Below are 60,579 nucleotides of genomic sequence, written 5' to 3'. Positions count from 1 at the left end.
GTTGTCACATTTAGTCCCTGTATTTTGGTCTTTGGGCATTTTTATGAACTTTTGATAATATCAATAAGATTTAAACACTATTTAAAGTACAAGGGCTTCAAGTGAATTATTAGAAACTTAAATATTCATAATTATTTGGTTTTTGATTAATAATAGTGATCCAAAATATTTCCGGGTCGGGTTAAACGCAACGAATACAGTTTCGAAAAATCCGAGATGTTACACCAAGTTAGTGACAAGAAGGCCGCTCTTTGATTTTCTTGGTTAATTGATTCAGATTTTGATTTCAAGTTGGAAGTCAGATCTTAACCGTGATCCGAAGGACTGGATCAAGAACACAAAACGACCGATGGCTATTGTACAAGAAAAATCGAGTTACAGTTACGGTTCCGAAATTACGGGGGTGATTGTTGGTAATTCTGGACCGTGTTCACAAGTTGGTGAATATGGAAGGACCTAAGTTAACAAGTTGGTCAAGTTGGTTTGTTTCCTAATTGTAATATGATTATTATGGTAATGTCTTGGTCACTAAGTTAGGGTTAGATTATAAATATAGGGCTTGGTTAGAGGCTTTAGATGTGTGATCAATAGAGAATTATTGTAACGAGTTTTTGAGTCAGTTTTCTCTTGCAATAATAAAGTGTTTGATAGATCCTGGCCCAGATCGAATTAAACACCGGAGAATACGTTGGCACAACTCACCAATTTTATTAATCAAGAAAATAACTTAAAACTTGATCACTTCTCCAATAACCCTTACATGAATTCTTTGGGTTTATATAGAGGCTCGATTACAATTAGAGTAAAACACAAACTCCTATTTATCTATTAAATAAAAATCCATCTCTATCTAATAAACAAAATAGATAATTATCTCTAATTATAATAATTAATTACTTAATGAGATCGATTCATTAGCTCGAACCGGCCCCACCTTCCCGATCCATAACTCGGTTCGAGAATTAACTCCAACAGTCCATAGATGTTAAACCCAAACATGCGTAGATTTGATACACCTTAATGTATTTTTTTTTTCTCATATACAACTCAATTTCAACTTTGGTTAAATTTATAAATTTATTTACTTGACACGTTATAGGTAAAAGTATAACACAGATTGGTCCGTTTCTTAATAAATCGATCGATTTGTGCTATACTAAACCAAACTTAGATTTAACTAATACTATAACTGGTGACCGATAGAGGATTAAATGCACATAATAATATTTTATATTTAAGATACGTGTTACGCGTACATAATATTATAAGCCTTTTTGATTTCTTGTATTATAGGGATATATATTTTGTTCAAACAAAGTAAAAAACTGATTTGACTTGAATTATGGTACGACAATTAGAAGACTTGACATAAAAGAAAGGGAAAGCAAAAAAGAAAGGTGTGAATATTCATTCATTCACATATCCAACAAGAGTCAGTCAGTCAGTCAGTCAGTCACCAAACAGATAAGAGAAGGCATGGCACGTGACAAGGAGCTGATAAAACGTGCACCCATGTGACAACTTGGGTTGGGCTCCACATATAGAATTAGATCAAGGTCAAAATTGAAGACTATTTTCCCTTTCCATATCGCATTTATTAACTTGGTCTGCATGCTCACCCTACCTTCTCATATTTTGTGCATCATATATAGTTATGCATACATACATGTTAATTTATTCTGAAACAAAATTTTGTAACGTATAATATTGTTTTGTTATTTTCTTTCTTCTTCGAAAATGGGCGGACTAAGTTAGTCAGGGAGAGTGTTTGTCACTCCAGATGTAAGGTGATGGATTTAAATCATTACAAGTGCGAAGTTAAAAGGATTCTAGGTGGAAATAATTTGCTTTTAATAAACGTTTACATTATTATCTGCTTTGACCTTGTTTGCTAGTCAAAGTAGATAATGGGTTCACATAATTCATTACTATAGAGAAACCACACCGTTTATAATTTAGAGCTTGTATGATGATAAATGTATATAGATAAAGATGTTTTGGGTGCATATGAGAAATATACATATAAAAATAAATATTTCACTTTGGAGACATGGGAAGTAATCATTACATTAATAGCAACAAGCACCTTAATTAATATATTCAATTGATAGCTAACCAACAAAGGTGGGATAAAGTACTAAGCATATGTGGTTTCAAATGAGCCTAAGCTTTTCTAGCCAAGGAATCATCACAATTCACACTAGTTTTTCTTTTCTTTTCTTTTTTTAATCTACTAACATATTGAAAGAAAAATATAACCAAAAATCAAGATAAAAGAAGCAAGCCAACACACATCACATATAGAGGTGGGTAATATTTGATGCTCCCATACAATACAATATGGATCGATAGAGAAAAACCGGATCCTTGTGATATCGAGTCAACTCAATGGTGTTCCAAAGGCGGCTTTGCAGACTTACATTGGTAGCACTTGGCAAATAGCCCGAACGTGTCAATTTGTCTGATAAAGTTGGTCATACTGGCCCATCCACCAAATCCAAACCCGACCACTAGAACCCAGATGACTATAAACACGTTGACCACGTACATGGCTGACCAACTTGGTAGGAAGCGAGGAGGTTTCTCTGCCGCATTCTGCATACAAAAGTTTCAAATATGAATGAGTAATCGAATATAGTTGAGGGGCTGCTTTTGCTATTTAAGTGTAGTTGAAGGACTGTGATTTTGGTATGTCAACACACTTGGCCAGCTCATTTCAGACATAATAGAACACCCAAAGTATGGCAGTATATAACTAAATGGAAAATGACTTGCTACCTATCTAGTCCTTCTCTTACCAATATTTCCAAATCTAGCTTTAAATGCAATTGTACCATTTTCTTTCTTTGTAACCAAATTTAATATACTAACATTCTATATCTTATTTCCATTCAAATAAATTATTTTATATCTTGATACACAAACCACTTTTGTAACGTAACTATATATATAAATAATATACACATTGTATTATTATTATATGTATAGACTATAGAGTCATGTCCCTATCAGAATTTTGGTTACCATACCATCACTGCCACTTTATGGCCTTTGACATGCCCACTAAAGAAGAAAGTAAATACAAATCATAACTACACTTCATGTGAAACCAAACACACTTTGATGACATGAAAAATAAAATAACATTTAATATGTATGTATGTAACTAACCTGACGAGCAGAGGCCGTTCTATAGGTGAGCATATGTGCAAGAGCAGGAATGATGTAGACGGTGAAGCTAACCAAGAGCGCACCCACTGCCGAATTGATGGGCCCGAAGAAAGGAAATATAATAGCCAAGAACCAAATTGGTATCACAACCGGTAGCCTTGCTAGTGCCCGCAAAAATATGCTCTTTGTGTCATGCATCCTGATCACTTTCTCCCACACAAAATACAACGGTGTGCACGCAAATCCAAATGTAATAAACTGTTTGTAAACAAAAAACCATATAAATCATTCATTCAATTTTGCAATTTGCATATCCAATTATAATTAAAATTTTGCTTTGTGTAGCATACGAACTTAAATATAAAAATATTTAGCGGTGATAAATAGACGAATTGTCTTTTTTAACCAATAACAAGTTATTTAAAAAAAAAAGGCCCTAGGTTCATGTTGTAAAACTTTTAATGCGTTGCCTGACCTGATGAATAAGCATTAGAATGACTGCGGTGTCACGCCAACGGGTCTTGGGTAATAGGGAGAATGCGTTGGAGTGGGTAAGAAGCATATCACCGAACGCCCAATAAACCGCGGTAGCAGACGGGAGAGTTAATGTGAAAACATACATAGTAGCAAGCAAGTAAATATACTTGAACTTTCGGGGTTTCCACATAGCGTGCATAATTTCCCTGTAACAAAAATAAATTTATTTATTAAAATAATAATAATAATAATAATAATAATAATAATAATAGACAAAAGCAAAGTATTTATAGTTTGTAGAGGGGTCATTTTGTGAGACAAGCAAATCTATGATTCAAATGTCAAGAACATGTAAAGATTTTGGGGGGTATGGGCATTGGATCATACAAAATTAAAGTAAATGACCATAATACCCCCACCTCCATAAAATGAGATCGATTATTATAAGTCCCTCCATATGCACCTCTTTATATTAAAACTTAATTCGTTAATGATTAAAAGATTTAGCTAATTAATATATACTTGCTAGTCAATCATATCATATAACTATATGAATATAATATAATACACACCGTCGTTCACCTTTTCTTTAATTATATACTGTATTAAAAAATTAAAAGTAGTTGATTTATTATGTAAATGCATATATCCGTGTATTAAGAACTTTTGAGGTTGCCAAAGCTGCAAATAGAAGTTTACTTACACAGTGACAGCATGTCCACCGAACGTGTAAAGTATATTGGTAGCTCCGGTGAAATAAAGAACCAGTTTCTTGGGACCAGAATGTTGAACCCCATCAACCTGTAATTTTTAACTGACTTAGTTTTGCTAATAAAAAAGGGCTTGTTGCACGTTTGCCTGCCTGCTATTTCGATGTAAACAGTACTCCTTAATGAAAGAAATGTGAGTTTTCGAAATCTTGAATTTTGTTTCCAAAAATAGCATGTACATATATACCTACCTGTCCATGAATTAGGGCTGCAATAGTCATGTACCATGCAGTATAAGTGGTCATCCCAAGACCAAGAAAAGACCAAATTCTGTAGTTGTGGAAAGAAGGAATAAACACAGTGGTTGCACAACATGCTCCAAATATGTATGTCCAAGTCCTTTTGTCCAAATGGTCGTTTATGTAGTATATATTACTGCACCCGGCCAAAAGTGTCAATTTTTCACATGATGAATATTTCAACTATTTGTATAATTTGGAGGAATTGAAAAAACAAACAAACAAACAAACCTTGCACAAGCTATAAGTTGTATGACAGATCCAAATAGAAGAAAAGTGCAGTTGAATGCCAGACCTATTGCTTTCCAGTAAGGTCCCAATAATCCATCAAGAACTTCAAACCACTTCATTCAAAATTATATCAGTTTTTTTCAATTAATTGGGTATGTATATATTATCATTTTTGAACAAGAAATGATGAAATTATTTACCTGAATGACATGGTTCTTGAAGCTGACACCTTCTTTTTCCTTCCTGCTTCTGTACTCAATGTAAAGAACACTGATGAGATAAGCTGTCCAGCTGCCAAGAAGACCATAGAATATTTGGAGCACAATTCCTGAGAGCATGCCCAGTTGAGAGAAAGAGCATGGCAGTGTTAACAGCACTTGTGCAACCTGTATTAATTCATGATATTAATTAATAATTGTTTTTGGATTATTAATGTACTAATTATATATGAATGAATAATTACTTGATTTGAAGAACAACTAAACCAAGCATCCCAAGCAGAACCTCCATGCCAAAGAATATTTTTCATGGAGAAAAGTGAGTGGTCTTCATCTTCTTGTTCAATATTATTCTCTTCTTTTGCCTCTCCTGATTCATGATCATTTGATGAAATGATGGAGTCTTCTGCTTGCTTCTGAGCCGCCGACATTTTCTAGCTTGGACAAATATTTAACTAGCTTACTCCTTTTTTCTAAACAGATCTGTCAAGAGCATACAAATGATCCAGAAATCAATGCCAGTGAGTAGTTTTAAGGAAAACTAAACAAACAAAAGAAACAAACAGTACTTTTAGCCTATATCAAGTCTTCATCTGAAAAGCTAGCCCAGATGTTAGAAGGTACAGTTGATATATATGTGACCTTCTGGATTGTGTTGTATGTATGTGGATGAAGCAAGCAAGCAGGTGGTGCTGGTGAGTGTTCACTTAGCAGAGAGAGAAAAGAAAGAAGGTGGACATGGACATATATAGCAACCAATTTTTACCTTTTTATTTCTTTCTTGGATTATTATTATTATTTTATTGAGTGTGAAACTGAGAAGCAGTCGGATTCACTGTATGTATGTTTGTGTGTGTGTAAGCTGATTGGATCAAAGATGCACTACTGTTTGGAGTTAAAATCTAAAGAGAGAGAAAGAGAGAGTTAATGTATATAGTGGATCATGTCATAGCTAGCTGTATGTTGGATATATGCTTCTTTCTTTATAAGACAATCAATCATAGACCATTCTTAACGGCTCCACAACTTTATATTTCTTCTTATTATTCATAACAACCTACATCATAAATCAAAATAATATCCTACCTAGCAGCTCTCTTAATTTAACTAAATTTCCAATAAAAACAATGGAGTTGCTAAAGTTTGTTTAAATTGCAGAGCTCTAGGGACACCACACCATTTTTACTAAAAAAAACCAATCAATATGGCCCGTATAAAGCTATACGGGACGTATAGGGTCACTTATAAGCCCCGTAGGCGTATAGCGCCCCATATAACACCCCCCCCCCCCTCCCCATGTAGTCATATAAGGGGCGTATTGGAAGGTGTTTGGATGTTCCTAGTAGGGTCCTTTAAATTCTTTTAAAAATTTTATATATTAAATTTGATTATCAAGACTTTTTTTTATTAAGTTACACTGCTTCACAACAATTAACATAAGCCGAAAATTTAATCTAGGTATATTTATGGAGTCCACCCGTTAAAGTAACATAACCCAAGCTTATAAAATTCCGAGTATGGCGTTGTGATATTTTTATTTTTATCTTCGTCTTGATAAAACTTTATTTAAAATCGAGTTACAAGCAGTTAGGTATAATTGGTTGAAATATAAACATACAGGTTATAAAAGCCTTCTCACGTGGTAATGTCACTGGTTGAATTACAATCGTAACTGATGTACCGTATATTTATTATATTGGAGAAACATGTTTTTCTCTTCGAGTTTCAACCCTTAGGCTATAAATAAAGACAGAATAGCAAAATATGTCCTTTATATTTGCTCGTTTTTTCAATAGACGTCCTTTAGCAAAAGAGGTGGCAGAAATCATACTTCGTATTTCAAATCCCTTTCATGTTACGTCTTTTGGCGCTAACCAAGTTATTTTTTCTTGTTAAATTTAGACATGAACAAGGCATGCAAGGGTAGTATCTAATTTTATACATTATTTAATAAATATAAATAAAAAAATTTATAATAATTAAATCAATAAAATAAAAAATCCTCTCTCTCTCTCTAAATACCATCACTCAACCACCCTACCGTAGCCTTCGGTCGTCGGTTGCTACCACCACCATCTCCACCCTATCGTAACCTTCGACCGTCCCTAACCACTGCTGCACACCCGCTATTGGAATCCAAGGTTTGTTGGTGAAACCGCCATCCCAAACCACCGTTGCACCCACCATCTTTCCCAAACAACCACCGGTGACAGCAGTAGCAACAAGTGATTAATTTCATCGATCAATCAATCAATTTCTCTTAACTCGACCACCTCAACAGCTTTATCCTTTTTCATTAAAAACCTAGAACCTACCATCAATTTCCCTTCAAAATTAATTTTCCACACGATAAGGATTTTGTTCATTGACTCGTCATGTTTAGATAAATAACATGTCTCGGTTTGCCACAAGAAAATAAGTCATTGTTTATATTTGATTTTCTCTCTGCTCTCGTATCTCAATTGCTACAAGATTTGACATATTTACCCAAGAGAAGCACATATCGGTATTATTCGGCATTGTGTGCGTGTATATGCATAGATGTAGGTACATATATTGTATTTTTATTCTAAATGCATATATAAATAGGTATGTTATTTATCCTTCACTTGCGGCCTAGTGGTAGGAGGCTTAGGTTCTTTAATGAAGACTCAAGTTCGAATCTCACTTGTGTCACCTTTGGCTATTTTGAACCCCAAACCCACTCGGGTTTTTGTCCCACCGTGTGTTAAGCCAGAGAGTTTTGCTCTTGTGGTCACACAACGATTGTCAAGTGGTAGTCGGCGGAATGGTTTCCTGGGAACGCCCAAGCCAAACTCTGAAATCCAACGTGGGCTCGGTTAAGACAACATAGTCTGGCTAGAGTGGGGCAACTGGACTCTCCAAATTTGAGGAGTACGATAGCCTAAATAAAAGAAAGTCATTGTTCCAAAAAAAAGTAGGTATTTTATTTAATAATGCTTATATAGTTTTGCATACGTACGTACATAAATAATTTCTGCATGCATTTCTTGCACTAAAACTTGTTCTCACATGCGTATCCACTAAAAATAGCAAAAAATCATTACACGATAATAGATATACACAACACATTACTAACTAACTTCAAGATTAACAAGTGCATATACAAGTAAACATGCATAGAAATTATGAATATTATTATTTTCTTAAAACTAAATCTAGCTAGCCACCCCCTGCCACCTCATCACAATCCAACCTCAAAACCCATAACAACCTAAGAGGCGCTCCCTTTCTCGCCAAACCATTCACGCTCAAGAGAGATCATTTTGTGGGGTTCACCCCCATATTAACCGATTAGTATTTTTTTTTTAATATGGGTTAACTAATCCCTTTCCATTAGAATTGTTTTTGAGCTAATTGGTTAAAGTCTACTACCTACATGGTAACGACGTGATGGCTACGTGACGCTAATCAGAATTCAAAACCAAAACCTTTGTGTCTCTCTCAATACTGTATACACGCATATGTATTGGGACAACATGTAATGCCATGTGAACGTGAATTAGTGGATGACCAAAATTTCTTACAAGTAATGAATGTTTAAATGAAAGAATAAGCATATGAATTATTAATTCCTAAAACATTACCACATCATAATGACGTATTGAATTCGTCGGTTTCTATTTATGCGGAGGGTGGGGTCTGCTTTAATCCCATAACTTTACATTAATTAAATCTTAACTAGTACTTCACCCTTCCGGTGGACGGGTACATTAATGCGGGAATGTGATGACAACATTAATTCAGTAAAGAGAAGAAGTGTTATCGGGAGGTGTTCGGTGCCAAACTTAAAAAGGTAACATGGAGTTAATTTAAAAAAAAACAACAAACATGCTTATATTTTTTTAAGTTGGAGAATGTGAAATATAACCTGTTGACCTAAGATATGTGTTAACAACTCTTTGTCTCTTGGATTGGAATTTAAATAAGTTAAAATCATTGTTAAACATACTTTCAAAAAGACGACAACTTTTCCCACTAACTGCTGCTCAGCTGTAATGTGGTTTCCATAATCCATACTATGTAAGAACTGATGTAGCACATTGTAGGATAAATCACCCGTATGAGTTTAAAGACGTGGCCTGCATGAGATCATATGCACGTTGTCAAGTCCCAGCTGAACAAAATCCATAAATGATATCACTCTAAATAATTCCATAACATATACATCCAAAACCATACCACGTCTACTTGAAGAGTTGTATCATTATGCACTGAAGTTCCCGTTATTTCAATTAGAGCAGAAGTATTTGGACTATAAGTCACATCCTTCAATCACCTTTCTGCAATATAGCTTTTGTAACCCGAGCTCAATCCACCCTAGTAAAATAACTAAAACTATAAGATGTATATAACCACCAATGCAATTTTATAAAATATTGTACCTTGAGAACAATCATAGGTTAAAAGATGGCAACAAATTATGGTGGCTCTCTTCCATGTGGCTGACCCTACAGAAAGATACTGTTTATAAAGAAATAATAATTTGTATTCAACACTCCAAAACACTTTATTATAAAATTATGGTACCTGCACTGCTTTGCACTTGAGAGATTTGAACATTGATGTAGCCGGCTGGCAAGCCGATGTTTAGTCCTCCTGAGGCGTAAAATGTTAATTAACAAAGATGTAAATCATTTGCATAGATAAATTTAATTTATATTACTTGGATGCTATCCTTGATGATCTTTTGTATCATTAAAATCATAAGAGTATTGAATAATATAGCAATCTCCACTGTAATACTTGCCAATATCTTTCTTGGTTAATGGTGTTTTAGATTCTCCACCAATATGCCATACCTAAAAATGTTAAATAATATTTGATCGTTTTACCCAAAAGTTATGAAGCAAAAGTTAATAATCAAACCTCGAGTTCTCCATTTTCGGGAAGCAAAGGTGGAACTTCCTCCTCCACATGAGAAGTTTTTGCCTGCCGTTTGAGAACCACACCTTATTGCTCCAGCATAGCTAGTTTTTATTGAAAAAATAAAAATAAAATAAATAACACCATTGGTACCCTATTATGAATAATATATGTGGAAAAACGGGTGCGTTGTTAATGGATCGACAAATTCAAAACAGGCCGAGTCTGCAAATGAACCGAAAGTTCAGTGTGATTTCTTGAACTATTCGGTAGTAAGTTTGTTTATTTAATAAACGAACAAACATGAACACATGTGCAGTTCGTTCATTTATGTTTGTGAATGTTCGTTCTTTCAAATTTGCTAATCTTTGTTCATTTATGTTTGTTTAAGTTCGTTAGTTTACGTTTGTTAACAAAATCATTTTTAAGTTTTAGACCCAACACATTTTCTTCACACAACTTTTAACTTGTTATGTTCAGGTTATGTCCGTTCGTTAATGTTCATGAACTGTTCGTTTATACTGTTAACGAACTGACATTAACAAACACATACATGTTCATTAACGAATGAACACAAAAGCCTCGTTTGTTTAAATGTTCGTATTCAATCGTTTGTTCAGTTAAAGTTGAACGAACAAACACAAACATGCTCCGTTCGTGTTCGTTTAAAAGCCTATCGGGTTGAAATGTCAAAACAAACCATTATGACATCAAATCATCAATAATAAAAATATTTGAAAATACCAATTTAGGAGGTTTTTTAACCCGCTCAGCCTGTTTGAGATAACAAACAAATAGAGTCAAATTAATACAAATTACAATTTTTGCTACAATTGTCACGACCTTAGAAAAACTAAATATGCCCATAACTTCCCTGCAAAGTGTATATCTTGGTAAAACATACTTAAAATGAACCTATGATAATAAAAAAGAACAACCACACCTGCAAAATGTATGTCTTGGTAAAATATCCCTAGATAGAATACGAGTTCTGACCACTCTGCATCAGCCTCAATTGTAGATGTAAGTAGGTTGACCATGTGGCGTGCCACATCATCAACACCACCATGATAATGGGAATATAGCCACCTAGTCAACAATACTGGGCCCGATTCGGTGGTGTTACTTCTCTATGCAGATCCCTGAAAATCAACTCAAATATAAACATAACAATAAAAAAGGTAACATCTTATATTTAATATGCAACTTAAGTAGACTTACAGAGGGTCTACTAAATTGCTTGTGATAGTAATACAATATCCCTCGGTTATTAAGCACGAAAAATCTTATTTTCCAATCGCCCCTTAAACTTGAAAAGCGTTTACAGAGATATCCTTGTTTGATGTTTGAACCTAAACTATTGAAGTATTAGCCATTAAAGAGGATTTGGAAGACGATTTCGTGTTATGAGTCATCTATAATGGGTCAGAAAGAAGAAAAATACTTGACTCAAAAGTGGAACTCCAATAAGTTGGATGATTTCAGACTAAAAGTTTTTTTGGTTGACCCGACCAGTTTATTTAAAGCGGTTCAATTTCATGTTATGAGTCATGTTTAACGGGTTCCTAAGAAAAAAAAGAGCTTGGCTCAAAAGTGTATCTACAATAAATTTGATGATTTCAGACAAAAGTATTTTCAGACATAAGAACTTGATTTCAAACAATAAGAACGGGTCGATTTCGTGTTATGAGTCATCTCTACAACTTAGAAAGAAAAAAAAATACCTGACTTAAAAGTGGAACTCCCGAAAGTTTGATGATTTCTGACTAAATATATTTTTGGTTGACCCGAGTACCCGACCCGTTTATTTAAAAACGGGTCGATTTCTTGTTATGAGTCATCTTTAGCGGGCCCATAAGAAAAAATAGGAACTTGGCTCAAAAGTGTAACTACAATAAGTTTGATGATTTCAAACAAAGTATTTTGGGTTGACCCGATCGGTTTATTTAAAAACGGGCGATTTCTTGTTATGAGTCATCTTTAACAGGTCTACAAGAAAAAAAGAACTTGGCTCAAGAGTGTTACTACAATAAGTTTGATGATTTCAGATAAAGTATTTTGGGTTGACCCGACCCGTTTATTAAGAACGGGCCGATTTCGTGTTATGAGTCATCTCTTACGGCTCAGAAAGAAAAAAAAATACTTGACTCAAAAGTGGAACTCCAATAAGTTTGATGATTTCAGACTAAAAATGTTTTTGGTTGACCCGACCTGTTTATTTAAAAATGGGTCGATTTCTTGTTATGAGTCATCTTTAACGGGTCCATAAGAAAAAAAATATATAATTTGGCTCAAAAGTGTAACTACAATAAGTTTGATGATTTCAGACAAAGTATGTTGGGTTGACCCGATTCGTTGAATTTTAGACATAAAGTACTTTGGGTGTACCCGGCCCCTTTTGAACTGCAAAAATATACAAAAGGAGTACCTTCCCCTCTGCACCAGACTACATAACAGCTTGCACTAATTTATGAGAGTTTTGAGAAGGCTGTGTTGTTAAATTTCGGTTACCAACCAAAACACTACAGACACTTTTCTTTTTAAAATCTACATGCCTTATGCTCTTGGATCCTTTCACTTAGTGCTAGCTTCTCAGAATAATAGCTTTCTCTAAATTTTTATGCATTACCTGTAAAATAAAGCAAATAATGTAAGCTTTTAAATCTAACACAAGTAAATTGATAAAAAGATATACATAACAAAACCTGGTGAATACAAGGCTCCATTGAAGTAATAGTTTATAACCCTGCTTGAAGATGAGCATCCATTGCGTCACGCCTTCACCAACAGATTCCAGAAACTCAAATATCTTTTTAGTCTCAACATTTGAAAGAGCACAAACCTAAGGTTTTATTGTAAATTTACGTTATTGCCCTTGATAGTCAACTTTAATCACACAAAAAAAAAATAATCAATCTTTAAACTTTTAAAACATCTATCATATCACAAAAATTATCAGGTCATTTGTTTACTTTAAAACTTTTTGTTTCATGAATCAACTGAATTGGGTCAAATCAGTACAAAGAAAAATACACCTTGAGCAGTGTAACAAATTAGAACCATGATTGTTTCAACTGACTGACAGAGGTTTGTAATTTCTTCCTTAACAAAATTAGGGTGAAAGCAGATTTGAACAAACATAATAATATGAACACCCAAAGTAATGATACCTGAATGTGTGAGAACTGAGAACATAATTAGAATTAGAACTTTAATTTCATGTTCCTCTTCTTTTGCATCATCACTCAAAATATATCACACAGGAGGATTGGAAAAACCTTTAAAGACCGATCCATCGAGTGTAGGTTAAATATCAGAATCATCAAACAAACACATACCCCAAAATCAAATGGTTGTTTTCGATTGACGGCGGTTAAAGCAATCACCTTCCAGCCGCAATTCGAGTTAGCTATGAAATTGAAAGATGAATGAATGTGATTGTACGTTGTTTAAGATTCTGAGATATGAATATGTGTTGCCACCCATGTATGCCGGAACAAAATCGGAGGGGGTGGGGGAAAACAGCTGACAACTGCAGTAAGATTGAGCATACACGTGAGTTGAAGGTAACTGCTTTTTAATCTTATCGGAGGGCTGAGAACCAATCTTGTTTCTTATCAGACGGTTAGATTTAATCTTCCTTACAGGTTTATCGGAGGGATGAGAATCAATCTTGTATTCTTATCCAACGGCCAGTTTTGAATCATACTCTATGATAACCTATTAGTATAATAAGACATAACATGGTTATAAGTTAATTACTCCTTGATCAAGTACTTTAATTCGAAGTCCTTCACAGTTCACATCATCAACACCGCCTCCTTACATTAATCGAGAAAATGATTAAAAAAGATTCCGAGAACAAGGCTGATGGAGCTTAAAGCCGTTTAAATAAAAAAGAAAAAGAAAAACAATTTGAGCTTGATTTAAAATATTCAATTATTTAAAATATTCAACTATTTAAAATCACATAGAGATCGACCAAGTGTGAATATTAAATTTTCAACTCTTTAAAAAGAAAAAAAAAAAAACTACTTCCTCCGTCCCATTAAAGTGTCAATATTTTCTATTTTGTTTGTCCCCCAACTTTCAAAATTTATTAGTCAATTTCTAAGTTTACTCTTAAGACCATTTTTATCACCAACCTTTAGATTGGGTTGTTCAATAAATAACAAAAAAAATAATATTAAAAATTCTTGTATTATCACGACCCGATTGAGCAGACAACCTGGGTCACAACCCACATTTTATTTAAATATTCATTTTTTCTTCTTTTCTTTTAAACAATTTCTTTTCTATATAATTTGCTTTTCTTTAATAATTTATATTATTTAACTTAATTTAAAATTTTAAAAACACAGTCTTGTTTAATTTAATTTTATGAGCATTTCGATATAAATTTTGTTAAAAACGGAACACTTTTAAAAACATGTATTTTTTATAATATTATTATATGTAAAATTATTTTTGTTACTTGTAAAAATTCAAGTTTTTTTTTCTTTACAGAATTATGATATTTACATAATAAACATTTTTTTTTTAATTTTAATAAATTTTATAGAATAAATTAAAACCTAAATAAGATATATGTATTAAAATAATTGAGTTGGGTTGGGTTGTGAATGAAAGTGAAAAATTGGGTTAGGTTGGGTTGTGTATGTGGAAGAGAGAGAAATTAGTTTTTTATTAAAATATTGGGTTGCGTTGGGTTGCTGATAAAACTAGTCTAAATACACACACCTAACATTAATAAACAATATTGATGGACCCAATTTATAATGGCATTATTGTCATTTGTTAAGCAAAAAAAAAATTAATAATAATCATTCAATCTACCTTAAACTTTGTGTTTTTCGAACCATGACACTTTTAATAGGATGAAGAGAGTAATAGTCATATTATCAAAGATGGATCGATCTCATCACGTTAGCTTACTCCTATATGGGAGCCATGTATTTTACATTTTGATTATTCTATTCAATTCATATATTTCATACGCAACAAGTCGTATAAGTACACGATGGGCTGTAAGACTTATACATTCATAAAAAAAACCAGCCTCATCATCAACACAAGTTTCAATAGTTATTCAAATGGTTCTATTATGGCAACAAACTGTTAATCTCGTCATTATTAACATACCCTAATGTGGCCGTGTGACTGTGTGAGATAAGTATCAGATACATGTAATGAGTGGATGCGAAGGGAGAATATCAAGCATGGAGAAGCTACTTCCTTATACAAGACATATATTTATACTTACACGTGGCATTTTGTACTATTCTCTCATATGACATATCCAACATGTTATCAGTCGACAAAAGATTATCAGTTGGGTGTGCAAATATTGGCGCATAGTATTGGTCTTAGATAGTGCGAGCCATACTACTTGTCGTTGGTGTGTATCAAGTATAGATAGTATGACATGTCAGCACCAAAGCGACATTAAGGCTATATATGCCCTTGGTAATCCCTAACACTCTGTTCCCGAGTTTAATAGATAGAAGAAAGGAAAGGAAATGAAATTAATAAAAGAAAAGAAAGAGATGGAATAGAAAACATAGAAGTTACTATTGTGTTCCCGAGTTCAGAGGAAATGAAAAGAAATTAAAGCTTTCATGTGTTCCCGAGTTGAAAGGAAAAGAAAGAAAACTTACAATTTTACAACTATACCCTTGTTCCTTATAAGTATTCACTTATCCTAAAATAAATAGGATGGAGGTATCTTTGTAATTTGAATTTGGTTAATCTTGTTCAACTTTTCTTTCTCTCCAATTCTTTTCGATTTGGAAAGATTTAGAGTAGGGTCAATTTTCCTTCCAAATTAATTCCTTTCTTTTTGTTTCCCTTCTTAAAAAAACTCAGGAACACCCTTTTTTCTTAATTCTTCTCACTTTCTTTTCCTTTCCTTCACTAAATTGGACTCGGGAACAGAGTGTAAGTCATGGTAATTTAACAGATAAATTTAAGTCTAAACTAAGTCAAAGTCGGATGCGAATCTTTGACAAGATGAGTTGTCTGATAAAATGATGTTCTTTATTGGATAAAAAATTGACCTTTTTGTAGATTCTAGGAGATCATGAATCAACCAAACCATCACAAAAGAAGAAAGAATTGAAAGGGAAAAACAAAAGAAACTAGATTTTTTTATTAGGGTTCTACTATTTATCGATCTATATACCGATGTGTTAACATCGACCCGAAGTTTCAAGAACGACACAACCCCATGTTCTATGTAATCAGTTTGTAATTTACAATATTGACATATTGATCTTTCATACAAACAAATACTTTGACTCTAAATTAATTTTCTAAATAATTACAATTCTAACCTAAACTTTAGTTCTCTATGTATGTTAAACTTGATCAAACAATTAGGGTAAACATTTTTGGAGCAGATAAAAAGTTGATTTTATTTCATACGGTTAGATATATTTATAGTTTTGTCGATGCATAACATGAGGTTGGTCTATAAAGTTTATGACAACTAGTTTACTTCAGTACAAATTCATATGAATATACGGTAATATCTCGTTACTCAATCCTTCATTATGGTAAAGGCCTAACGAAACTTTCACCAACATTGTGTTTCACATTAAGAAACACACTTTTTGACAACCTAAATTTTAATTTCTTTATCTAACTTTTAAGATTCTTTTGACAATATATAAAAGGAAAATTGGTTTTAAATAATCCCAACTATCACCTATTGGTAAATAATAGGCCCAACTTTGCTATTGGTTGGTGGCGGTCCTAACTAAAGGGGTATTTGTTTTTAACGGGCCGCGACTAACGGATGTTAACCCCGTTAGTGCTTTGCTGACGTTGACCTTCTTCTCCGGCCGGAAACCTGCAACTCGCCTCCATTCTCCCTAATATCATCACACCGTCTCCCTCCCTGTTCAAAACACATCGGAAATTTGAAAATGAAGTACATTACATCTTCTTCCATGGCCAATCCCTAGATATCAAACCCGATCTTATTTTCAAAAATTTGAAATCAATGTTACACAATCTACAAAATAAGCATAGGGCTTTTGTTAAGGGGGGTCAAAACGAGTCGAATGAAGTGTCAATTACCTCGAATGCCGCACGATTGACGAGGGTGGACTTCGCCGGAGACAACAACGGCGACACGTCGGTTTGGTTTCGTATGAGGGGAAAGATAGGGAGAGTCGGTGTAATGATATTAGGGAGAATGGAGGCGAGTTGCAGGTTTCCGGCTGGAGAAGAAGGTCAACGTCAGCAAATCACTAACGGGGTTAACATCCGTTAGTCGTGGCCCGTTAAAAACAAATACCTCTTTAGTTAGGACCGCCACCAGCCAAGTGCAAAGTTAGGCCTGTTATTTACCAATAGGTGATAGTTATGATTATTTAAAACCAATTTTCCAATATAAAATCACCCCTTTTTAATTCTAACAATTTTGATGAGATCTAGAAAGATATGCTAAACAAACATTTAAATGAGTGAACAATAGAACATTTAAAAAGCCAAAATTATAAGGAAGACAATTTTGGTTTAGTATTATTATTTTAAGCTAAAACATCCGACACCTTAGACTACGGTTCTGCTGACCAAAACCACATGGCTATCACCAAAACCGGCAACACGCAACCCTTTTGATTTACCGTTGACCAGCTAATTTGGAATCATGGTCAAATTTTAGTTAATTTACTTCATCAAAAAATAGTATGTTGACTTTCCAGTTATTATAGTTTCTAAATCTCTTGTGTAAATTAACTTGTTCTAACCCGTAAAATCTATTTTCCACTTATCGTCTATTTTGTGAAACTCGAACTCGTACTAATTTTAAGAATATATACAAAATGCCATAAAACAATAACTTTTGTTTGTTTTAGACATTAGTTCTATTTTCTCAGCTTTATATGATCAAGTCTTAACGTAATTTATGAGTAAAGCAAAAACTATTTGTTATTACAAAATTAAGGTTTTGACTCCATATACAAAAGGTAAATATACCATAACGAGTAACCCATAGGCGTGCATATGTAGGTGTTTACGTTCTTTTTCCGACGTGAAATTGGGTATTGTCTCGTCACCCGCTAAAGAGTATAGCCTTTTGTTTGCAGTGGTTATAATGAGACGTCCTTGTCTTGGTTGAGGTTGCTGGTATCTTTTATAGCATGTTGACTAGGTGGAAAATGCATGTTTACTCTAATTAACCTGCATTTTGTTTAATTATTATGTTTGTATATGAGCATAAAGGTATGAAAAGAGGTAATAAGGATGTTTGGTATTGAGTGAACAATTGAGAGCTGTTTGGCTTTATGTTTACTTGGCGTGGAGTTCCCACTGCCAATCTCACCATCATCAAATTATAAACTTTTGCGACCTTGTTTCCGGTTCTAATTGTTACTCGTATGCTAGCTACAAATTATAATTATGTTGGATGCAAAGAAACCCGACCCGGATTCAACCATATCAACGCTTGATAAAGTTATCATACATGTTAAAATGTCAATAAAGGTGGTGGAATAGTGACACATATATTAGGCTTGTACGTGTGGTCCATTCATAAAAAATGATTTGGCTGGTTTTGATAAATTGACTTGACTCATTTATCCTGCTAAGATTACAATTATTAAGGTGGGGAAGCGATGATTGTGGCTTACATAAGGACTTTAATAGTTGCATATAAAAAGTAAAGAGCAATGTTTGAGGATAGTCTATGGCTCTAAGGATGGTAATGGGTCGGGCTTAGCTATTCCAAACTCATACCCGGTTATAAAAGTCTGTCCCAAACCCGTCGGATTTTAATCGGGTAATTACTCATCGGGTTTCCTATCGGGTTTTGATAAAATACCCGTCAGGTATACCAGGCTCAAAACCCGTTAGGTTTCTACCGGGTTTTTACAAAATATAACCAATAGATTACAAAGATGGTTACCATAAAGGTAAAATATCTCAAATAATTGACATAAACAAGTTTCGACAAATAATATATTTGGAATATAGTGTGTGTGTGTATATATAATAATAATAAGCTAATATAGGGTACATCGGGTAAATGGGTCTATGTTTTCAGGTAATCGGGTCGGGTAATCGGGTATATTAGAAATCCCAAACCCGCGAAAAATTAACTTATCCCAAACCCGTCCCAAACCCTAATGGGTCGGGTATTACCCGTCCCATTTATGTCGGGTTTGGATTTTCCCATCAGATTCGGGTTTCATTACCATCTCTATATGGCTCTATGCATGTTATAGCGCATTGTAAAATTGTGAATTTGGATCTCGCTAAAAATAGTCAAATAATAAAATTGGATGTTATTTGGGCCTAAAGTTTAGATTTGATTTTTTTTTACCGTGGATTAAAATTATAAATGGTTATACACATTTGTATATATCGGTAAAATAAATATATTAAAGTATATTACATAGCATTAAAAATTATATATATAATCGGTTTGGTGGGTATAGTAATGGAAACCTTGTTAACCATATAACCACCCGCTATTGCCGGTTTACGGAATTAAACCAGCCCACGGGTTTTTGGTACGGTCAGGAGTGGTTCGTGGGACAACGAAAACAAGTTCGGGCTTTAGGCCCACACTTAATTAAGGTCTCAAAGTCCAAAAAAACTTTATATATAGATATATTATAAGGGGTAAAATAAACACAAAGTAATGTATTGGTGTGATGGTAGGATTGGTTGTTACTAAATTGTAGGTTATGAGTTCAAAACTTGTAATAAGTAAAATTTGTTTTTCTTAACAATTGTGATGAAAATACCTCAAAATCTTGTTTCGATTTAGGCCCCGTATTCGTTGAGCCGGGCTTGGGTACAGTTAAGTTTCATAAATTAATTTGGTTATAAATAAGTTAATTCACTACTATGCACACCCCTAATCTAACACCATTAAATTGGATGGCACGAGAGAGGATGGGCCCCAACATGGATAGCGTGTATAGCTTACAAACCACATAGTAGTATTGCCGTCACCTTATGTGGGTAGGGTATATGGCTTCATTTCATATTTGCCACATAAAGTGATTCATTTTCGGCATTTATTGTATTTAGAGAACTAAAAAACAAACAAAAAGTTCTAGGGTACTTGTGTGTAAGTATTGCTAATGGTATTATAGTTTGTCGGTATTTGAGGGTAGAAATGAGATAGTAGTGCAGGATTGAGCGGTGCATAGGTCGGGGGCGAAACTTAGTGGGGGCCAAAGGTGGCCCCGCCCCCCTGTTTTTTAGTGCAGTAGTGTAAATTTTTGCCGTTTTTCGCCCGAAAATGTTTATACGTAGTATAAATTTACCTGTTTTCGACCAAAATTTTGAGCCCGGACCCTCTTATTTATGATTTTTTAAAATACATTTTAAGCCCATCAGGCGTTCTTATCCAAGCTACTGCCATGGATAATGCCCATGACCATCCCCTTCATTTTCCATTCCCTTTTTACTATATAAAAGAAAAAAGAAAAAGAAAAAGAAAAAGTTGTTGCCGGGTTTTATGCAGTTTGCACGAATGGGTAGGGTTGTTGTTGTGGCAGACACTGCTAATGAAACGTCATTGCAATTTGCAACAAGTCATTAGTGGATTCCCCTCCCTCCACTATATTAATATTATCACCATACACATACACTACATGACATAACATTCCCTACCCATGGTTTTATTCCATTCATTATATTTCCAAACTCCTTTTTCATATAACATGCGTCGAAGTGCTAGGTAACACTTAAAAAACTAACAAAAAAGTATTATGGTGCGTTTTTCGTCGATTGACCATCGAAATGTGATCGTAGAGTCTTTGGCCTCAGACTCCTTCTAACGGGTTGGTTATGGCGTTTACAACCTCTCACTCCTTGTAAGACGAGTAACAAGGTAACACAATCGAGATCACGTCGAGTTAAAAAGTCACTTTCCTTTTACAGATGCAGAGCTTCAAAAGGCCAGTCATTTGTAGCAACATGTTTGCTTTATAAGATTTTATTTGCCTACTATCCTCATCAAGATGTTTAAAGTTTAAACAGAGAATAATTTTTAACAAGTATCCACAAAACCTAATCTTAAAATGATCAGATTTATTATGGGCCATGGTGTACTATTATTTAAAGTAGGCTTGGATAATGTTATAATGGGTCCAAAATAAGAGTTTATAGAATTGGGTACACACTGTTTAAAATCCACCAAACCTTTTAAACTTAGTCTACCCGTTATAACTACATTTTTTTTCTTTAAAAGGCTCACACATTTTAATTTTAGTTTTAAATATATAATCGTCCATCACAAAACTTGGTCCCTCAGTCTCATTGAAAAGACATCACTTTACACACCTTGATACCGGTAGGTCATATATCCTTTGATGACTCAAATACATAAAATTGTTATATGAGTCATGTTGGGATATATGGTTTCAAATGCGTGTAGGTTAATTTCAACGTCTCGTAACTCGATATGACTTCCACCCCTTGATAAAACTAATGGCAATGCAAATTGTTGTCATTTTTAATGGCATAGCAGAAGAATGACAAAAAATAACATACAAAAGAATTTATCTACTAATATCGAAAATTGAATATAGATTCACTGCATAACAACAAAAAAATCACTTGAAATCTTACTATAGATCTTCCTTCAACAAACAAATTATCCCTATGGTCGATTAATCACGTTTTTTCTTCCTCTTTAACATTTAGGAAGATCCTTTGGAGGTGGTAGAAGTGACTCATTTGGTCCATTTCCATTTTCAACCAAAAAGGCCATTTTTAAGCCCCAAGTTGTGTGCACTTCCAGATGACAATGCAAGAACCACACACCCGGATTATCAGCTCGAAATCGTATGGCAACCCAACCACCCGAAGGCACACCAATCGTATTCCTCTCTACCGGATCAACAAGGTTAAATTTCTTTGCATCTTTCTTCGGGTTATAGTTGCCAATTCCCTTGCCAACACCAAAGAAATTGAAGCCGTGTAGATGAAGCGGGTGATTCTCGGCAGCAATGATACTTGTGTCTTGAAGCACCAACTCAACCGTCGAGCTGTATTTTAGCCGATAGAGCTTAGTAACATTGGATGTAGCCAAGTTTGCGGGTGGGGTCCCAGTGTAATTGAAAGTAATGGGTTGATTAGCCGGGAAATCAGTAGTAAAGACCCCTTTCTTTTTAAAGTAATGGGCTTGAAGGAGAGCTGTGGTGGGCATAACAAAAGTAACATTGTTTATACCCGCCACAACTCTACTTCCATTTCCTGCTTTACAAGTCGGGCATGGGTTGAAACACAATCCGACTGTAAAATATAAAGAATGATCAATTTTTATGGGAACTTTGGCAGGGAATCTTTTTGAATTTAAACTACGGAGGGAATCTATAAAATTGTTAGCGACCGCGGTGGCATTTTGTGGTGGTGGGGTGGTTAGGGTGGCAGAATGAGAAATGGAGCCGGTATAGTGGATGGTTGCAATGGCGGTCTTGTTGTCAACCGCGATAGGGGAGTCCATGAATGGAGAGGCAATCATCATGTATTTCCCCGGTTTCTTATTAGCGGTGATGATGACGTTGGTGGTTTGGCCCTGTGCTATGACAATCGTGTCGGTTTTGAAGGGTTTCACGTAGACTGCATCGACTTCAACCACCATGAGCTTGTGGCCGGCGATCTTAAAGAACAGTTCTTCATTGAGTGCAGCGTTAATTATGCGAAGCATGTATGATTTTCCCTTTTCCACACTTAGTTGAAACCCTCCTGCATGGCAAAAGAAAAAAAAAACTCAAGTGGTACATAACATGTTTATGTTAAAAGAGTGTATTAACTAATATGGTTATTAATTTATTATTATTATTATTATTATTATTGCTAGTAGTTGGTTAGCTCTATAAAAAAACTCTTGTTTTTAGTTATTCAATGCATTATTCCTTAATAGATATTATATAGTTTTTAAGTATTGTTTTCTTCCTTACCTTGTGTTTGACAACCATGAGCTCGTCCCGGATGACCATTAATAGTATGGTCATCCGAGACGTTAGGTGCCAACCCTGATTTCAATGCTTGATTAATCACCGCTTCGGTATCTGATTTCCACCATTCACCTACATACATGACAACAGTGTACTCGAAATTAATCATGAACCATCTTTCATATCATTTATAACTAACTGTAACTAATTCATACAAGAATTGAATGAAGTTAAGTTATAAAAATACTTGCCTAAAATGACAACTTGTTCCATATGTGGCTTAGGAAAGGGATATGGAACACCAAGTTTAGGCAAGATGACTATTGCACCATGGACTGTAGCTCTTAGCCATAGGATATGAGCATGCCATAAAAGTGTGCCGCGTTGCCCTGTGATGGTGAACTTGTACACATAGTTTTGCCCGGGCTGTATTGGGCATTGTGTTATGTATGCAGGCCCGTCCGCCCAACCAGTGCGCACTGTCTTATTCCATGCCTGCCAACAAAATCGAAACTAAGTCTCCTAGCTTTTTAGGTAAAATCACCATGATTTAGTGTGTATATATATATATATAAATTGTACCAGTGGATGGAGAGGTTATACTTGACATGGTTGACAACCTTTACGTGGATGGTATCACCCTCTCTAGCGTAAAGTGTCGGTCCAGGAAACACACCATTAACCGTCACAATGGGCTTGCTTGAGCATAAACGATTGGCGTTCTTTGTAACTACCTGCATATATTACATGATGCAAATAAACTATATCATGCATGCATGAATACGTTTTTTAATGACCGTGCATTCAGGCTCAGTGGCATGCCACTTCATAGCCCAGACAGTCGCTTTCATATGTGTAATTATCCGATAATAACAAGAAAAATTTTCTGTTGTTAGGTGTGTAATAAAGGAAAGGGTTGAAAGCTCAAGAAATTAACTGGTTACTCACATTGAATTTGTAGTGACGAATGCGAGCTTGAACTAACAACGGGAACAGAAACACGACTAGAGCTAAAGCTCGAACCCAACTTTCCATGTTGATTAATTAACTTGGTTCGAACGTGTGAGCACGTCCTTGATGGTTAATTAGAAATGAGTGATGATAGATGACTAGATAAGATCATAGTGCAAGCTTATATATGGGTTGTTACCTGCCTGATTGCTGCGATGTCATTTTTGGTTGGTTATGGTTAGGTGTGTGTGCAAACCAGCAGAGGTCGGATCACTGCTGGTAGTACTTTGATTTATTTCTTTAACTGAAAGCAAGTTTGATGTAAATCCTAATTATATTATAATATTGTTAATTAGAATAGAATTGTTGGATTTCTTCCATTTCACATAAAGTAAACAACCGGATGTCAAAGTTTGTTTAGAATGTCTGTATCTTATCAAACATATTGTCAACAAATGTGACAATTCAATTTATTTCATAAGTATTCAGAATTTTTATTTCATTATTTAACGGTAATTAAAGAGATTAAATGTGAAAAATATTAAAATGTAGCAAAATAAATACAGATAAATGGTCCTTGAGGATAAAAGATTTTCTATATTTTTATAGCGTTTATAATTAAATAAATATCTATTTAAAGTTTTGGTTATTATAAGTCATTAATGTTCAATCGGTTTTTACAAGATATTAATTTGTTTAATATCGGGCATTACACTTTCTTTAGCAAAAAACAGAAAACCATTATTAACAAAAGAAAACAACCCCTAAACATTAAATTATACTAGACTAAACTTGTTCTACCAAAAAGCTTATTCAAACTCATTTATTAAATAGACTCAACTTAATTAAACAAAAAACTGAATTGAATTCAAATACTTTCTCTTCCTTGAAAATAGCCACCACCCCAGTAAAATCATACACACTGTTGCTTTGATACCTAACTATATAAATTTTAACCATCTATATAATTTTCAAATTCCTTTTAGAGATCTTTGATAAGTGGATCTTGGGTTGGATAATAACATAAATTCACAATTGGTTGCAGAGACTAATGTGACACTTTATTAAAAAAAATGAAGAACTGAATACAAAGAACAAATACGAACTACTATTTATAAACATGTAGCTAGACTAATGAGCTGTTTGGTAGCCTTTTAGTGATAGTATTAAGAGGCTACCTCTGAATATATAGATCAGAGGTAGAATGCGTTTGGTTCACTAAAAATACATTTTTTAACGTTTCCTTTTAATGGGTAAGTTTAAGATTCCTCTTAATGATTCAACACAAGATTGCCGAACAACAACACTCTAATAAGGAAAGCAAATAGATAACTTTAAATTTAGACTAACTGAAACTAACTTTAAGATTAATATATTCCAGCTAAGATAATTACAACAAAACGGAGTGGGTTGGATTATTTATCTTAATTATTTGGTGGACCGCAATAATCAATCAAATTAGACTATTAGAGTGATGGGTCGGAAAGTTGGGCTAATATACCATTGTGACTTGTAAGTGGGCTGGAATTACAGTCGGGCTAAGTTCATAGGGATTCGGGATATAAGTCAACGAATAATATACCAAAAGAAATACGATGAAGTCCAAATAAGTAAAAAAAGAAAAAAACGAAAGGACTCGGTTTTGATTTATAATGATAAAAATGGACTGGAAGCAAATAATTGTTTAAAACTATAGTGAAATAGTCTAGTGGTAAGCTAGATGAATGAGTTTAATTTGGTCTTTCGGATCATCGTAACATAACAAGACTGTCATTCATATTTAGAAAAGTATCAGATAACATAAAACCAGCGAAAACTTAGTTAATCAATTTATTTAGAAAATGCAGACAAAGCTAATCTAACATAACCTTCAAACTTGGGGGTCTCAACAGTTGGATTTACACATTTGCAACATGGTTCTCAAAGTACAGATTCATTCATACGTTGCACAAATTGTTTGAACGTAACATAGCATCTAGCACATAGTCCATAAGATATCATATGTGTATGATAACAAAACACAAACACCAACATGCCAATCCTCAACCATGTAGCCCTTGCCTCAATGTGAGCTATGCCCGCAAAAGTCCCATAACCTATCTGCACATAACTTGATGTGCACACTAAAAGTTAGTGTTGCCGACTGGCCGGGTTTTAGCTTTCATAAATCATAGAAACGAGACTAATTATGAAACATAACATTAATATATCTTAACTCATAAGTTACTTTTAACATAAAACAATAGTTAATGCACACCATAAAGATATTGTTTAAACGTAGCATGCTTCAAACATACATAATAATAAAGAATGTTTGTGGCTAAGATCGATTAGTAAACACATGCAAGAAGGGCCAACAATCATTGATGAAGACAACGCGATTTGCATGTCTCAAATTAGAGAAAACTACATCAAAAAGTGATAGAATTAATAAAACGCATCTCGTCAAAGTTTTTCTCAAAGTATGATATGCGGAAAGAAAGAAGTCAATGACATATCAATTAGTCAGCCACTTGTCATGAAAGACAGTACTGCACATATTATAGATGTTGCACTATTACTCCGTTATTAAGTTTAACCTTAATAAGTTTTCTTATTAATGCTGTTAATGAGATAACATAATTGATGTTATTTAAAAAATTTTGAACGGCGATGGAGATTTATTTGTATAAACGACACATGTTTGCCCTAGACTTTATCCGAAGGAGAGAGGTTGCTTTTATATCTGCGAGTGTCATGATTGCTGATATACTTTTGGAATTGAACATCAAATCGTTAGTGGATCTCTAAATGATTCAAAGAGTGGGCTTGAATATCTCCTGTAGTGTCGAGCATCTCGCCTAATGATTGGATGCAAATTGACGGATTTGGCAACCTATATCAAATGCGAAAGTGCACCCATATTAGTGCAACGAATTGATCTAGTTTATTTCTATGATCTGAAATACCAATTAAACATCATTAAAAACATGTTTATGGTGTATAATGAATCATTGAATTGTAGTGTGTACAAGAGAGTGTTATTAAAGTGATTAGACACATGCCCTCATTTATTATTCAAAAAAAAAATGGTTTCGATACTAGGATGTAAAATAAGAGTCAAATATTGTTTCGATCAGGAAATCATTCTATAAAGTATTTGACAATTATTATGCATGCTAACATTCGATTCAAATGATTCATTTCCTCTCTTTTCTCAATCAAATAAAGTTTTAAAATCTTGAAATTTTAATTTTTAAAAATTAAACGAGTGGGAAGCTGCCATGGCCTTTAGAGCATATAAATGTAAGATGTTTTAAGAGCAGAAACAATTATTGTAACAAAATCGAAAGTTCATATATGTGGTATAGCACATGTTTTATTCGTTGAATTTATTCTGCTTTATGAAACGTAAAATATAAAGACCAAATTATTCAACTTTGTGAATAGGCTTGGGTAACGATATGAGAAATCGATATTTTGATGTTAGTAAAATAATTTATAATATTTTTAATTTTTGATAGCTTATATTATAGCCTAAAATAGGAAAAGGTTGGGTTTAATGTTGAAACGTAAACAGGAGAGAAATTGAAGAAAGACCAGAGCTGCGATTTAGACCAAATTTAATGTTGTCAAATCATACATCGGCTTGATATAATACCTAACTTTTGAACCCAATTTAAAGTCCTCATGTGTATGTCAATTCATCATCTATCCACGCTCCTACTTTTTCCTTTTTTATTCACGCATGTATATGAAGGGGCCAAAAGAAAAAAAATATATATGAAATGATGTCACAACCTTACAGACACCCTTGAAAACATTGATGAGTACAGTTATAACCTTATACCAAGAAACCATTCATAGAGTTGATTTCTTTTAAGGCCGGTATGAATCATCTAGGAAACATTTGTGATACGCTATAAGAGTTACTAACTTGCGGAGAACTAGTTACAAAAGGATTCACTGATTGTTTGTCGCGGGAGTTTGTTGTGTCTAGCGACTTGCCACCACTAGAGGAGGAACGACGCGGTTGGTATACCCCTGGCTCAGTTAACAATCTTATGTTAAGTTTGACCGTCTTTGAGAGCATCTCAAGTACTTGGTTCATTGAGGGTCTTTGGCTTGAAACCGCTTGCGTACAAAATAATGCAATTATAATGAACCGCATTACCTCTTCATCCGGATAATCTATTAGGTCAGGGTCAACAATATCAAGAAGTCTTTCTTCGTCTTTCAGCTTCCAAGCCTACAAATTAATATAAACCATATTGTCAAATCATGGACTCATGTCACAAACTTCAATGAAAAACACAAGTATTTGTTTTTTGAATATTAACCTGATAATTGAAAATAAATATTTAGTAAATTAAAATATATTTTGATGATAGTAAAAAATAATACATATTCAACAAGACTCAAGAGTTCCTCCCGGAAGGCCGCTTTACTGCTACTTCTACAACTTATAATTTCCAGCATAAGTACCCCAAAACTATATACGTCCACTTTCTTTGTAAGTTGTCCTAACATTGCATACTCTGGAGCCAAGTATCCCCTATCATATCATATTATATAATAACATATCAACGCAAATTTATAGGAAAATATACATGGTAGAGATAAATGAATGTTTCGTACACAGTTCCAGCTACTCTAGTGCTAACATGAGTGACATTATCTGGGAAAAGTCTTGCAAGCCCAAAATCACCTATTTTGGGATCAAAGTGTCCATCAAGAAGCACATTACTCGCCTTTATATCCCGATGCACAATGCCTTCATCGTGAAGAAATACTAGACCGGAAGCTGTGCCTCTGCATATACTAGCTCTTGTACCCCAATCTAGCTCTACTTGTTTGCCTCGTGAACCTACAATAATTTAATAACTTTACACTTATTTCACATATATAGCATTCTGGTTATCATGTTACAGGTTGTCACAAGCCTATTTATAATATAATCTAAACATTTTGTTTGATAATATTTATTTTTGACATATATAAACAAACTTAATTAGTATAATCCGACTCATAGCATATTTAAGCTAGTGGTACTTTCGAGTTTCGACATAACTATATGGAGGTTGAGAGATGTATACCGAGTATGGCAGTAGCAAGGCTGTTGTTGTTAAGGTACTCGTATACCAAAATGCTGTTACCATACTCGACACAACAACCAACGAGCTGGACGAGGTTAGGATGCTTAATCCTGGAGATCATATTAATTTCAGCCAGAAATTCTATCGTCCCTTGTTTCGATTCAGCAGAAAGCGACTTAATGGCGACTTCAGTCTGGTCTCTTAGAACCCCCTTGTAGACAACTCCAAAGCCACCTCTACCGATCTTATTTTCAGGATGAAAGTTTCTGGTGGCTGATCTCAATGAATTATACGAGAATTGTTTAACGTTGTTCGTAGCGATTTCTAGCCAACAAACAAAAGATGGTGAATTTGAGTATAATTATTTATGTAAAATAAAATGTGAAACACCTTACCATCTGCAGCTTGAGGACTTGTAGTCTTTGTTTTACATGAATCAAAAGCACCAAAACAACCAATACCCATTGCTCCAATTCTGATATTTAATTAACCCATATCTGTTCTTCAATAAAATCAAAATTGAAATTGAAATAGAAAATGATCAATTGATACCGGATGAGGATATGACTGCACTGTAGACGAGACAAAACTATATTAAATGATGAAATAATTGATGTAAACAAATCACCAATGGTTTCTTATTGGAAGGGCAAGTTGACAATGAAGGAAAGCAAAACCGCACCAAATTATAAAATATGTTGATATTTTAAAAAAGGATGAACATATACATTAATCACTGATTATCAAACACTATTATTAATTATAAATTTATTTATTCTCTTGCCAAAATATATAAAGGATGCCAACTAGTTTTGAGTTAAGTTTTAGTTTGTTCATGCAAATTGTTTTAGGTGTATTGGTTTTTATTAATCCTGACTATCATCTTTTTGTTGCTACAGGTCTGAAAACAAATTGGCAAATAACGATCCCACTTTTTATTATATTTGTTTCCAACGGTCTGCGACTAACAAAATGCTAACGGTGTTAGTTACAAGTTACCGGAAAAACGCTTTTGGTCGGAAAAGTCACACTTTTAGCCGGGAAAAGTTGTGACGGAATATGGTGATGAAATTCCACATCATTTAAACAAATGCCAGGTCATCATAAAAAACCACATCATCAAAAAAAAGTTTAACGGAGTTAGTGCTTCGTTAGTTCGGGAGTGATAGAAGAAAATAAGATGAAAGTTGGGAGTAATGGTCGGTGGGTGATAAAGTAAAAATTGAAAGTGATATCAACCAATGGATAAAAATTGGAAGTATTAAAAACTAATATCCCATATTTCTTTTAGGTTTTTTAAATAAAGCTATATTTAAATCCTAGCGTTTACTGTACTTGTTAAGTTTAAAGCTTGCATAAGCAAATTAGAAGTTGTGATAAAAGTATACTCACAATTTTAAATGACCATAAAGGACACATGAATAGTAAGTCAACCACTAATTTTGTTATTTAGGCGTACAAATTGAAATAAAAATTGTCGCCTAGTAGGATGAAGGGACCGGTGGCTTATAATATTTTTCTTTTTGACTTGTGATCGTGTTTCTTTTTCGTGGGTAAAACTAAAAATTAAAATAAATGTAACATATATATTATATGGTCGTGGAATCACAAAAGGCTAAAGTAATATTCACACGAGATCGAAACTATCACCAAATCTTTCTAGCTTTTTGATGTTCATCATAGGAGGATGGTTATGTGTCAATTCAAATCCACCTTTGTACGTGTCAATCAAAATTAACATCCGTGGGTGTCTTATTTTATTTTAAATTTAAATCTTTAATTTTACTTTAGAAATGTTAACTTGTTTTATAATAGAAAGGGAAAGAAAAAGGTAACAGATTAAATCACAAATTTCTACTTTCTTAATAACCTGCAAACGGAACCAAACTCATGAACACAAAACATGAACACACGTCTCCTCTTTGTTCATTTATGTATGTTAGTTTACGTTTGTTTTAGTTCATTAGCTTACATTGTTGATATATCCATTAAAACTTCTATTTAACTCATATTATTTTTAATAAAATTTACGCCTAACATATTATTTTTCGCATTACTTTTAACTTGTTTTATCTTAGCTATGTCTGTTCGTGAACCGTTTGGTTCTACTGTTAACGAATGAACATAAAGGGACACGAGCATGTTCATTTTCTTAATAAACGAATGCGAAAAAAAAAAACGTAATTGGTTTAATTGTTGGTGTTTTGGTTGGTTAAATATAAAAACGAACAAATTATATTGTTTCAGGGTTCATTAGATGATGCTGGTCCTTTGGTACAATAGGAGCTTTTGAAGGATCTCGCTTCCTTCAAAGTTTAAATTATTGTTTTCATGATCTAGATGTTGGTCTTATGTAGTTTTGTTTGAGGTTTTTTAAATCAAACAATTGGGAACACTAATATTAAGGAAAACTTTGATTTCCTGTTTCTTTGCAATAAAAACATATGCATGAAGTAAAATTGCGTAATGTAAGTTGAGGGTTACAATGATGATTATTAGTTTCCTAACGGACTTGATTTAATGTCAAATGTAAATAGCAATAACACTTAGTCAATCAGAATTGGGGCGACGTTTACATGCTTGCGTCATTCTTCATCGTCGCCAATTAAATCAAATGAAAACGGGTTGAATTTGTACCCATTTCCTTCATAGAACTTGTTTTGAAATTCTATCCAGTGATGAAGTCTGAGTGCATGTAGGAAAGCACTTAAAGTTTCCATCACCAAAAGTACACCAACCGTTGCAAAAGCAAACATTATATCTGTAACATCCTAGAAAATCCCAAAATTATTTTGGACTAAAAATGTCAATTTTGAAAGTTGAAGGATTAAAAATATTCACAAGACAAATAATAGGAAAAAAAATGAGATAAGAAAAATAACGTATCTTAAGGAAACGAGAAAATTCCACCCCACATGGAAAGATGGAAGAAAAAATAAAAGCATGCCATATGGATATAAATAAGAAAGGGAAATTTCATCTCACATGAAGAAAAGAAAAGAAATGGAAGCTCTTTATAAATAAGAGAGTTTTCATAGTAATATTTTTATGTGGCTAACCACTCTCTATAGTCTTAGCGGAGGGTCCGAAGCACCTAACGCGCACGTGCACGGACACGGACGAATCGCGTAATGTGGCGTTTTGATGGTGCACTTTGCACTTCGCACGCTCTCAAAAGGGCCGCTTTAGTATTTTTGGATAGCACAAGGACAGAAAATGAACATCTGAAATTTGCATCTTCGCGCAATGCGAAGAATCAGGCTTCAGAATCTTCGCACTACGCGAAATACAAAAGACTTGAACCAACTTTGAGCATCTTCGCGCGACGCGAAGTAGTAGGGCCAGGATTCTTCGCACGACGCGAAGTTGCACTTCTGCATGCGTGACACGTGGAGACACGTGGCATCACGAGATGACACGTGGCAACCCTACTGATGACTCCGCAAACCTACAGCCAGTTCGCGCGACGCGAACCGCCATGCCCTGCATCTTCACGTGACACGAAGATGTCCAAAATCAAGTATAAATAGGATGGGTCACGGCACATTCATTCTCACACCAATCACATCACAAATCATACATATAGACTCGTTTTGCGTGACGGTTCTCGTAGCACGTGCCAAGCCTCAAGGTTCTGACGGTTTAAGCCTCAATACGTGATAGAAAGTAAAAGTGCTGCCCGTACAAGCTTAGGCATATAAATTTCAAATACCTGCGTAAGGTAGGGGTTCTGCCTAAATATTATTTTATTATTATATTGTATGGCTTAGACCACAGTCAGGGGTATAGCCTAAACCTTGATTATAATTATGTTTTCAAAAGCTTTATACATGCAAAGGTTATAGCTAAAATAATGTTTCTTCATGAGTAAGAAATATAAACTTTTACACATAAGAGGATATAGTTAGAAATAGTTTCTTCACACTATTATATGCAAGAGATATAGTTTTCTTTACAATTAAGAAACGTAAGATTTTACATATCAGGGTTATAGTTATTTAATGTTTCTTCTTGAAGAAGAAACATATCAATAGATGTTTCTTCGTGAAGAAGAAACTCAACACATGATTTGTAAACTAATAAAAAAATTACGAGCCTACATATTTTATTCAAACAAATGATTAGTCAAGGTTTAAAGCTATCAAAACCAGACTAAAGGTCTGTAGCTGGATCAAGAGACGATCCGGATATTTATACAAACTTATTTAATTATAGATCAATCATCATTCATTCACAATGGTTTTCAAATGAGATTACCACATCATTCAGAAAAGACAATCACAATCACAGGTGAATACGTTAAACCTTTTTCAGTCAGTCATTAAGATAAACGGGTTGTTTATCTTAAACAGTCACTCAAATATGAGATTACGTGATCTCAAATTTTAAGGGATTACGTGATCCCTAAGTCACAAGGTGGATAATAAAAGCAACTCAGACTGAGTACACATGTGTCTGGATCCAAAGATAACTGTCTAGTCTTACGATCAAGGCTACGTGGCCGCAGGCCAAACAGCCATAACGAAAGTTCTCCAATGGGCATCAGTTCCCGGAGAACCATAATTGTGTGTGTATGGCAGCGGCACAAGTTCCTAGAAATAAGAGACGTTTCTGCTGAGTTTGTTCCAAAATTATCTTGTCAGTCAAATAATTATAAATGTTTTCAGAGTCAACGATTCACCAGCATACCGCTGACGTATTTTTCCCCCACATTACAGAAAGCAACTGTAGCTCAAATAGCAAGGAATTAGAGTTATTCATGGAGGTAGATACTCACAAATGGAGATGACTCAGTTTTTATTAATGAAATATTGCGAACAAAAATAAACAAGGTTTGTAAATCAATTATTTGGATATTTATTAACCAAGAGATTTTCAAAATAAATTAATATTTTATTTCAACCAAAGACTTCCGCTAATAACCCGCAACTCTGATATATATTTTCAAAACAGGTACCAACTACGAGTGTCACGCCTAAGCCCTAAGTCGGGGTGTGACAATATCACCAATTATAAGTATCACCATGCTGTCGTATCTGCATCATAAAATGCTAGTTTACTGAAGAGTTAATTAAGTTGATCTTAATTAATAGGAAACGTGCGCGAGTGCAATATGTTAACTAACTTACTCCCAAGCAAGAACCAAAAACCTTTTCAAAGATTTTGGAAAGCTCTGAATGTGCTAGACTGAACATATAAGAAAAATCAAAATTATGACTCAGTTGTAGCAAAGATTCAAGCTTTATGAAGTTTGTGACTTACCTAAGCGCTTTAAACTAAGGTAAGAAGCAGTGTTTGAAACCGAACCAAGAACAAGCTCAATAGTATGTGTTAGTTGATGCTCCAAGACTTCACCAAACTCAAATTCCTCATGTCCGCCCTGTGACCCGCTTGTCAATTCAAGACTGTCGTCATGAGTGCCAAGTAGTTAATAGGCTCCCCCTCGGTGTCTCTGATAGCAAAACATAAGTTAAGCAAATAATTAGAAAACACAAGGTAAGTTTTGTGGGTACTTCTTCATGTTGCCTCTTCAAAAGAAACGGCTTCGGAATCAGCATCTATGGTACAATAATAAGTGCCAGAAATAGCAGGGTTAACTAACACGAAAGTAAACAGTTGCTATTCTGTTTAAACTTCAAAGTAATGAAAACAAAACGAATAATGTGAGTAAAAGAAACCTGATGATATTTCTGGCCCATAAATAGCTGATTATCTTCTAAATCATCCATGGGATTGAGGAACATGCATATCATTATATGGTATAGATCAGCTTGTGAACCGGTGTACCATTTCACAATGATGAGTATTGAAAGGTAGCCAAACAAAGAGTTAAGAAATATCATTTGTGGGATGAGTTGATACCTGAAGTTAAGGCATATTTATTTTTCTTAACTAGATTCCACCAATAAACAAGAACAAAATTGTTGTTGTTATTGTTGTTATTGTTGTTGTTGTTGAAAAAACTTAGCATTATAATAGCTCATAATGATTCCAAGATTCATCTAAGCTACTCCCAGTAAGATTAACATTTTCATCTTCAACGAGTTGTTGTTGTTGTTGTTGAAAAAACTTAGCATTATAATTGCTCATAATTATTCCAAGATTCATCTAAGTTACTCCCAGTAAGATTGACATTTTCATCTTCAACGAGTTGAGAAACGGTAATTCACTGCGGGACCCATGCCATATAGGATCCACACCAAATGGATAGGTGTTTCTCACCTTGATCAATCCCATGGTAGTCGCATCCCTGCACCAAACAGAAGATGATATAAAGTTTTATATACATGAACAAATAAAAAAAAATGTGTTGAAATTGGCATCTAGATTGATGTATGAATTATACTCACAGGAGAAATCTCGACAGGCATATGCAGATGGTCCGAAAAGTTCAAACGGGATATGCAGATCTATACCATTATAAATGAATCCTGCGTATATTGAGAATATCGACATCATTATGATAACATAACGACCACTATAATATCTCCTAATTTCTGTCGCCACAGAATATTGTCAATACACCGAAAGCTAAAAGGTAAAAACCAATAAGTAGGGTCAAATACTGGCTTCTCAAAATGACTTTTTGAAAAAGCCAATAAACTCAATCCCAAACATGCTCTAAGTATATGAATTGCATAGCTATGACCCGACTCTAGAGACGAATCCGGAAACTTTTTGACGAGGTATAAACTAAGTAGGGTCAAAACAAAGTGGTCAAGATCGGCCATGTCAAAACAAATAAAGTTTAACGACTTGATAAAAAATATACTAATAAAAACGGAAAAAAAAAACTAAAGATAAAATAAAGCAAAACAAAATTGGTTGCTTTTTTTATATTAAATAAATAAACTACCAAAAAGAAATAAATGTTTACAAATATATTCAAAGTTACACCATTAAATCTTATCTTACTATACTAATAACAAAAATAATGATAATGATGCGTCATAACCACATTAAATCCTAATTTCTAATCTCTATTCTCCTTAATCCATGTTATCAATGGGTCATGGGTTAAAATCATTTTGTCAATTGAGTTATAAAATAGTCGATTTTCCATTCTAATATTCTAACCTTATCTTACTCTACTAATAAACAAAAATAATGATGATGATGTATTATAACCACATTAAACCCTAATTTCTAATATCTATTCTCCTTAATCCATGCTATCCATGGGTATTGGGTTGAAATCATTTTGTCAATTGGGTTATAAGATAGCAATCTTCTATTATGATATTCTAGTATTTTAATTTTCATCTCATTGATACATTAATAAGTCATGAACCAAAACCATTTTGGCAATTGAGTTATAAAATAGTTATGAAATTAAAAGTAAAATATTAATTGAAGATCAAACAAGTAGAAAATAGTAAAGAAAATTTTTTTATAAGGTTGTTTTGTTCCTTCGATGTCCAACTTTTTATCATAAACATTATATGTTACATTATTCAGGGTAATTAGCAGACATGGTCTAAATTTGTTCATATTGGATGATGATTTGAATACTTGTGATAAAACAACAAATACTGTATATAAAGAGTTTTTATCAAATTTATATATTTGAGATTCTAGACTTTATTAATAACACACATAGAGTTAATGGTATTTCATAACTAATTGATTGACCAGCAGCCCGTAGACCACCTAAAAAAGAATATTTATTATTTGAGCCATATCCTGACTTAAGAAGGCCGACAGGAGCAATACTTGAAATAGAAATCCATAAAAAAACACCAATACTGAGATCGGCTAGAACAAGGTGATAACCAAAAGGAATTACTAAATAACTTAATAAAATTGATATGACTGCTATAGATGGTCCAATATTAAATAAACGAGTATCTCCTCTAGATGGAAGAAGATTCTCTTTGAAAAGTAATTTGGTATCATCTGCTAGAGCTTGAAGAATTCCCAAAGGTCCCGCGTATTCAGGACCAATACGTTGTTGTATACACTTATTGTTTGTGTAATATATTACATTACTTTTTTTTTCACTTTAATTTTGTTCATTAATTTATTTCAAATAACAAACCTTATTTTTAATCATTTAACAAATTCGTTAATCATTTAACAAATTATGTGTAATACACGAGTAAAAAAGCTAGTATTTAAATATTAGAGTTAATTTACATTCCTTCAATGTGGCTTCTTTACTTTCTTTAACATGTGGGCCCCTGCTTATAAACATTGATGACATACTGGACTGTGAATTCTATTTGAAAAGGCCCAATCCATTAAATTGATAATTTGATATTTCACATATCATATTAGGCCTAGAGGTGCACAAATCGGGTTTTTCAAATACCCGGTTTCAGGTATGGAACCGGGTATGGGTATGACCGGGTATTGGTAATACCCGGGTCGAGTTCGGGTCTGGGTATTGTCTCTAAAAACCATACCCTATGCATCGGGTTCGGGTCGGGTATGGAACCGGGTATTTGAATACCCTATTTTTGGGTATTGAAAAACCCTATTTTTGGGTTTTTTGGGGTTTTTTTTCGGTATAGATTGGATTTTTTATGGGGTTACAATTTTTAGGGGTATATTCGGGTATTTTTCAGGTATTTTTCGGGTATAGATCGGGTATTTGAAAAACCCGGTTTTGTGTATTGAAAAAACCCGGTTCCGGGTATGTAATCGGTTCCGGGTTTCGGGTATTACCGGGTATAAATCGGGCCCGGTTCCGGGTACAGATTTTGGTACTAAAATGCATGCTCAATCCGTATCCTACGGGTAGGTTCGGGTATTAAAAACCCAGGTATAAAAAAACCGGTTCCGGGTATTTTTTTTCGGGTCCGGTTCCAGTTCGGGTTTTTTGTGCACCTCTAATTAGGCCATCATCTTTCTAAGGAGGTGTTTAGATTGCTTATTTTATCTTCTTATAGCTTATAACTAATGTTTGAAAAAGATAAAATTTGTGAGTGGATAAGTTATAAGTTAACTTTGTAACTTATTACTACGACCGAAAAAAAGAGGCTAAGTTTGACTCTCTTTTTTCATCTTAAATTCTTTGGCTCTATCGTCTGGAATATAGGAATCCTAAGTCCTTGGTAATCCACCTATGCCCGACTCCATACTCGAAATCCATCGTATCAGATTCAACGGGTTCAGATTATATAAGGACAAATTTTACTGTTATCTATGTGGCAATATACAGAAAGAATTGTATGAATTATCAATAAAGGGCGAATTGCCACTATTATCTATTCCATTAATCACGTTTTGTGTGGCTATCATCCTCATGACAGTGACATCTAACCCACACACGACTGGTACACAAACCGTGAAAAGATAACGAAAGGTATTGCAAAACCAATACTAACTCTCATGCACGAGCATGGTCACAGAAAGATCATCTTTTTGTGACAAGGCTAACACCTTCGTTTTGCAGGATTATAGAAATTTAAGTAAAGGCATGTTCAAATTCAAGGCATAGAGATTGGTTGGAAGAAAACCCTATAAAGAACAACATTCAACCTTAAATAGGAGACTGTACAGTATTTTCTTTCACAAATATTTAGATTTTAAAGATTAAAGAACATTTGAAGGAAAAATTACTAAAAAAAAGACAAGTTTGACTTTTTTCTTTTTTTTAAAAAAAAAAAAAAAGAGACAGATTTGTAGCCTACAACTTTCTATATCTCCATTCTAGACCGATCAAGTGGAGTAATGAGAAATAAGTTGGCTAAGCATTAGCATACTTCTTTTAACACTAAAAAGAATAAAAGTATAATAGGTCTCACTTCCTGACCAACTAGGAGTTCGCACGTAAACTTATAATAAAAACATGTGGCACCCAAAATTATAATAGTGCAATAGGTCATTGTTACCATTTAGTCAACTTACGGTAAAAACATGTGGTCGTTGCTACTTTTAGCCTCACGTGTCAGAAAGAATGCTTGGTTTCAGTAAGAAATGTTGGTACTCTTTTGCCACACTTTAATTGCTACGACCACTAAACTTGAATATGGTTGCGTGGTACCTGCGATGACACGGCCTTTTGTCACATTTGAGCTGGAAAAAAAAGAGTGGCGAAAGGCCTCTGACCACACTTTTTTTTATCTGGCTAAAGACTTTTAATTATCTCGATGACAAGTAGTCTAGAAAAGGTTTTTAGAATGCGCCACCTTTTATTGCTTATTAAAAAGAAAATGTAAATTAAATTGAATTAAATTTAGAGTATCCCGACAACATGGCATTAAGGTAAGTTTGTCATAAGGCGCCCAACTATTTCGTTTTCACGCTAACCATATCCCGACGGCATGGCATTAAGGTAAGTTTTTCATAAGGCGCCCAACTATTTCGTTTTCTCGCTAACCGTATCCCAACGACATGTCTTCGGTATAGGTTGGCTCAAATCTAGTAATCTGCCGAGCCTATGTTGGGCGACATGTCATCATCTTAGCTTGGCTATCTTGATGACATGTGTTGTCACTATACCGATACGTGTTAGATCAACTTTAATATCTACTAGGTTTGTACCCGCCGCCGTTGCGGCGACGTACTAAAGTCCATTTGATTGGTATTGGTTAAGTTCGTTGCATTAGCGATACCCATCAGCACAGAAAACAACATTGATACATGTGTAGCTTAAAATATAAAAATATAGCTTATGATCAAAGCCACACGAAGTTGGCTGGTATCGATTACCTTCACTATGGTACAAACATTAAGCCCAAAAATTAAATTAGTAAACGCCCATAATACTAGTATAACTTGTAATACAAACAAATAACATATTTAAAATAACGTTTATTTGCTCTTATACATTGAGGTTGGGAGTCAGTTTCAGGGTAGCAATGACTCATTCTTTCTTTCACGTTTGGTTCAATTTCACATGCAATCAACTAAGGTGTCTCAAGCTCACATAACAATATATATTTGACACAGCACACGATCATGGGGCTCATATAACATAAACTTTATTTGCACATACTTAATTAATCTTGATCAAGTGCAACCAACGGTCAAATGTTACAATCTTTACAGCCACGTACTTATATAATAATATAGGGAGACAAAACAAAACAAAACAAAACAAATTAAGAAAAGAAGCCGAAGGTATCAAGAATGGTGGTGTGAAGTGGATCACTCAAATGGGTAACCCAATTGTTGAGCGGACCCTTTCCCGTGGCCGCAGCTTGGACTGCAAAACCAAGAAACCCTACCATTGCAAGACGGGCGTGTTTGATCTCTGCTAGTTGGAGCACCTCTTTCTTTTCGGGGTCTGCTGCCAAGTTTAACGGGTCAAATGGACCGCCTGGGTAGATTCTTTTCTCAGGATCAAGCTCGGCATTCCTTTGGAACTCAATGTACCCAATAACCAATACCTCAATCCATATCAAAGTGGTGATGGAGAATGGCAACGGTTGACCCAAGTAAGATGACCCGTCAATTAGTTCCACCTAAAAACAACATGCCTTAGTATATACATTATATATGTGCAAACCCTCACTATATAGGATATGGGGTCAATCGACATCATAGTTTTTTTTTTTATAAACATATTACGGTTTGCTGATCGACTTTTTAACGCTGACCCTGAGTTTTTTTTAACTAATTTGAAACATAGCAATTTATACATGTTGCATTTAGAGAACAAAATGAAAAGCAAAAAATTGAGGTTAGTTTCAATTAGATGTTTCAACTATTCTTTCAATACGTTTGAATAGTTGTTAGTTGTTACCTTTTAATATGTTCATACTAATTAATCACTTCAAGACCTCAATATTACCTTTTAAGGATAGGATTCGGTACAAATAAAATTAACTACTAAACACACAAATAACCATTTATAGTTTTGAACTGGAGTAATTATTTTATAAAAATAAAACATTGAAATAATAATTACTCTAGTTCAAAAGTTAGAGCATATATTATAATAATAATAATAATAATAATAATTACTTTAGTATTAACATAATTAATCTAGTTATTTGTGTCTTTTTTAAGATAAAAGTCATTTATATTTGATCCAAACCATATGGTCATTATTTATGTAACCCGACCCGACTTGAACCGACGTCCAAGAGACATCAAAAAATTAAAAAAACCGACCTCGGTGGATAAAAATCGCGTGTATGCAAATCCTATCAAGTCCAAATTCGGAGGTAGCATGTAATGTCGATGTGTGTATAATATACTTGCCTACGATTTACTACAAATTTTATATATGTTCCCATAATTAGTTACTCTAAATTAGTTGGAATAAGAATAAAATATGATTTACGTACCTTTCCAGCATCTTGCCATGTAACACCAGTGACGGATTCAACAGTGAGGGCACCGAGGGTTGCCAACATAGCCCACCTTCCGTGGATCAGCTCACACTCCCTAAACCTCTGCAGCCCAAACACCTCCGTGTATGGCTGGAACGGGGTCGACTTCACGTCTCCACTCTCGAACCGAGTCCCAATCACGTCTCCAGCCATGTTCTTAGCCAAATTCTGGTCCAACGAGTCCAGATCAAATTGTAGGTACTCAGCAGGTTTACCCAGACCAAATGGGTCAAACCCGTAGTCCCCAACTAGGCTTCCGTCTAGGTAATCTGGCGCTTTTGCGCCAGGGTACCATAACGGCCTGTCTGACGTGACAGACTTGAATGCCTTTTTAGATGATGCGGGCTTCTTCCCGAACCCAAAGCGGGCAGTGACCCGACCACCAAAGTTGCCATGCAACTCTGGAAGACGTGTTCCAATGAAGGATGATGCGGTGGCGGATGCCATGGCTAAGGGCTAAGGTTAGGTATGGTGGTTTGGTGTATGGATTTAGGTGGTGTTACTTGTATAATGTTGGAGGGGTTATCTAAGTGAGGGTTTGATGATCGTTGGATGACGTGAGTGAATCCATCTGACGGGTGAGGGTGATCAAGCCTTATCTAACCCTTATCTATTGGCCTCATGTGGTTGACATGGATTGGGAAGAATATATATCTCACGTAGGACCCTTTAAACTTAAGGTGACGAATCGTTAGCGTTACCATGAATATCTTGTTATCATGATGTGCATTCTTTGTGGATTAGAGCATAGTTATAAACTCAAAAAAAAACCTACAAAATACAAACTCCAACTTTAGGGTATTTATTTTTTAATATTAAACAAACGTACTGTTTATTTTAAACAGAAGTCCTTACGATTGCTCAATCATATTGTTACTTAACTCCCAGACTTTAACAATTGAGAGAACTGCAAGTTTTTGTTCTTGCAATTTGACCAAATCTGCAATTTTAGTTCAATGGTTTCAAATTTATAGTTTTCGTCAATAGTTTTGTTTACACTTGCAATTAAACCCGACCCCACTAACCCCGTTAACTCTGGTCGTTAAAACCCATCAGCTTGCCCCTCGCGTTAGGGGCAATTTTGTCCTTTTCACCCCAAATAAACCCATTCCCTAGTTCCCAAATCATATTCTCGTCTTCGTTGTTCTTTCCTTCATCTTTCACAAATCCTACACGAACAAATGAGGATTACATTCATCCCTGGTGGCTTCGATCACCAACTGAACATTTGAACAAATACAATTGATGAAGTGATTCACGAATTTCATTTGACCAAGAGCTCAACATCGATTATCGATTGTATCCGTTCAAGTGTTTGGTCGATGATCGAAATCGCCAGAGATGAATCGTAATCCGCATTTGTTCGTGTAAGGTTTGTGGAAGACAAAGGAAGAACGACAAAGATGAAAACGGGATTTGGGAATTAGGGCTTGGGTTTATTTGTGGTAAAAAGGACAAAATTGTCTCTCACGTGAGGGGCAGGCTGATGGGTTTAACGACTAGATTTAACGGGGTTAGTGGGGTCAGGTTTAATTGCAAGTGAGAAAAAAGCTATTGCACGAAAACCGCTTATTTAAAACTATTAGACTAAAACAACAAATTTGATCAAACCATGGAGACAGAACCGCAGTTCTCTCATAAAAATTTTAGCATCTAGAGCATTATTTGGTAGACAGACAAGTTGGGTAATTGTTTATTTGTGTTGTTAAGTCACTCTGCGTGACACCTCGAGGGTTTTCGGCGTTTTAAACCCTATACCATTATGTAATGCAAAACTATATAACTTATAGTCATGTTGATTGAAATGATTTTCCTCCACGCTCTTCATCATAACACCAATTTTAACCCTTATTCTCCCGTGAATAATATTTGAAGTGTTAGATAACCCTTTGTCTTAAAGCCAAAACAAATTGGCAAATATAAATACTATTTTGATGATAATAAAAATAATTTATAACATGTTATAAACTTTGCTAGTTATAATAGGTATCATCCATATGGCACATACAACTTGTCCAATATTCAAACTGCCCATCCCATCAAGTTCAATACGAAACAAGGCATACAACAAGTCATACATGTCATACATCGAATGAACCAAGATCAACAATCCAAACAACACAATAGCACAAATGATAAATTTATGGTATTGAGTAAAAAAATTAATATAGATTTTATATAACCAAAGGCATTTCCTAATATCTTTCATAAAACTAAATAAAATTTTTATAAATGGACAATCTTCAAAACAAAATAATAATAATAAATAATAAATAAAATATTCAGCTTGTTAAAGATTACCAATCTATTTAAATCCTTAGGTCTATAAACCCTCTAATCATGCTAAGAGAAATTATAAACCCCCTCAAGATTTCTTCTCCTACCTATGAGATAACTTGTTACCAGATCTCTCATTTCAAATTCTATTTCAAACACAATTTCTCGTTCATTTTAACTTCAACATGAACACTCGTTTAATTGTTGTGAAACGCTTATAAAAGACAATGCAAACCCGTAAAATGTTATATAAAACCCTTTTCTCTCATTCATAGTTGGTTCAATTGCAAAATTGATTCTTGTTTTGTTGGCTAATGAAAGTATACAGTTGGAATCTGAGCTCAAAAGTCAGAAATATAATTCTTTGAAAAGTGTCATCCACCATATCGTCTCTGTCTCTGTTGAAAAGTCTTGACAGCTTGTAAAAGTTGATTTTCTCCAAAATCAGGCCAAAGAGATTGAGTGAAATATAATTCAATATATGCCACTTGCCATAAAAAGAAGTTACTTAGTCTAAGCTCCCTGCTCACCCGAACAAGAAGATCAGGGAACGGGTGAGGCTGCGTAGCAAGTTTATTTTCAATCATAAACTCGTTGACTTCCTGCGGATCCATGAGACCATCTTTCAGTTGAGCAATGCTTTGACAAGCTTGGACGATATCATACTTTCCACTATAGTTAATTGCTATAACAAGATTGAGTCGTGAATTGTTCTCCATCGCATATGTAATGAATTCTTTTAAGGATTTTGGAAGCTTAGATGAGTCACCAATGACAGAAAGTTTGATATCCTCCCTATATAATTAAACATGTGATATGCCACATATATATGTTTGTTATAGACTAATAATAGTAGTCAATGAGATTACCTCAACATATAGGCAATTTCATCTTTTAAATAACTTTCAAGCAGCCACATTAAGAAATCAACTTCAGGCTGCAACAAAACAATCTATCACTTACTAATCTATATGTATATTACCTATAAAAGATATTAGAGGGACAAAATAGTCATTTACCAACCAAGCCAGGAGACACCGCTAAAATTGAGTGAGTTTCACCGACGATGACCTTCCACTTCATCCGTCATTGCTCATTTAATTCAGGTCCTATACCGAATCTGTATCAACGAAATAAAGGGTTTTTTAGGTTAAATGAAATTCTGTTCTATGGCAGGAACATGTGGAACCACGATTTAATAGTTAATAAATAGCAACATTCAGCTTCTACTTCTGGTTATGGAATCATAATTATTATATGGAAATGTTATCATTTTACTTGCCGTTGTCATCAATATTCAGTAGCTACAAACTGTTGATTTCAGTGACTTAGGTTTTAGGCTTGGCTTGATTATCCAATAGGTCCAACTACTGTAGGAAGAGGATACCAAGTCTACTCAATTCAAGTCATCAAAACAGGTATATTTATAGCTAGCCTGCTTTGTAACATAAAGGATATCCTCATTTTTTGTTGCTATTATTCTAATTTATTTGCTGTAATTCTTTAGGAAGAGGATACTAACACTAAACAAGAGGTTACCGGTTCTACTCAATTAAAGTCATCAAAAGAGGTATCAAAGTTTATAATAACATGTACCTGTTAATAGATTTGCTTGCAATAATGTTTTTGTTTTAGGAAGGTATATTACATTACCCCAAGCTGAATTATGATTTTTTTATCTATTTATTTTTGGTTTTAGATCATTTTATGGGGACCGTGATATCAAAGGCACTAAAACACTGAAATTTTTTAAGGGCGACACTCTTACTTGCAATTAAGCGGCGGAATGAATATGTTCTTCACTGCCATTACCCATATTTTAAAGGTATGCATTCTTCATCCATTAATTTCCTATGTTATCCATATTTGTGGTTTTTGTTGTTGTTGGTTACATGATGCATTTCTTAGATGTACTATACAAAGGGGTGTGCAAAAGAACTGAAAAACGAAAAAATCCAATAACCGATCCGTATCGGAAACCAAAAAACCCGGTCCAAATTGCGAATTCGGATTTCAGTACATATCATAACCTTTTCCAAATTACGAACTCGGATTTTGGATATAGGATTTTTTTTAAATCGGTTTCTTAGGTATCCAATCTAACCAATTAACGATTAGAAATTTTAAGTGATACATTTCTGTCTCTGATAGTCTGATCATCCGATTTTATCGGCTGTTGCTTTGATTTCAAAAGATGCTTTTTGATATCATTGGCTGCTGGTGTGGGAATGACGTGGTCAAGATACTTAGAAATCATTTAGAGTCGGTTTCGGTTACATATAAAAGTCCAATATTATGTAAAAACAGTCAAAATAAGTATAGGAAATAAGCAGCTTTAATAACGCAATTTTTAGATGGGGGATAGACTACGGTTAGGTTTGTTAAAACGGTTATTTAACCTTCATTTTGTAAGGGCATAAATACCCATCCCATGTACTGATATTTTCGTGAGTGTTGTGTGTGTTTTTGTGTCCTTATCGCTGTCGAGAGTCACCGCGCACACAATGTGTGCATACTCATCAAATTCACCCTAATTGGTCAAACGGGCCAAAGTCGCCAAACTTGTGTTTTCAATACATACAACCCTATAAACATCAAACTATTTAAATACATATTATTATTGCTATTAGTGTTATTACTATTATAATAATAATAATTATTATTATTATTGCTATTAGTGTTTACTATTATTATTATTATTATTATTATTTGTATTTACAAAAAATTAAAACATCAAAAAAGGCATGTTACATCATTCTTTGATCTTAAAATTTGTAGACTCAAAACTTAAACTCCAAAATATCAGTAAGAGTTTTAAGTAACCAATTCCAGAGAACTAAAGCAAACGAAAATTATTCAAAAACCTATGCTGTCAAATAAATGGAGTTGGATATGTTTTAAGTTAAGTCATCAGGTGTATGACCAAAATCAATGTATGGAATGCAAAATATAAAATACCAAAAAATAAAAAAAGAAGAAAAACAATCACATTTCATTTTCCTCAAAAAACAAGCACGAAACCGTGCTCATTTAGTTCGTGTTCGGTCGTTTGTTCCGTTAAAGTTCAGCAAACGAACACGAACATGGCTTGTTCGCTTGGTTTGCTTACAAGCCTATATTTTATACTAGTTACACATAAAGCAAAGATGGCAGAAATGCATAAATACAAACACCAGCGTAAGGAAATTACCCTTTTGCCTCTTTCAAATCATACCTCACACAAAACATGAAACTGGAAATTTCTAGCAAGCTCAGATCTTTTGCAGACATCATAAAGTCAGAAAGGCTCCCAGCCTGCATAAAATAATAATTCATTTTAATAATAATCTGAGGAAAATGCCAAAGATCACTGAAGGTATTTATATTAACATATGAAAATTTCAAAATTAATTAACGAAAAAACCTCATTTAGTGATACTAACAAAGGCACAAAATGATTCAGTTGAGATCCTTGTTGAATGACACCAGGACGAGTGACTGCAATGTATCCGGAGACATTTCTAAATTCTAACCTACTTTCAGCTCCATCCACGTGGGCCAATCATTGAAGTAGCAAGTTTAGATGAGTGTGGCTGCACAAGTTAGGAGAACATGTTATAACAATTCAGTTGCAAAAGAAAAACAACTTAAACACTGGATTTTCAAACCAATCCCAACACATCTAATCTAGTTTGTATCGGTTCAACTTTTCCCACTTGGAAAGAGAGATGTACCTTTAAAATCTGTGACTTTAGTGGATGTTAGGGCGATGATAACTGAAGGTGCCATGTTTCTTATAGAGTCAATGCCGATGTCTTTTATCAATTTTCTTTTATAGTGTCGCGTTAATCTTCCTGTTTATTGGAAGTTTTGAATCACGTATGAACATAAAAATAACAAAAAAGTTCAAAAACTTACTCAGAATTCTTGAAAAATAACTGCAGTTGTATGAGACTGGCAGGTCGACTAAAATTGCCTCAAATGGGGAAATCCGTAGGACTCAAGTCAGATGGGGTGATCATTTGGAATTTGTTTATTGTGGTAAGCGGGTTGGGTCTTAGTTCCTCATGTGAATAGATTTGTTGGTTTTAATGGTCAAACTTGAAACATTAGAAGGCAGCAGTATACTATTCCTTTTGTGACACTTGACCAAACATATTTACTAAATATTAACTTTTTAATGAATTTACTTTTGTTCAACATGCTTATGGAACCAATTGTGTTTTTTAATTACTAATACAGGGCTCTGTGCAAGTTATAGCGATGCGGAATATTTCACCAGTTGCAACATGTATTGATTAGTTGATATGTGTTTTTTTAACTCTTTACTTAACTCTGTCTGCTGATGGTGCCCACCTGATATGGATGTTAGAGCATCTTCAAGACAATATAATTTGAGGTGCTAATCTAACGTTGGTTAATATTAATTTGATAATTTATGTACATATTTATGTTTTAAATGTTCTTTTAGCAGCCCTTGAAGGTCGCCTTTTAGTTTGCTGATAAAGTAAGAACACAATCAGTTGCAGTGTGTGTGATCTTGCAAAGTCTAATTTTAGGTCTGTACTGCCTGAAATGATAACTTAAGCTGCTAAAAGATTGTGTTATAAGAAGGTTTTATTTACACTGGTTTCTTCTGTTCATATTTGGAAATTGGAATCGGCTTACAAGACAGAGTAGAAGGATATCAACTCAGGTCGTCATCATCACACAAAGGTTAGATTCATACCCAGAAACTTATATTATATACCTCAAAATAGTCAATTCATTAGAAGTTTACATCTTTATGTTCATCCGAACTAATAGGTCAGTATGTCTCAATTGTTCAATCAAGAGAAGTGATTATCAGTCAAATATGTATCCTGCATATAGTAAGGACGCATAATTGTAAATATACTATTTTATCGAACCAGAAAGTTAACATCAAAACCAGTCATCACATTTTTTACCTTAAAACCAAACACTAATTTTAAAATTTTAATATGGATCTAAACACCCTTAAAACCATTCAAATTTTGACTTCATGTAATTTTCAACCCTCGTGACTTCTTTCTCTCTTATCTATTCATTTAAAAAGCTTAACGTTCAAGTTAAGGGATCAAATGGGCCCAACCCAACTTCACGTATTTTTCAATCCACATGACTTTTTCCTCTCTAAGGGAACTTTTTTTTAAACAATTTGGCCCGTTTGATATAACACACAACCCGAATTTGACCCATTCTTAATTAAATGGGTAAAAATTTCAGCCTATACGAAACTTGTTGCATAATTTATCATCTTGATGCTCTGTACTTCTTTTTTTTTTTTGGGGGGGGGGTGTAGATAACGGGTCAAACGGGCCTGGCTTGAATCTTGAAACAGTTCGTTTTCTATACGGCTCCAAAAACCCTTATTAAGTCTATTCACTGGATACACCCTTATTAGAACGGCCCTGATCTCCCACTTCATTTTAAACTTTTATACTTTTCTACCTTTTTGTTCACTTTTGGTGCATGTCAGCATGTTCGTTGTGTTTCCTTCTCGTGGAAGAAGCTATTGCAATGTTAACAAACGCCCGTCATTTTTTTCAATTCTCCAAAATTTGACATGCATTCATGAAGAAAATCTAACCGGATGTAAATTTGGTAGTTCTGAATTCTGTGGATATCCTTCTTTAAAGCAAAGACTTAAATCTATTGGCATTACGGGTACGATTTTCTCCAACCCAATTCAAAATGTGTAATTTGTTGGTACGGGTCGAGTTGGGTTGACAGGTCAAAACGAGTATCATTTGACCCCATAACGCATCTGTCCTAATGTTATAACTTTTTACAGAGTTAGTTTTAAAAATATGATTATGATAATTATCTTACTTTCAGGTTTAGGTAGCTGAATCGCCTGTATATAAAGTCGAGGGAAAGTTGGGCATAAATACGCATCCCATTATTCATGAGTGTTGGGTGTGTTTTTGTGTCCTTATCCCTGTCGAGAGTCACTACACACAATGTGCGCATACTCGTCAAGTTTCCATACTCTTTGTACGACTTGTGAACGACCTCCACACTGTAATTTGAATGCTTCTCTATTTCATTTTGCAGCAAACAAATCAGTTTGTACTTGCTATTAAATTTGAATACCATTATTCCTTTTTATGCATTTAGACTTGTGAATGCTTCCCACGATGTAAAATTTTGTTTTCATTTTATGACAATTTGTGTACTGTTTTGAATGATATTATATAATATATCACGAGACGAATGACAAACCTTTAGAAAGAGTTAAGTTGCAAATAGTCGCCGATTATGCACCGCGCTTAACATTTGTAACGTAAGTCTTTGGTTCATATAATGGCGTTAACCATGCCAAAGCAGTCGCAACGCGCAGAATGGATTGATAAACCAACAAAAAATAAGTATGAAAATAACATACTATGGAGAATGAGGATAATGTAACAAACCAACATTCGTTAACTTTAAAAAAAAAATAAAAATATATTTGTCTTTAACTTAGTTTTTATGATACTGTTATATAAATTTCTTATTTTTTGTATGCTAAAACTATGCAAACTCAAAGTTCAACTACGCAAAATGTCGGTAGCTTATAGAAGCAACCCCCTACTGACCGAATTCCCCCTTTCATGAGGTCTCAAAACAATATTGTATCAGCCTTTTTATTCCAAGAACCACTTTCTGTAAAAATCCAGCAAACAAACGGTAAAAAATAGCCAAAAAAGAAAACAGTAACTCACACAGGGCATATTGGTTCTTTAACCAAGTAACATGTTTACTTAAATAGAACTGCTTGTACATGGTTTGCATTGCACTTACACCTATATTTACAACAATCAATAATAAATTCAATATCATATTATCATGTACAACATAAGATCAGGAGCAGAAAAAAGACCAACGCATCATCCAACATATACACTATTCCAGCATCTATCAATAGCAGCTCTAATCTTGTTTGGTTTACAAACTTGCTGAATAACAGCTTCCCAAGTGGATGCTTTTGGTACAAAATACTTTTGAAGCATCACTTCGATTATATTACAAGCCCCCGCAACTCTGTTTTTCTTATGAAGCCGAATCACAAGTTCTTCAAGAAACTCACTCCCATCTTCTAACGAAACCACTTGTGTCCTCAATGTTTTTAAAAAGATATTGCACGTAACCAGATCGGGATCACAGCCGTGATCAATCATGCGGTTTAGTAGATCAATAGCACGGGAAACACAGCCATTGTTACACAAACCGTTTATAAGTATATTATAAGTGACCACATCAGGCTTAGCTTCACATGACATCTGGTTAAAAAGCTTTAAACCTTCTTCCACAAACCCGTTATTGCATAACCCGTGAGTCATTGAAGTGTAAGCAATAACATCAGGTTAATACCCTTTTGACAGCATATCCTCCCAAACACTCGTAGCTTCTTTTACTTTCCCGTTACTGCGGAGCCCGTGAATAACTACACTATAACTAACTTCATGTCGCACACCAGCAGTCTGTCCCCAAACATCAAGGGCTTTATCGGTGTTTCCTGTGCCGAAATAACCCTTCATTAGTGAGCTAAACACAAACGCATTCGGCTTACAACCCATCTTCTCCATTTCACATATAATATCCTTAGCTTTATCGGGTTTCATCTCTCGACATAAACCATCTACAAGAGTACTATAAAGTACAATATTTGGCTTTAATCCCTTAATTAACATATCTTCCCATATTTTCAATGCCAGTTCAGGTTTTCCCTCTCTGAAAAACCCGTTTATGAGCGTCGAATAAACGTACTCATTTGCTTTACATCCTCTTTGTTCCATGGAGGCTAACACGGATGCACCATCAACGGTCCTCCCTTGCTTTACCAATCCGTTCAATAGCGTACTGTACGTAACATCATTAGGAATGCATTTATTACTAACCATTCTATTCAAAAGACTAACCGCTTTATCTAACTTACCCTTTAGGCAAAGACCATGAATAAGCGTGTTATACGTCACTTCATTCGGGATGCAACCTTTAAGAAACATATTCTCTACAATCTTTGCTGCACGAGCCAAATCGCCCTTTTTGCATAGCCCGTTGATCAAAACGTTAAACGTCACCGCAGTCGGAAAACAACCCTCAACATGCATCTCGTCAAGGAGACAAACCGCCTCATCGAGTCTACCTTCTTTGCACAATCCATCCATTAAAGTAGAATAACTAAACGCATCCGGCGTGCATTTTCTAAAAGGCATCTCCCTAAACGTCTCGATGGCTCTATCAACCAATCCTAACTTACACAACACTTTCATAATCAAATTGCACGTCAACACGTTTGGTGAAACACGCTTCTCCTGTATAACAACACAAGTATAGAAATCTAGCGCCTTGTCAAATAAACCGGGTGTATAACTACATTAACGACAGAGTTAAATGATCGAACACTTGGCGTGCATCGGTACTCGACCCGCATTTTATGAAACAAGTCAAGGGCTTTATCGGGTTTGTTGGCATTGCCGTAAGCCTTAAATGCTAGAATAAAAAGGGGCTCTATAAAGACTCTTCTTTCATGCTTCATTTGAGTAAAAACATTCTCCAAAGATAATAAGTCTCCTGATTTAGCGAAATTGTGAATGAGGGAGTAAAATGTGGAGTCACCGACTCGAAAGGAGCCGAATTTGTGGCCTGACTTGAATATGTGTGGATGAATTGGTGGGTCGTTTTGGGGGTTAATGACAGAAGAAAGGTGTCGAATTTGAAGGAGACGTTTTGAAAAGAGTTGTTTCATGGTGCTATGATATGAGCATATTTGATACTAATTGATTGCAGAAGCAAACAGAACAGGCGTTAGAATCTAGGGTTAATGGCCGATTGAGTCAATCAATTTCTCATTAGCATACCTGCAACTGCGATTAGGCGGATGGATGGTTGTTCCAACGAACGAAGTGAATTGGAAAAGGCAAGTCTCCCACTAGGGTGTTAAAGCTTAAATGTGAAACTCTATATATTTTCTGTTTCCTGTCGCTGATATTTAATTTTGTGAAAAATATAACAAAAAATAATAAAAACGCATAAATATTTGGCATGACAAACAAATTGAGTTTTAAAAAATACACTGTAAAGTAGCCATCCTTACAGCCTAAAGTTGCCTACCCTAACTAAACAACAGGGAGAGGGCTGTCACTTTTACCCGAAACCCAACCTGAGAAAACCCGTATCCGAACCCGAACTAACCCAACCTGGCAAACCCGAACCCAAACCGAAGCAATTCGGATTGGTTGTTGGGTCTGAATTCTGGGTTTCGGGTCAACCTGAATAAAGTTTTAGTTTTAAAACCAAATAATAATAGGCGTATATTGAATGCTGTCGTTTCACCTATTATGGATATATTGTTTATTGCTTATTAATGTTTTCGATTTATAACTAAAAGCAACTATAATCGAACACCCTAATCATGGCATATCAAAGACAATTATATTAGCATTGTTTATTATGGCTACACTTTGTAAAATTTTACTCTTTTTTAGATTGTTTACCGTGTTATTTTTGTTTTGTTATGGGTTATTTACGTTACGAGTGAAAAAGAACATGTTAGCTTTTGTTTTAATGTTGCAATTTTTTAAATCTTTGTTTGTTTTATAGAGTACTTTTATAGAGTACTCGAAACCCGATTAACTCAACACGAAAAAACCCGAACCCGAACTACCTAAACCCGAAAAAACCGTGAGAGATTTGGGTTGGGTTTCGGGTCTAGAATTTAAACTTTGAAACCCAAATAACACGACTCGAAAAACCCAAAACCCGAAAAACTAACCCGAAGAACACCCCTAAATAAGGATGTTGCCGCTCAAGTTCACAACTCTAGAAAAAGCAATAAATGCATACACATGTTAATGTTGCTACAAGTAAACACCAAAAGCCTAGTTCGCTCGTGTTTGCAAGCATAAAGCAGCTAAGCAAACAATAAATGTAGACATCTTGATTTCCCTACCAAGTAAACACGAAAAACCTCGTCACCCGTGCTTGCAAGCATGAAATAAACACATCGACATGTTCATTTCACGATCAAGTAACACCAATAAACATAGACATGTTGATGTTGCTAGTGGCTACTAAGTGAACATCAAAGAATAAAGATCTAACATATATACATGCCCATGTTAAAAGCTAGAGATAAACCTAGGTGACCAAAAAAGATCTGATTTTAATAAACTGTTTTAATGTTTTATTCTAAGAATAATTGTAAACTCCTAATTATATTATATTATGTTGACATGTTTTTGTTATATTTTATGTTGACATTATTTGAGTTAAACTATTGTGAAATTACAATCAAAATCGAATAAAATAATAATTATTGAATTTTGATGCTCGATATTGAAATATATGACACTTCGGGAGCTTCCAAATACGCAAACTTTGCTATTATACAAAAATTAGTTATGCTTTAAAGGTTGAGTTATTCTTTAGACGAAGATAGAAATAAGAATTTTGTGGTTTAAAAAAAACTTCTTAAAAAACATTAAAAAAATCATAACTCAATATATACATCAAAAATGAAAAAAAAAAGTAAAAAACTAAAATGTTTCGCCTGTAGTTCTCGTTCAAACATAAACTGCGTTTTGTTTATTACTATTACATTATATTACTGAACGTTATGTTTCTGTATTGCGTTATATTTTACTCGACACTGTATTATATTTTTGAGGCCGCAAATTGTTCTCGCCCTTCTAATTTTTGTACCACAATATCCTTTAACTTAGCCCATGCTTTAAATATCATACATTCTTACTATTTTGACTAAAATTTGATTAGTTCTTATGCAATACACATTTTGAAACACTGGTGGTACATGTTTAACAAGTTTTAATACGAGATTTTATACTAAAAAATAGTAAGCATAAAACGTACAAATCATTTGCTCATAAACTTGGCTTATAAAAATGTATAATCACAAACAAGTTGCAGAAAATAAGGAATTATTAATAAACTCTTTTCATGTTTCTTTATAGGTATATAGTTGTAAAGCTAAGTGCTAACTCATGAACGAAAATGATTGATTTCATGAATAAAAAGAAGACCACGATGAAAACTTTATATCATTAAACTAGCCTCCAACATCCCACACCAAATATTGAAATACATGACAAAAGGAGTTCATAATTGTTGACACATGACAGACTTTAATAATTGCTCAATTAATTATACGACTAAAAGTTTTTACTGAGGGTTCGGAGCACGACTATTGGCAGCCGAGACTCTTGAACCCCACTCTAGCAACTCTTTGCTCGTATCATCCTTGTGAACAATCACTTCTATGAAACACAAGCAATCCTTCTTCTCCCCTGTTGCTGTCTCTATTGCTTCCACAAGTTCTTCTTCACAAAACACCTACACATTCATTCATAATTTTATATCATATTATTTGCTGCTTTCTATACATTTGTTAATATTATTACTATTATCTTATCAGTTACATTTGTTATTATACCTTGCTGGTCCAGCACTTGCCCTCCCCATTGTGGATGGCATCAACAAAAGCAGTGTAGTTCCAGTTCTTGATCACATTGTCCGGCCCATCATGGATCTCTACTTCAATCGTGTAACCGCCATTGTTGATAAGAAATATTATGGTGTTCTGCCGACACCGTATCATTGTCGACACGTCTTGGGCCGTTACCTGGAAGCTGCCATCACCGATACAAGCAATCACTCGTTTGCCCGTTGCAGCCTGCGCGTAACCGAGTGTAGCACCAACCGACCACCCGATCGACCCGTACTGCATCTGGAACTCGTACCCGCATCCTTTTGGAAGTTTAAGCTTCTGGCAGTTGAACCAGGAGTCTCCAGTTTCGGCGATCACAGCTGTATCACCCGACAACATGTTCTGTATGTGCTCAAATAGAACATTAACCCTCAACGCTTCCTTAGGGTCGCTCTTCACGGGATGCCCTTCAGGGACATAGATTCTATGGTAATTCTCATACTCAGTCGTGTTCTTCTTAAGTCTTTTTGCCAAGCCCGACAAGAAATCCTTCATCAGCACACACCCAAACGCTGGCCCGTTACCGATCACTACTCAGTCAGGCTGCACGATGATTGCCTTCTCCTTTTTGAGAAGAAGAGAGTAACCCACAGAGCTGTAGTCGTTGAATATAGGTCCGGCAAATAAGTACGCATCAGCAGATTCAACAATTTCTGCACAAAAGGCCGTGCTTACAGCGCCCCAGTATGTGCCAATGAAATGAGGATAGTGTTCTGGAACTAGCCCCTTTCCTGATGGCATCACAGCAACCGCATAGCCACTTGAGTCGGCCGTTTCAACAAACGCATCGCATGCGTTTGCCACACGCAGTTTGGGACCCCCAACCATCACTGGCTTCACTGCCTTGTTTAAAAACTCTGCTGCAGCCTCTATTGCTGCTTCTAAACCCATATGGTTACTCAACCTGCAAAGTTTTAAAATCAAATCAGTAAGTCCTGAATCAGGTGTATAAAGTGGAAGACTATATTTGTACAGCTAACTCACTTGCGCGCGAGAGAAAATGGTACTTGAAGAAACACTAATCGACCCCGGGCAGATTACGGATAATCTGGGGGTTAAATAGATGTTTCCCACGAGGGGTTAGGTCCGGCAAAGATGGTTCTTCTGATAACCTGCAAAACAGACACCGTGAGCTCGTCACTGAGAAGGGGGGGTACCTCCTTGTGACCACCCTCCGGCGTGAGAATCAGACTAGATTGCTCTTGAATATAAGTGTATATTAAGAGATTGCTAGAGCAGATATCAGGTATAAGATATAAGATACAAGATAAGATGAGATGATCATACCATTTGGGGTATTTATAGCCGAAGGTAGGTTTCCAAGAAGGTGTAGCCGGCTGAATAGTATTCCTGTTCTACCAACTGTGGCCTACGCACGTGCCATGCTGGTAGTTGGTGGGTAGGCAGCGGCTGACAGTGACCAGGCCTGCTGTGTACTATTCCTTTTCCACCAACTGCAGGCTATGCACGTGGTATGACAGGAGTTGGTGAGTAGGCAGCGGCTAATAGTGACATACAGTACAAGAGCATGCTGCTCGCCATACTGTTGTCAATGAGCTGTCGTATCTCTGGTCAGATCTTTTGCCCATACCTCGTCAGGTACAGTACAAAAGATCCTCCAGTATCGTACGGACTAGCTCATTTGGGCGGGAGTATTCCCCCTCCCGCCTTTGTGCGGGATTGTTCCCGGCTTTGCTCATTCCTTCAGGTGACTACTGAATTATTTTGAGAGCTAAGTGTCTTGTGCGTGTAGCCTTGCTGCGCGGGTGGCCTTTCCTGATGGCTTGTATCCGCAGCTGCGGGAACAGGCGGAGTACTTCGCCATTAGGAGGCATTTCCTGCGGGAACAGCTTGCGTACTGCGCGTAAGGACGTCACGTCTCTGAGCATGGTGGGTCCTGCGGATCCAGTTGGTTTCTGCGCAGATGTCTCTCTTCAAGGTGAGTCCTGCGGGTCCAACTGGGCTCTGCTGGGACCTACCTCTTCAAGTCCCCCCAGTCCAATGTTCTTCTCATGAATGTTTAATAAGTGAGGTGAACTTTTGGACTTAAGCAAAGGGTTTTTGAAAAGGGTTTAGTTTTAAGGTTTTCCACGGGGATTCTTCCCGCGGAAGTCCTAATGTCACTTGCAGAAATTCCCGACTTTCCTGCTTGATCTTTGGGTATGATGCGGGTAGGTCTGTAACCTCCTCGCAAGTCAGGAGCGTTGAGTCCCACTTGTGTGGATTCTCCTTGAGGTTTTGGTAGTTTTGAACATAGTGATCAATTATGTTAAAACCACCAATTCCATCTTGGAGTTTCAAACAATATAGTTCTCGACGTTCCCGCTATGCGGGGATGTTATTCCCGTTTCCGCAAGCATGGCCCAGAAGATCCTTCTTGATTTCAATTCCCTGCGGAGTGCTAGGTATGTGAAGGGTTTTGCCTTGACACTGTACCCGCACTCGTCTTACGGTTACTTTACTTCCAAGGTATTCCTGGCGTCAATTCTCTGCGGGTGCTAAGTATGTGAAGGGTTTTGCCTTAACACTGTACCCGCACCCGTCTTATAGTTACTTGGTCGCCGAGGTATTCTTGGCTTCAATTCCCTGCAGGTGCTAAGTATGTGAAGGGTTTTGCCTTAACACTGTACTCGCACCTGTCTTATAGTTACTTGGTTGCCAAGGTAAGGGGTATTTTCCCGCTTTTGAATCTTTTTGAAATTTTGAAATTCGAAGAGTTGGTGAAAGGATAAGAACAGTCCAAACTGTTGAAACGTCGTCCGACGGTTTCTTCTGACAGTGTCAGGACGTGCAGGAAGTTATGGCGACGTGACAGTATATGGTCATTCCAGGCGCTTTTTCAGGCGCGTGGGCGCGATTTCTCAGGCGCGTGGCCGCGAAATTAATGGCACGCGTCCTTTCAACAGCTGTTGCCAGCTTGCTCATTGCCACGTGTCATAGTTTCATTGCACCTGCGATTTCTCTCTCTTCCGCATTAAATTCATCGCATTAATTGCGATGAGTATATAAAGGGGGGAGAGGGTCCTTTGCAATCCACACTTTCACTTCTCTTCATCTTCTAAACGATTTCCGGCGAATACTCACTATTCCGTCGAGCATTATTCTGAAATCGTTTTTCTGTACATCCAAACATGTCTTCTTTTGCCGAGGAGTCTGACGTGTTCGTCGAGAATCCGTCGTGCACTTCTGATAAGGACGACAAGAGCACTGCTAGCGAGTGCCAGTGCGCTCTTCCTGCCGAGCTTTTTCAGTACATCGTCCGGAAGTTCATGCTCGAGCCGTTCGAGCCTGAGTTTCCGGAGCCACACCAGACGGTGTACGATGCCCCCAAGGGCAAGATAGGGGTGTACGCTGCATTCTTCGTTTATGGGAATCTCAGGTTCCCATTGACGAAGTTTGTATACCGTGTCTTGGAGAGGCACGGTGTGCATCTGACGGAGGTACACCCGATGGCGATCGCCAAGATCCGCCACTTTGAGTGGGTGTGCCTCATTCTGGGCGTGGAGCCCCATGTTGACCGGTTGATGACCTTCTATTCTTGGAGGTGCATCCAGGGGTGGTACACCTTGGTCAATCGGATCAAGGGGCTGAAGATCTGCGCTACCGAGCGCAGTCTTCGGTCGTGGAAGCGTGAGTTTTTATATATCCCCGCTCGCGTCGTCCCCCTTGCGATGACCTTTAAGAATGGGAGAGCACTCCCCGCCCTTCACGCCCTCAACTACCAGGAGGCGGAGTGGTTCGCCAAGATCTCCCGGGTCCAGACTCCGGTATACCGCTTTGCGGAGTCTGGGATGGTGATGCATGGGATGAGCCGGGTGTGGAAGGAGGCGTCACAGGTTCCCATCGTCCTCGAATACGGTTTGAACTTTGTCCCTTACGGTATGCTCTGTCTTCTTTGTTTATATAAGTTTGTCTTCTAACTGTTTGTTTCTTTTATTTCAGAGGGGAACGACTTGCAGTCTCTCCTGCAGCCGCGGGAGAGTGATGGTCCCGCTCGGATGGGTACTCGTGCTCTCGATGAGAACGAGTTGCCCATCTTGGAGCAAACGAGGGATCGGTTTGTGGAGGTCTACCCGCCAGGCCACCCTATTCTGAGCGCCACGCGGCCAGGTAAGGCGTTATTCAACCCTCGACCTCTCAATGCTAAAACCTCTGCTGGAATTCCTCTAATCTTGTCATCTTCTGATGAGAAATCCGCAGATGGTCCTCCGTTGGTGCGGAAGAAGAAGGCTGCCGGCGGAAAGGGGAAGGCGAAGGTTGCCTCCACTTCCGATCCGGTGCCTCGGTCTGATTCAGAGACCGAGAGCGAGGAGGTAGCGGGGAACCCTGAGGCTGAGACGACCGTCACCTCCGAGCAGCCTAGGACAACGACGGTGAGCGGCGTGAAGAGGCCGGCTCCATCGGGTTCGTCCCCGCCTGTTCGCACTTTTAGGCTCAAGAAAACCCGTAAGTACAAACTTCCTTTACTTTTTAACTTCATATCTTTCCGCCATTATACTTATATCTTCTTTGTGCAGGCGTGGATGCTACCGCATTCCAGGGTGGAGCGGGGAGGAGCACCTCCGGACCCATGACGGTAGGCTTGGTCAACCTACCTGAGGCGATGACCCAGGCGGCTGCGCCTGCTTCAGTTGTTGGTTCAGTTGCTCACCCAGTTGAGCCAACTGTTCCAACTGTGATGACATCTCCGCCGGCTGTCAGTGCCATATTTACTGAATCTTTCACTGAGCCGGCGGTGACTATTTCTGCGGGTACTTCCGCAGCGGCGACCACGGTTGTGAGTTCACCTCCGGTGAGTTCACCTCCGTTGGTTTCTACCACGGCGGCCTCTATGCCTCCTCCGACGTCGGCAACTGCGGCCGATCCTTCAGGTATGCTTGGGGCTTCTCGCCAACCTCTGCCTCCTTCCCATCTGCCTGACCTCTTGGATGGATTTCCCTTGGGTTCAGGTGATGGGTTTGGCGGCTATCGGCCTGTTGTCGACCCTACAGGTGCGTAGGGTTCTTTTGGCCTTTTTTTTTTTTTTTTTTTTATATATCATCTTTTCCTAACTGCTTTTTGTTTTTTGCAGTGTCGGATTCCAATGAAGTGTATGTTCCACGATGGAACATCCGCCGATGAACAACCCTTCGCACGCCTGTGGAGTGCGTGGAGTGGGCTCGTCACGCAGCTCCCAGTGGTGCGTTGGGGGAAGCAATGGCTAGCTACCAGGAGGGTAGGCTAACCAACGAGCTTCGGATTCTCCTGGCCCGGATGCAGCCGCGCGTCGAGCTGCTCTGTCGTGAAAACGACAAGTTAAAAGCAGCTCGTATTCAAGAAGTAGCTCAGGCGCGGGCTGTCCGGGAGGAGAACAAGAGGCTTACCGCAGTGGCTGCGGAAAAGGAGAAGGCCTTCAAGGCCCTCGAGGTTGAAGTTCAGGCCCGGCTCGAGGCCCGTTCCAAGGCTGCCCAAGCTGTTAACGAACAGCTTCGGCTGGCTAAGGAAACTGCACGGAACGCAACCGAGAGGGCCACCAAGGCTGAAGCTGTTGCTGAGCCTCTACGCCTCGAGAATGAGGAACTTAAAGCCAAACTAGAGGCGCTCCA

General features: G+C 35.9%; 3 protein-coding genes and 5 pseudogenes across 5 annotated transcripts; all 8 read right to left on the bottom strand.

Moving 5' to 3' along the window:
- Positions 1–2,019: 2,019 nt before the first annotated feature.
- LOC143633893 (auxin transporter-like protein 2) lies at positions 2,020–5,537 on the bottom strand. Its single transcript, XM_077102109.1, has 8 exons — positions 5,352–5,537; positions 5,089–5,274; positions 4,889–5,001; positions 4,610–4,793; positions 4,352–4,449; positions 3,647–3,854; positions 3,172–3,429; positions 2,020–2,595 (listed from the first exon to the last, which is right to left on the bottom strand). The coding sequence occupies exons 1-8, from the start codon at positions 5,535–5,537 to the stop codon at positions 2,386–2,388; spliced, it is 1,443 nt and encodes a 480-aa protein (XP_076958224.1). The 3' UTR covers positions 2,020–2,385.
- Positions 5,538–21,649: 16,112 nt separating this feature from the next.
- Positions 21,650–23,971, bottom strand: LOC143633829 (laccase-4-like; annotated as a pseudogene). The gene is made up of 5 exons (XR_013153741.1): positions 23,865–23,971; positions 23,499–23,650; positions 23,168–23,411; positions 22,920–23,048; positions 21,650–22,704 (listed from the first exon to the last, which is right to left on the bottom strand). The product of XR_013153741.1 is annotated as a laccase-4-like (transcript).
- Positions 23,972–27,725: 3,754 nt separating this feature from the next.
- Positions 27,726–29,407, bottom strand: LOC143633874 (cold-responsive protein kinase 1-like). The gene is made up of 5 exons (XM_077102096.1): positions 29,338–29,407; positions 28,943–29,275; positions 28,485–28,713; positions 28,251–28,401; positions 27,726–28,095 (listed from the first exon to the last, which is right to left on the bottom strand). Exons 1-5 carry the CDS (start codon positions 29,405–29,407, stop codon positions 27,742–27,744), a joined length of 1,137 nt encoding a protein of 378 aa, XP_076958211.1. The 3' UTR covers positions 27,726–27,741.
- Positions 29,408–31,527: 2,120 nt separating this feature from the next.
- Positions 31,528–35,673, bottom strand: LOC143633873 (V-type proton ATPase subunit a3-like; annotated as a pseudogene).
- A 4,175-nt stretch (positions 35,674–39,848) lies between these two features.
- Positions 39,849–41,715, bottom strand: LOC143633828 (chlorophyll a-b binding protein CP29.1, chloroplastic-like). The gene is made up of 2 exons (XM_077102060.1): positions 41,182–41,715; positions 39,849–40,353 (listed from the first exon to the last, which is right to left on the bottom strand). The coding sequence occupies exons 1-2, from the start codon at positions 41,671–41,673 to the stop codon at positions 39,991–39,993; spliced, it is 855 nt and encodes a 284-aa protein (XP_076958175.1). The 5' UTR covers positions 41,674–41,715; the 3' UTR covers positions 39,849–39,990.
- A 2,162-nt stretch (positions 41,716–43,877) lies between these two features.
- LOC143633872 (dehydrodolichyl diphosphate synthase CPT5, chloroplastic pseudogene) lies at positions 43,878–44,586 on the bottom strand (annotated as a pseudogene).
- A 5,789-nt stretch (positions 44,587–50,375) lies between these two features.
- Positions 50,376–52,237, bottom strand: LOC143633871 (uncharacterized; annotated as a pseudogene).
- A 2,283-nt stretch (positions 52,238–54,520) lies between these two features.
- On the bottom strand, positions 54,521–55,952 carry LOC143633827 (pyruvate decarboxylase 2-like; annotated as a pseudogene). The gene is made up of 2 exons (XR_013153740.1): positions 54,941–55,952; positions 54,521–54,840 (listed from the first exon to the last, which is right to left on the bottom strand). The product of XR_013153740.1 is annotated as a pyruvate decarboxylase 2-like (transcript).
- Between the last annotated feature and the right edge of the window lie 4,627 nt (positions 55,953–60,579).

Source organism: Bidens hawaiensis, unplaced genomic scaffold (assembly GCF_021521415.1).
Source record: "Bidens hawaiensis isolate Kalapana, Puna unplaced genomic scaffold, B.hawaiensis_p1.1 tig00006913_1, whole genome shotgun sequence".
Taxonomy (NCBI): Eukaryota; Viridiplantae; Streptophyta; class Magnoliopsida; order Asterales; family Asteraceae; genus Bidens; species Bidens hawaiensis.
Note: the sequence above shows the minus strand (reverse complement) of the source record. Positions and strands in the feature narration are given on the sequence as shown.

What these genes read in the sequence shown, in the direction of transcription:
- LOC143633893 (XM_077102109.1), bottom strand. Translation starts at nt 5,537, where the DNA reads ATGTCGGCGGCTCAGAAGCAAGCAGAAGACTCCATCATTTCATCAAAT. An exon ending in TTCTAATGCTTATTCATCAG is followed by an intron (nt 3,430 to 3,646) that starts GTCAGGCAACGC and finishes GTTTACAAACAG; the next exon opens with TTTATTACATTTGGATTTGC. An exon ending in GAACGGCCTCTGCTCGTCAG is followed by an intron (nt 2,596 to 3,171) that starts GTTAGTTACATA and finishes TTTTGTATGCAG; the next exon opens with AATGCGGCAGAGAAACCTCC.
- LOC143633874 (XM_077102096.1), bottom strand. Translation starts at nt 29,407, where the DNA reads ATGGGTATTGGTTGTTTTGGTGCTTTTGATTCATGTAAAACAAAGACT. An exon ending in CCTTGCTACTGCCATACTCG is followed by an intron (nt 28,714 to 28,942) that starts GTATACATCTCT and finishes AAATTATTGTAG; the next exon opens with GTTCACGAGGCAAACAAGTA. An exon ending in ACTAGAGTAGCTGGAACTGT is followed by an intron (nt 28,402 to 28,484) that starts GTACGAAACATT and finishes ATGATATGATAG; the next exon opens with GGGATACTTGGCTCCAGAGT.
- LOC143633828 (XM_077102060.1), bottom strand. Translation starts at nt 41,673, where the DNA reads ATGGCATCCGCCACCGCATCATCCTTCATTGGAACACGTCTTCCAGAG. An exon ending in CATGGCAAGATGCTGGAAAG is followed by an intron (nt 40,354 to 41,181) that starts GTACGTAAATCA and finishes TGTTGTTTTTAG; the next exon opens with GTGGAACTAATTGACGGGTC.